At 47.1% G+C, this 71,427-nt stretch overlaps 2 protein-coding genes, 1 long non-coding RNA gene, 3 other non-coding genes and 1 pseudogene across 7 annotated transcripts; 1 reads left to right on the forward strand and 6 right to left on the reverse strand.

Moving 5' to 3' along the window:
- Window positions 1-22,745: 22,745 nt before the first annotated feature.
- Window positions 22,746-31,651, reverse strand: LOC147973391 (uncharacterized; annotated as a pseudogene).
- LOC125511936 (U1 spliceosomal RNA) lies at window positions 30,259-30,416 on the reverse strand. The gene has a single exon (XR_007285203.2). It is a non-coding gene; the product is annotated as a U1 spliceosomal RNA (small nuclear RNA).
- Window positions 31,652-33,808: 2,157 nt separating the features above from the next.
- Window positions 33,809-33,968, reverse strand: LOC125511930 (U1 spliceosomal RNA). Its single transcript, XR_007285198.2, has one exon. It is a non-coding gene; the product is annotated as a U1 spliceosomal RNA (small nuclear RNA).
- Window positions 33,969-45,720: 11,752 nt separating this feature from the next.
- LOC125506214 (uncharacterized) lies at window positions 45,721-48,838 on the forward strand. The gene is made up of 3 exons (XR_007282605.2): window positions 45,721-46,239; window positions 46,661-47,090; window positions 47,164-48,838. It is a non-coding gene; the product is annotated as an uncharacterized LOC125506214 (long non-coding RNA).
- Window positions 48,839-50,151: 1,313 nt separating this feature from the next.
- Window positions 50,152-50,311, reverse strand: LOC125511938 (U1 spliceosomal RNA). Its single transcript, XR_015607112.1, has one exon. It is a non-coding gene; the product is annotated as a U1 spliceosomal RNA (small nuclear RNA).
- Window positions 50,312-52,117: 1,806 nt separating this feature from the next.
- On the reverse strand, window positions 52,118-55,538 carry LOC125506215 (DNA-binding protein EMBP-1). Of its 2 annotated transcripts, none has more exons than XM_048671077.2 (9): window positions 55,213-55,538; window positions 54,960-55,073; window positions 54,740-54,846; window positions 54,596-54,653; window positions 54,443-54,494; window positions 54,006-54,241; window positions 53,482-53,559; window positions 52,605-52,730; window positions 52,118-52,502 (listed from the first exon to the last, which is right to left on the reverse strand). In XM_048671077.2, exons 1-9 carry the CDS (start codon window positions 55,384-55,386, stop codon window positions 52,380-52,382), a joined length of 1,068 nt encoding a protein of 355 aa, XP_048527034.1. In that variant the 5' UTR covers window positions 55,387-55,538; the 3' UTR covers window positions 52,118-52,379. The 2 variants fall into 2 exon arrangements, with proteins under 2 accessions (XP_048527034.1, XP_048527033.1); XM_048671076.2 differs by having other exon boundaries at window positions 54,960-55,076.
- Window positions 55,539-55,727: 189 nt separating this feature from the next.
- On the reverse strand, window positions 55,728-56,303 carry LOC147973392 (uncharacterized). The gene has a single exon (XM_087524668.1). The coding sequence runs from the start codon at window positions 56,301-56,303 to the stop codon at window positions 55,728-55,730; it is 576 nt and encodes a 191-aa protein (XP_087380794.1).
- Window positions 56,304-71,427: the final 15,124 nt, after the last annotated feature.

The raw sequence follows: 71,427 nt of genomic DNA on the forward strand, positions 1-71,427 counted from the left end.
CCATTGTCTGTGATATGCGATGGGTTGATTGGACATACTTCAAGGACAATGAGGAGCACTATCCTGGAGTGCAAGACAGCTTCATAGCTTGTGGAGTAGCTGACTTTGTTGGGCAGAAGCTCACAAAGTGGAACGAGGAAATCATCATGCAGTTCTACTCCACAGCTCACTTTTATCCAGATGGGAGGATCACATGGATGTCTGAGGGTACAAGGTACCAATCCACAGTTGCTGAGTGGGCACAGATCATTAATGCCCCAGAGGAGCAAGATGATGACTTGGATATCTATGCCAAGAAGAAGATGGACCACAACTCAATGTCAAATATGTACAAGGAGATCCCAAATGAAGCACTTGATACCTTCAAGTTTGGCTCGGTACATTACCTTCTGTCAGGGCTCCCGACGATCAATTGGATACTAAGGCACACCTTACTGCCCAAGTCTGGAGATCACAAGATGATCAGAGGCCATGCTATCAACTTGCTACATGTGTTTGATGTGCCTCAGAAGTTCAAGGTGATGAGCCTCATAGTGGAAACAATCAAGAGGACTGCAGCAGACCAGAAGAGGAGCTGCGGATATGCCCCTCAGATTCAGGAGCTCATCAACTCCAAGATGGGCACGGGCATATATTTATTGGACAAGGAACATTTGCCCATCCGTCCAGATTTTGAGAACAATGAAGTTGTGATGACTGAGAACGAGCCATCGTCTACACAAGCATATGCAAAGAAGGAGAAGGCGAGGAAGGAGAAAGCTGCCAAGATGCCTACTCAAGAGGAGGCATCTGAATACTTCTTGAAGACCAAACAAGAGCAGCTTGGTTACTTGATTGCATCCACGCTGAGGATTGAGCAAAGTCTGGCCACCCTCACTCAGAATCAGCAGAGCCTAGAGAGAATCATGGAACAGAAGTTCTATGACTTGGATGTCAAAGTAACGGAAGTTCAGTCTGCAGTGGAGTAGCTCCAGGAGGACATGCAGGAGAGGAGAGGCAGGACTACTACTCATGCCTTTGCCAGAGTGCCAAGAGGTCCGAGGTCTTCTGCCGTGCCAGTTGCTGACACAAGAGCCACCACCTCAGCACCAGCCACAGCCTCAGTTCCACAAGCTCCAGCATCTACTTCAGCTCCAACTCCAGCGTCTACTTCAGCATCTACCGAAGCCTTCGTCCTTGGAGTGATCCGGACTCCACCACCACCAGAAGATCAAGCCTGAGCGTCGATCTAGTGCTATGCATTTTCTAGGAACTTTTTGGTAACTTGTTGCCAAAGGGGGAGAAGATGTATAGATCATAGGCTTCGAGAGAGAGAGGGTGTTGCTTTTCTCTCTTGCTTTATTTGGTGGTTTTTCGAACTTGTTTGCTTTTGAGTGCTTGAGATACTACGTCATTATTTGTGAGACATTGATGATCATGTGTTTGATCATAAGCTACACTTAATGCTTGCTTAATGATATTATCTTATCTATCTTATGTGATCATTCATTATTCTTGGTGATGAGTGCATGTATTTCATTCTTATCATTTTAAGCGCTCCACCAAGATGTATGTGACATGGAAGAGTAACCCATGACTCTAACTCTTTGTGCATTTGCAGTCCAAAGCAAATTTTAAATATGCACAAATTTAGGGGGAGCTCTTACTTATCACATACTTCTCAAAGCGACGATATATTTCATGCTTATTATCTTTTGTCGAAGCTTTGATCTATATGTTGTCATCAATTACCAAAAAGGGGGAGATTGAAAGTGCAACTATCCCTAGGTGGTTTTGGTAATTCATAACAACTTATAGCTCATTGAGCTAATGCTATTCCAAGATGATTATTTCAGGAAAGCTCAATGATTGGCATGGCATGGATGTGAAAGTGGAACCCTCAAAATGCTAAGGACAAAGGATTGGCTCAAGCTCAAAAGCTCAAGACTCTTCATTTTATATTTTAGTGATCCAAGATCACATTGAGTCTTTAGGAAAAGCCAATACTATTAAGGAGGGATGAGGTGTTGCTTAATGAGCCTCTTGCTTCATGTGCTTAGTGATATGCTCCAAAACCCTCAACTACTTTCCCATATCCACATATGACCTAAACCCTAAGCCAAACTCGGTCCTACCGATTCTTCCTATCCGGCGCCAGCGATTTTCACTTGTCATTAGCCACTGCCAAACCCTAGCAATTCAGTTCTACCGATAAGGATCTCGGTCTCACCAAGATGGGGTTGCAAACTCTCTGTTTCCCTTCCGTAACTTTTCGGTCTTACTGAAAGAGCGAATCGGTCCCACCGAGATTGCAATGTAAACTCAGTGTTTCCCCTTTGTAACTTTTCGGTCTCACCGAGTTCCACTCGGTCTCACCGAAAGAGCAAATCGGTCCCACCGAGTTTGCCTGACCAACTCTCTGGTTAGCTAATTACCAAATTCGGTCTCACCGAGTTTGTGTAATCGGTCTCACCAAGATTACGTTATGCCCAAACCCTAACCATATCGGTCCTACCGAGTTGCATGTCAGTCCCACCAAAAATCACTAACGGTCACTAGGTTTACATTTTCGTTCCGACCGAGCTTATTGATTCGGTCCCACCGAGATTGGAAAACTGTGTAACGGTTGGATTTTGTGTGGAGGCTATATATACCCCTCCACCTCCTCCTCATTCGATGAGAGAGCCATCAGAACACACACACCATTCCAACTCATATGTTCTGAGAGAGAACCACCTACTCATGTGTTCAGACCAAGACATTCCATTCCTACCATATGAATCTTGATCTCTAGCCTTCCCAAGTTGCTTTCCACTCAAACCTTCTTTCCACCAAATCCAAATCCTATGAGATAGAGTTGAGTGTTGGGGAGACTATCATTTGAAGCACAAGAGCAAGGAGTTCATTAACTACACACCATTTGTTACTTCTTGGAGAGTGGTGTCTCCTAGATTGGCTAGGTGTCACTTGGGAGCCTCCGACAAGATTGTGGAGTTGAACCAAGGAGTTTGTAAGGGCAAGGAGATCGCCTACTTCGTGAAGATCTACCGCTAGTGAGGCAAGTCCTGTGTGGGCGATGGCCATGGTGGGATAGACAAGGTTGCTTCTTCGTGGACCCTTTGTGGGTGGTTGCTTCTTCGTGGACCCTTCGTGGGTGGAGCCCTGTGTGGACTCACGCAACCGTTACCCTTGGGTGGAGCCCTGTGTGGACTCGCGCAACCGTTACCCTTCGTGGGTTGAAGTCTCCATCAACGTGGATGTAGGATAGCACCACCTATCCGAACCACGGGAAAAACATCCATGTCTCCAATTGCGTTTGAATTCTCCAAACCCTTCCCTTTACATTCTCGCAAGTTGCATGCTTTACTTTCCGCTGCCTATATACTCTTTGCATGCTTGCTTAAATTATGTGATGATTGCTTGACTTGTCCTAAAATAGCTAAAATCTGCCAAGAACTAAAATTGGGAAAAGGTTAAGTTTTTATTTGGTCAAGTAGTCTAATCACCCCCCCCTCTAGACATACTTTTGATCCTACAAAGCCTTTATGAGTCTACTGACAGGCTTTGAGGTACGTGAGATAATATGTGATAGTACTGCACATGTTAGGTGTGCCCTGTGTAGATAGTAGCCCCTGAGACTCTGGTTGTCGTCGAGGATGGCGGCGAACAGAGGATCATATTCCCAGGCAATAACCAGACTACCCCTATGTGCAGGTGGTGGAAGCTCCGGTGGCTAGCCGAACTAGTGAGTGTGCCAAATTAAAACGGCAACTGGATGCGGCAGACGCCGACATCGAGCTTGTTAACAAGAGGCTTGACGAGGCACAGGGTAAGTGTTATTATCTGGTGAACGCCACATAGTAAGAGCAGCATGATGCCAGTATCTTTAATATGTTGTGACTGCAGATGGAGCTGCCACCGTGGAAACCTTGCGGGCAGAACTTGTCCGAGCCAAGGAACAAGCGAGGATTAGTAATGCCGCTGCTTTGAAGGCGGCCGAAGAGTTGAAAGCCGAGAAGGCCGCACATTGCGAGAGCCAAGAGAAGATGGCCAAGATGGCCGTAGAATTAAAAGACACTGCCGATCATTGTCGGGTCCTTGAAAAAGAAAACTGAGCGAAGGCAACGAACCTTGAGAAGGCCACGACGGCGGACAAAGACACCCGTTCTGCTATGAGAGCGAAGAAGGAGGAGCTGCGGGAAGCCGGGGATATTGCGGCTGGGAAACCCTTCATGTTACGGAGGAAGTTCGGAGATCCATGGTATGCCCCTCTGGATCGGCTGTGGAGTTCGGCAGATGCGTATATGGATTTGGCGGCGAGTGCTGTCGATGCGGCCAAGTACTTCCAAGGTCAGACAGATCGTGAAGTAGACAAGCTGTTCTGGTCGCAATTCCACGTTCCAGAGCGTCCGCTTTCATTGACTGACCAGCTAGCCGAATGGGCCGAACTGAATAGGTTGTCCGGACTCGCCATGAGGTCTGTTGTGGATCAGCTATGGCCGGAAAAGCCAAAGCTGAACAACTATTTCAGCTTAGTGCAGCAGTTCCTTGGTGTGGTGCCGCGCATTAATGCGATGAAGAGGTCGGCGTGCATAGAAGGCTCGTGGATGGCCCTTGCCCGTGTTAAAGCATACTGGGCGGAGATGGACGCTACCACTATTGCGGCGCAGGGTTCGGCCATAGGCCAAGTGGCTGCCGAGCATTATTTCGAGGAGGTTCTCGAGGGTGCTCGTTTGATAGAGGCCCAGTGCTCGAAGAATATTATGTTTGAGTGATATGTATTCTCATTGTAAAAAGAATGCTTTTATGAAGTTTTTATAAGGCTATGTTTATACTTTTGCCTGAAAGTAATATGATGCCTCCTGTGCGGCCGTTTATGTATACATGTGTATAACCTGAAAGATTGCAGCCATTGACTTCAACCCCCACGCATATAATGCGGAGGTGCTCACAAAAAATGCGTGTTCACACTTAACCCAACGTCTTAGTCCTATTAAGGAGGTGATAGTGTAGCGAGCGAGGCAACCGGACTATAATGCTTTAACACTTTCACTTAGCCATAGGAGTTTGATAGTGGGGCTACTAGATAGCCCCTGGTGGCTCCGCACTCTCCCGATCACGGGTTGCGTCAATGCCTGGCCGGAAAACGGCCCTTCACTAAGGCGGAGGAATTCTAACATTCCGATAGGTCATCGAGTGGTTGACCAGCCTCACGCTATATCATGACAGTCAGTTTTCGGCTTTCTCTACCAAGGTGCTCGTCCGGATGAACCAGGGCACAATCGCAGTAGTTCTCCTGGTGCTACCTTAGCCGATAAAGCGGAACGTAAGGCACCAAAACACAGGAGCCGGGCAAACCCAACATTTGACCAAAGACAATGATTCAGAGCTGATGCATATAAGGCCAAACTCGCGACGCCGAACACTCCCGAAGGTATTCGGTCTTTATGGTATAAACCGGGCCTAAATAGTGCCCTTTGTAAGAAGCCCCTTGTGTCCAGGTACGTGCATTATTCTGACGTGCCCACATGCCAAGACGTCAGCATCCTTCTCAACTGTGCTGAGAATTCGGTGGATATGTATCAACAAGAGACAGTAAAAAAGGTTTACGCAGGGTCTTAATCTAAAAATAATCCTTGGAGCGGGTCCCTGCTGCACGTCTGCGCCTGTGTCTCCGTTGTGCCGTATCCTGGACGGGTGTAGCACGATGATCATCTATAAAAGAGAGGAACTTAGGTGAAAAAGTTGTCGTGCAAAAATATAGTTTTTAAAGAAACCATGTCTCCGTTGTGCCGAATACGAAGATCTGTCCGGGGAGAAAATCTCACCCTGGACCGCATTGCTATCGATGATAGTAGGAGCCATCAAGCTTAATGGCGACGACACAGAGGAACTCTCAATGAAAGCACCAATGTCGGTGTCAAAACCGGCGGATCTCGGGTAGGGGGTCCCGAACTGTGCGTCTAGGCCGGATGGTAAGGAGGCAGGGGACACGATGTTTTACCCAGGTTCGGGCCCTCTTGATGGAGGTAAAACCCTACGTCCTGCTTGATTGATATTGATTATATGGGTAGTACAAGAGTAGATCTACCACGAGATCAGAGAGGCTAAACCCTAGAAGCTAGCCTATGGTATGATTGTATGTTATGGTTGTTGTTGTCCTACGGACTAAAACCCTTCGGTTTATATAGACACCGGAGAGGGTTAGGGTTACACAAGGTCGGTTACAAAGGAGGGGATATCCATATCCGTATTGCCTAGCTTGCCTTCCACGCCAAGTAGAGTCCCATCCGGACACGAGACGAAGTCTTCAATCTTGTATCTTCATAGTCTAACAGTCCGGCCAATGGAGATAGTCCGGCTGTCCGGAGACCCCCTAATCCAGGGCTCCCTCAATCATCATTAATTTCCTCTCTAGTCGGTGCAGGCACCTCAGAAACATTTTCCTGAGCTGCGCCACTTTCCGGTTCAAGAGGCTATACTTCATCAAGTTCTACTTTCCTCCCACTTACTTCTTTCGAGAGAAACTCTTTCTCTAGAAAGGATCCATTCTTGGCAACAAAGATCTTGCCTTCAGATCTAAGGTAGAAGGTATACCCAATAGTTTTCTTTAGGGTATCCTATGAAGACGCATTTTTCTGATTTGGGTTCGGGCTTTTCAGGTTGAAGTTTCTTGACATAAGCATCGCATCCCCAAACTTTCAGAAACGACAGCTTAGGTTTCTTACTAAACCATAATTCATACAGTGTCGTCTCAACGGATTTCGACGGAGCCCTATTTAAAGTGAATGCAGCAGTCTCTATAGCATAACCCCAAAATGACAGCGGTAGATCGGTAAGAGACATCATAGATCGTACCATATCCAATAGAGTGCGATTACGACGTTCAAACACACCATTACGCTGAGGTGTTCCAGGCGGCGTGAGTTGTGAAACAATTTCGCATTTCCTTAAGTGTGTGCCAAATTCGTGACTCAAATATTCTCCCCCACGATCTGATCATAAGAACTTGATTTTCCTGTCACGTTGATTCTCAACCTCACTCTGAAATTCCTTGAACTTTTCAAAGGTCTCAGACTTGTGTTTCATTAAGTAGACATACCCATATCTACTCAAGTCATCAGTGAGGGTGAGAACATAACGATAGCCACCGCGAGCCTCAACACTCATTGGACCGCACACATCAGTATGTATGATTTCCAATAAGTTGGCTGCTCGCTCCATTGTTCCGGAGAACGGAGTCTTGGTCATGTTGCCCATGAGGCATGGTTTGCACGTCTCAAATGATTCATAATCAAGAGACTCCAAAAGTCCATCCGCATAGAGTTTCTTCATGCATTTGACACCAATGTGACCAAGGCGACAGTGCCACAAGTATGTGGGACTATCATTATCAACCTTACATCTTTTGGCATTCACACTATGAATATGTGTAACATCACGTTCGAGATTAAATAAGAATAAACCATTGACCAGCGGGGCATGACCATAAAACATGTCTCTCATATAAATAGAACAACCATTAATCTCAGATTTAAAGGAGTAGCCATCTCGCATTAAACGAGATCCAGATACAATGTTCATGCTCAAAGCTGGTACTAAATAACAATTATTGAGGTTTAAAACTAATCCCGTAGGTAAATGTAGAGGTAGCGTGCCGACGGCGATCACATCGACCTTGAAACCATTCCCGACGTGCATCGTCACCTCGTCCTTCGCCAGTCTCCATTTATTCCACAGTTCCTGTTTTGAGTTACAAATATGAGCAACTGCACCGGTATCAAATACCCAAGAGCTACTGCGAGTGTTGGTTAGGTACACATCAATAACATGTATATCACATATACCTTTGGCATTGCCAGCCTTCTTATCTGCTAAGTACTTGGGGGCAGTTCCGCTTCCAGTGACCGTTTCCCTTGCAATAAAAGCACTCAGTCTCAGGCTTGGGTCCATTCTTTGGCTTCTTCCCGGCAGCTTGCTTCCCAGGCGCGGCAACTCCCTTGCCGTCCTTCTTGAAGTTCTTTTTACCGTTGCCTTTCTTGAACTTAGTGGTTTTATTCACCATCAACACTTGATGTTCCTTTTTGATTTCCACCTCCGCTGATTTCAGCATTGAATATACCTCAAGAATGGTCTTTTCCATCCCCTGCATATTGAAGTTCATCACAAAGCTCTTGTAGCTAGGTGGGAGCGACTGAAGGATTCTGTCAATGACCGCATCATCCGGGAGATTAACTCCCAGCTGAGACAAGCGGTTGTGCAACCCAGACATTTTGAGTATGTGCTCGCTGACGGAACTATTCTCCTCCATCTTACAACTGTAGAACTTCTTGGAGACTTCATATCTCTCGACCCGGGCATGAGCTTGGAAAACCATTTTCAGCTCTTGGAACATCTCATATGCTCCGTGTTGCTCAAAACGCTTTTGGATCCCCGGTTCTAAGCTGTAAAGCATGCCGCACTGAACCAGGGAGTAATCATCACTACGCGTCTGCCAAGCGTTCATAACGTCTTGTTCTGCTTGGAAAACAGGTGCTTCACCTAGCGGTGCATCAAGGACATATGCTTTCCTGGCAGCTATGATGATGATCCTCAGGTTACGGACCCAGTCCGTGTAGTTGCTGCCATCGTATTTCAGCTTGGTTTTCTCTAGGAACGCATTGAAGTTGAGGGCAAAATTAGCGTGGGCCATTTGATCTACAAGACATATTGCAAAGAATTTTAGACTATGTTCATGATAATTAAGTTCATCTAATCAAATTATTTAATGAACTCCCACTCAGATAGACATCCCTCTAGTCATCTAAGTGATACATGATACGATTCAACTAGGCCGTGTCCGATCATCACGTGAGACGGACTAGTCATCATCAGTGAACATCTTCATGTTGATCGTATCTTCTATACGACTCATGTTCGACCTTTCGGTCTTCCGTGTTCCGAGGCCATGTCTCTACATGCTAGGCTCGTCAAGTCAACCTAAGTGTATTGCGTGTGTAAATCTGGCTTACACTCGTTGTATGCGAACGTTAGAACCTATCACACCCGATCATCACGTGGTGCTTCGGAACAACGGACCTTAGCAAGGGTGCACAGTTAGGGGGAACACTTTCTTGAAATTATTGCGAGGGATCATCTTATTTATGCTACCGTCGTTCTAAGCAAATAATATGTAAAACATGATAAACATCACATGCAATCAAATAGTGACATGATATGGCCAATATCATTTTGCTCCTTTTGATCTCCATCTTCGGGGCGCCATGATCATCATTGTCACCAGCATGACACCATGACCTCCATCATCGTGTCTTCATGAAGTTGTCTCGCCAACTATTACTTCTACTACTATGGCTAACAGTTAGCAATAAAGTAAAGTAATTACATGACGTTTATGTTGACACGCAGGTCATAAATAAATTAAGACAACTCCTATGGCTCTTGCCGGTTGTCATACTCATCGACATGCAAGTCGTGATTCCTATTACAAGAACATGATCAATCTCATACATCACATATATCATTCATCACATCCTTTTGGCCATATCACATCACACGGCATATGCTGCAAAAACAAGTTAGACGTCCTCTAATTGTTGTTGCAAGTTTTTACGTGGCTGCTATAGGTTTCTAGCAAGAACGTTTCTTACCTATGCCAAAACCACAACGTGATATGCCAATTTCTATTTACCCTTCATAAGGACCCTTTTCATCGAATCCGATCCGACTAAAGTGGGAGAGATAGACACCCACTAGCCACCTTATGCAACTAGTGCATGTCAGTCGGTGGAACCAGTCTCATGTAAGCGTACGTGTAAGGTCGGTCCGGACCGCTTCATCCCATGATGCCGCTGAATCAAGATAAGACTAGTAATGGCAAGTAAATTGACAAAATCGACGCCCACAACAACTTGTGTTCTACTTGTGCATAGAAACTACGCATAGACCTAGCTCATGATGCCACTGTTGGGGATCGTTGCAAAAATTAAAAAAAATTCTACGCATCACTAAGATCAATCTATGGAGTAACTAGCAACGAGAGGGGAGTGCATCTTCATACCCTTGAAGATCGCGAGTCGGAAGCGTTGCAAGAACGCGGTTGGAGGAGTCGTACACGTAGCGATTCAGATCGCGGCCGAATCCGATCTAAGCACCGAACAACGGTGCCTCCACGTTCAACACATGTGCAGCCCGGCGACGTCTCCCGTGCCTTGATCCAGCAAGGAGGAGGGAGAGGTTGAGTAAGAAGGCTCCAACAGTAGCACGACGGCGTGGTGGTGATGGAGTGGCAGTTCTCCGGCAGGGCTTCGCCAAGCTCACGCGGAGAAGGAGAGGTGTTGGGGAGGGGAGAGGCTGCGCCTTGGATGTGGTGCTGCAGCCCTCCCCTCACCCCTCTATTTATAGGGACAAGGGGAAAGGGGGCCGGCCCCTCTAGATGATATTTAGAGGGAGGAGCGGCGGCCAAGTGGGAGGGGGCTTGCCCCCCAAGCAAGGGTGGCGCCCCCCTTAAGGGTTCCCCCCAAACCCTAGGCACATGGGCCCTAGGGTGGGATGGCGCCCAGCCCACTAGGGGCTGGTTCCCTTCCACCTACAGCCTATAAGGCCCTCCGGGGCAGGTGGACCCTCCCGGTGGACCCCCGGAACCCCTCCGGTGGTCCCGGTACAATACCGGCATACCCCCGAATATTTCCGGTGACCGTATGATGACTTCCCATATATAAATATTCACCTCCGGACTATTCCGGAACTCCTCGTGACGTCCAGGATCTCATCCGGGACTCCGAATAACATTCAGTAATCACATACAAATCTTCCTAATAACCCTAGCGTCATCGAACCTTAAGTGTGTAGACCCTACGGGTTCAGGAACCATGCAGACATGACCGAGACAACTCTCCAACCAATAACCAACAGCGGGATCTGGATACCCATGTTGGCTCCCACATGTTCCATGATGATCTCATCGTATGAACCACGATGTCGAGGATTCAAGCAATCCCGTATACAATTCCCTTTGTCAATCGGTACATTACTTGCCCGAGATTCGATCGTCGGTATCCCAATACCTCGTTCAATCTCGTTACCGGCAAGTCACTTTACTCGTTCCGCAACACATCATCCCGTGACCAACCCTTTAGTTCACATTGAGCTCATTACGATGATGTCTTACCGAGTGGGCCCAGAGATACCTCTCCGTCATACGGAGTGACAAATCCCAGTCTCGATTCGTGCCAACCCAACAGACACTTTCGGAGATACCGGTAGTGCACCTTTATAGCCACCCATTTACGTTGTGACATTTGGCACACCCAAAGTATTCCTAAAGTATCCGGGAGTTGCATAATCTCATGGTCTAAGGAAAAGATACTTGACATTAGAAAAGCTCTAGCAGACGAACTACACGATCTTGTGCTATGCTTAGGATTAGGTCTTGTCCATCACATCTTTCCCTTAATGATGTGATCCCGTTATCAATGACATCCAATGTCCATAGTCAGGAAACCATGACCATCTGTTGATCAACGAGCTAGTCAACTAGAGGCTCACTAGGGACATGTTGTGGTCTATGTATTCACACATGAATCACGATTTCCGGATAATACAATTATAGCATGAACAATAGACAATTATCATGAACAAGGAAATATAATAATAACCATTTTATTATTGCCTCTAGGGCATATTTCCAACACCCCCTCCTCCGCCGCCTCCCTGTCCGCTCGCGCGCCCCCTGCGGGCGTCGGGCGAACCCCGGGATCCGCCTCTCCTCCGGCCCCACCTCCCCGTCCTTCTCCCCCCTGCCGCCGGCGAGGTCTGCCGGGCCCTGCCCGCGCAGCGCCGGCGGCGGCGGGCCGTTCTTTCCCCGCGGGCACTTGGGAAGGCGCGGGGGCCTCCTGAGGGCGGCGATGCACCTCGGCCAGCAGCGGTGCGGCTCGGTGGCGGGCCTCGGGGTTCTCGGTGCGGCGGCGTGACCGTTGGTCGCGGGACGGCGTGGCGGTGCTGGTGGCTGCCGGTGCCCGGGCGGCACAGATCTGGGCCCTTTCGGGCACCATCTGGGCTTGGGCGGGCCGGCGGGCCGGTGCGCGGCGATGCTGCTCCCTGGTTGGTGGCGAGGAGGTGATGGTCTGCGGGTGGTGGCGGCTTCGTCGGCCGGCGAGCTGCAGTGTGATGGCAGGGGCTGTCCAGATCCTTTTGGGTGTGGCCGGGCCTCGGCGCCTGGCAGGCCCCTTTTTCGTGCGTCCGGTCGGCTCTGCGGCAGCGGTGGTGGTTGTCCCCTCACGTCGGTGATGTTGCGGAAGCCCCCGAGGCCTCTAGCTCTTCTCCGGCCCTCCAGGTCTCATGTCGGTGACCTCAGGGAGATGGAGAAGTTGATTCGGTGGCCGTGGTGGCACATGTTGGTGGGCGGCGTGTTGGGTGATGCACTATGATTCATCTGGGGTGGTGGTGGGGGTTTGGGTTGGGAGAAATCTCTGGCGGCTCGTCCGGCCCCGACGCGGCGACGCCTGTTGGTACCGCCGGACCTTTCTGAAGGGCGTCGGGTACACCCTTCCCCCACTGCCCCCCGCGTACCGGGGGAAACCCTAGGACTAGTCCGGGCAACAGCGGCATCGTCGTCGTCTCCTTCTTGAAGGTGTTGCTTGGTACGCGATGCTTCGGAATGCTGGGAGCGTGGTGGTACTTCTCTGGAGGGTGCAGTGGTCGCCGGTTGTCTTCGTTCATTGATCTGCCGTTGTTGGCATTAGTTTCTCTCTCTTTTTCTCTGTTTTTCTTTGGGCTTGTTTGTGTTGCGGCCCCAGCACCTATCGTTGGATGTATCGGTGGTTGCTTTGTAATACAAAGCAGGGGGAAACTGAGGGAGTCCTGGATTAGGGGGTCTCCGGACAGTCGGACTATATCCTTTGGCCGGACTGTTGGACCATGAAGATACGAGATTGAAGACTTCGTCCCGTGTCCGGATGGGACTTTACTTGGCGTGGAAGGCAAGCTAGGCAATACGGATATGTATATCTCCTCCTTTGTAACCGATCTTGTGTAACCCTAGCCCCTTCCTGTGTCTATATAAACCGGAGGGTTTTAGTCCGTAGGACAACATACAATCATACCATAGGCTAGCTTCTAGGGTTTAGCCTCTCCGATCTCGTGGTAGATCAACTCTTGTACTACTCATATTATCAAGCAGGACGTAGGGTTTTACCTCCATCAAGAGGGCCCGAACCTGGGTAAAACATCGTGTCCCCTGCCTCCTGTTACCATCCGCCTTAGACGCACAGTTCGAGACCCCCTACCCGAGATCCGCCGGTTTTGACACCGACATTGGTGCTTTCATTGAGAGTTCCTCTGTGTCGTCATCATTAGGCTTGATGGCTCCTTCAATCATCGATAGCGATGCAGTTCAGGTGAGACTTTTCTCCCCGGACAGATCTTTGTGTTCAGCGACTTCACACTGCGGGCCAACTCGCTGGGCCATCTGGAGCAGATCGAGAGTTACGCCCCTGTCCACCAGGTCAGGTTTGGAAGCTTAAACTACACGGTCGATATCCGCGGAGACTTGATCTTCGACGGATTCGAGCCCCTTCCTAGTGCGCCACACGGTCACGATGAACTTGATTTAGCTCTGCCATCGGGCAGTGTTCAGGAGATCACGCCGGCAACCGCTCTGACCCTCAATTCGGAGCCAGCTGCGCCATCCATGGACGGGTGGATAGACCCCGTCATGGAGGCCGCACTCTCATCGGCGATCGAGCCGAGTATCGACCTTACCCTTCACGGGAGCCGTGACGCTGAACTACCGAATTCTTCCCCAGCCACGGACTCCGAGCCGCCTGCGCCCGTGCCTATCAAATCCAACTGGGCGCCGATCATGGAGTTCACCTCCGCGGATATCTTTCAGCACTCGCCCTTCGGCGACATACTGAACTCATTAAGCTCTCTCTCCCTGTCAGGAGAGTCCGGTCCGAACTATGTTCGGCAGGATTGGGATGCGGATGATGAAGAAATTCGCTGCCCACCCACCACCCACTTAGTAGCCACTATCGACGATTTGACCGACATGCTCGACTTCGACTCCGAAGACATCGATGGTATGGACGACGATGCAGGAGACGAACAAGAACCACTACCCACAGGGCACTGGACGCCCACTTCATCATATGATGTATACATGGTGGACACACCCAAAGAAAACGACGACGAGGAACGGAAGGACGCAGCGAAGGGTTGTTCCCTCGAGAAGCAGTCAAAGCGGTGGCGTAAGCGCCGCTCCAAATCCCGTCTCGGCAGAAACAGCGGTCATATAGACCCAGCAATAGAGCAGGGTGAACCATCGCCCGACCAGGGCAACATGGAGAATCAAACCAAACAACCCGACCCCGTCGAAGATAACAGTCCGGACGACATCACACCGGACAGGCACCCGGAGCAACAGAATGCCCATCAAAGGCTGGTTGCCACTGCGAGGAGTCTGAAAAAGCAGAAGCAAAGGCTCAGGGCTGCACAAGACACACTCAGAATCAGATGGAGTGAAGTACTCAACACTGCAGCGAAGTACGGCGGTAATCGCCACACCAAGAGCTACCCGAAGCGAAAGCTGCTACCTGAATTCGATGAGGAGGCCTTAGATCCCCCGCAATCAAAAAACAAAATGGCCATCCAGTCGGATAGACGACCTCGTGGCCAACATAGAACGGCAAACGACGCCGCACATAAGCCGGTACACGATCCACGTGAGGACTCGCATCAAAAGTACGGCGCAACCAGATCCATCTACGGGCCACGCAAGCGCGCTCTAGCACGCAATGCAACACAACAAACATCCCAATACCTCGGTACACCCAAATACAGGGGTGCCGCACACCCCCTATGTTTCACCGATGAGATGCTGAACCGTAAATTTCCAGAGGGATTCAAACCCGTAAACATAGAGGCGTATGATGGAACGACATACCCTGGGGTCTGGATTGAGGACTACATCCTCCATATCCATATGGCTCGAGGAGACGATCTCCACACCATCAAGTACTTACCCCTCAAGCTCAAAGGGCCAGCTCGGCACTGGCTTAAAAGCCTCCCCGAAAACTCCATTGGAAGCTGTGAAGAGCTCGAAGACGCCTTTCGGGCAAATTTTCAAGGGACCTATGTCCGACCACCGGATATAGACGATTTAAGCCATATAACTCAACAGCCCGGAGAGTCAGACCGAAAGCTTTGGAACAGGTTCCTCACTAAAAAGAACCAAATAGTTGACTGTCCGGACGCTGAAGCCTTAGCAGCTTTCAAGCACAGCGTTCGAGACGAATGGCTTGCCAGACACCTCGGCCAAGAAAAGCCGAGAACAATGGTAGCATTAACAAGCCTCATGACCCGCTTTTGCGCGGGCGAGGACAGCTGGTTAGCCCGATGCAGCACCAGCGACCCAAGTACATCCAAAGTCAGGGACGGAAACGGGAAATCACGACGCAGCAAAAACAAGCGCCGGAATAAAGAAGACAGCCCGAAGAGCACAGCGGTAAACGCCGGATTCAAAAGCTCTCGGCCAGGTCAGCAAAAGCTGCCCCCAAAGGCAACAGAGATGAGCTGTCCAGCCTAAACAAGATTCTGGACCAAATATGTCAGATCCATAGCACCCCCGATAAACCTACAAATCATACCCATAGAGAATGTTGGGTCTTCAAGCAGTCCGGCAAGCTCAACGCCGAACACAAGGGGCAGGATACACCAAGCGAAGACGAGGACGAGCCTCGCAAGCAAAGCACTGGGGAACAAAAGAAATTCCCACCAAAAGTTAAACAGTAAACATGTTACACGTGACAAAGGGGGGAAACAAAAGCGGCACTCCTAGAGACACATGTCCCAGGGCCTATCACAGCGGAGTTCTGCCACCGGTCGTCCCAACCGGTCACCTTCGACCATCGAGATTACTCAGCAAGTATCCGGCGTGCAGGATGGGTTGCCTTGGTATTAGACCCAATAATTGACGGATACCACTTCACACGAGTCCTGATGGACGGTGGCAGCAGTTTAAACCTGATATATCAGGACACAGTCCGCAAAATGGGGATAGACCCAACAAAAATTAGCCGCAGCAATACTACCTTTAAAGGAGTAACGCCAGGCCTAGAGGCCCATTGCATGGGATCCCTGCTACTAGAGGTTATATTCGGCTTTCCCGATAACTTCCGTAGCGAAAATTTAACTTTCCACATCGCTCCGTTCCAAAGTGGCTATCAAGCACTACTCGGACGCGAAGCTTTCGCTCGCTTTAATGCAATACCGCATTACGCTTCCCTCATGCTTAAGATGCCCGGTACACATGGCATCATTACATTAAATGGAAATATTGAGCGCTCCTTGCGCGCGGAAGACCGTGCGGCTGCCTTGGCAGCCGCGCACTAAACGGCCTCACCAACTAAAGCACCTGACATGCCGTTAAGACCACGGACACGTTTGGACGTGTCCGGTACTGCTACATGTAATTGATATAGGTTGGATGGCTATACCCCTATTACAATACAAGGGGCTCTTGCACAAGTGACAATCAGGCTCAACTTTACTCATATTGTTTATTTAGTATAACTTACCTTTTGCACGGCAACTTTTCAATTAAGTTCCTCTCTTTTTCAGATGACCATCGTGCTACACCCGTCCAGAATACGGCACAACGGAGACACAGGCGCAGACGTGCAGCGGGGACCCGTTCCAAGGATTCTTTTTAGATTAAGACCCTGCGTAAACCTTTTTTTACTGTCTCTTGTTGATACACATCCCTCGGATTCTCAATACAATTGAGAAGGATGCTGACGTATTGGCATGTGGCCACGTCAGAATATTGCACGTACCTGGACACCAGGGGCTTATTACAAAGGGCATTGTTTAGGCCCGGTTTACACCATAAAGACCGAATACCTTAGGGAGTGTTCGGCGTCGCGAGTTTGGCCTTATATGCATCAGCTCCGAATCATGTCTTTGGTCAAATGTTGGGTTTGCCCGGCTCCTGTGTTTTGCTGCCTTACGTTCCGCTCTATTGGCTAAGGCGGCACCAGGAGAACTACTGCGATTGTGCCCTGGTTCATCCGGACGAGCACCTCAGTAGAGAAAGCCGAAAACTGACTGTCATGATATAGCGTGAGACTGGTCAACCACTCGATGACCTATCGGAATCTTCGGGATTCCTCCGCCTTAACGAAGGGCCATTTCCCGGCCAGGCATGTACGCACCCCGAATTCGGATGAGTGCGGAGCCACCAGGGGCTATATAGTAGCACCACTGTCAAACTCCTCTGGCTAAGTGAAAGTGTTAAAGCATTATAGTCCGGTTGCCTAGTTCGTTGCGCTATCACCTCCTTAATGGACCAAGACGTTGGGTTAAGTGTGAACACGCATCTTCTGCGAACATCCCCGCATTATATGCGTGGGGGATGAAGCCGACGACTGCAATCTTTCAGGTTATATACATATATACATAAATGGTCGCACAAGAGGCATCATAATACTTTCGGGCAAAAGTATAAATACAGCCTTGATAAACTTAATAAAACATTGTTTTTACAATGGGAATACATGTCACTCAAACATAATATTCTTCGAGCACTGGGCCTCTATCGAACGAGCGCCTTCAAGAACTTCTTCAAAATAGTGCTCGGTAGCCACTCGGCCTATGGCCGAACCCTGCACCGCAACAGTGGTGGCATCCATCTTCGCCCAGTATGTTTTGACACGGGCAAGGGCCATCCGCGAGCCTTCTATGCACGCCGACCTCTTCATCGCATTAATGCGCGGCACCGCACCAAGGAACTGCTGCACCAAACTAAAATAATTGTTCGGCTTTGGCCTTTCCAGCCACAGATAATCCACAACAGACCTCATGGCGAGTCCGGACAACCTATTCAGCTTGGCCCATTCGGCAAGCCGACCAGTCAATGGAAGCGGACGCTCTGGAACGTTAAATTGTGACCAGAATAGCTTGTCCACTTCACGATCTGTTTGATCTCGGAAGTATTCGGCCGCATCTACAGCACTCGCCGCCAAGTCCAGATATGCGTCCGCTGAACTCCACAGCCGGTCTAGAGGGGCATACCGAGGATCTCCAAACTTCCTCCGCAGCATAAAGGATTTCCCAGCCGCGATATCCATGGCTTGACGCAGCTCCTCCTTTTTCGCTCTCATCGCAGAGCGGGTGTCTTTGGTCGCCATCGTGGCCTTTTCCAGGTCCGTCGCCTTCGCCTGGTTTTCTTCTTCAAGAAGCTGGCAACGGTCGGCGATATCTTTTAACTTTACAGCCATCTTGGCCATTTTCTCTTTGCTCTCGCAATATGCGGCCTGTTCGGCCCTTAACTCTTCGGCTGCTTGCAAAGCAGCCGCATCGCTACTCCTTGCTTGCTCCTTGGCTCGGGCAAGCTCCGCCCGAAGGGTCTCCATGGTGGCCGCTCCATCTGCAGTCACAACATATTAAAGATACCGGCATCATGCTGCTCTTATTATGTGATGATCACCAGAAAAGCCACTCACCTGTGCCTCGTCAAGCCGCTTGTTGACAAGCACGATGTCGGCATCTGCCGCATCCAGCTGCCGCTTTAGTTCGGCATACCCATCAGTCCGGCTAGCCACCGGAGTTTCCACCACCTGCACATAAAGGTAGTCTAGTTATTACCTGGGACTATGATCCTCTGTTTGCCGCCATTTTCGATGACAACCAGAGTCTCAGGGGCTACTATCTACACATGGCACATCTAAAAACATGCGGTACTTTCAAAAATATACATCATTTCATGTACCTCAAAACCTGTCAGTAGACTCATAAAGGCTTCATGCAGCCCGCTTTCGGTGGACGAAATCCTTTCAATCACTGTACCCATCGATGTGCGGTGCTCTTCTGAGATAGCCGCCTTCTCCAGCATATCCCTCCGTATATCCGACCGCGCACCAGACGGTGCCAGACTCTTTTGATTGCTTTCTTCGAGATCCGGATACTGAGGACTTCGGGTGGCCATAGGATTACCTTCTGACCTTGCTGGATCAGGAGAAGCCCTCCGCGACGACACCTCAGGGTTGCCCGCTTCGTAAGGCGGTGTGGCAGGGGGAGGCGTTTCGCTCTCCATCATCTCCGGAAGAAGATCCCCCGAAGACGAGCTCAGCTGAGAAGGGTTAAGATCCAAACTGCAAGATAAATACTTCGGTTATGTTCCTCAGAAGTAAGGTAGGATATCTTCACTATTAAATACCTTTTGATTACTTACAGCTCGTTAGAGGGCTGATCCCCGCACGGACGTTGTGCGGCAAGAACACCCTCCGAGGCAGGACCCTCTGGCGGAGATTTCTTCTCCCGTTTGGAAACCTTGATTTCCGGATCTTCGGAGGTAGTCCTCTTCCTTCCCCGGGGAGAGAGAATGTCAGATTCTTCCCCTTGGTTATCCTCCCTCGCGGAGGCGCTCATTCCCTCGGTTGGAATAGGTAGCGATGGAGGCCCGCTTTCGCTCTCTTTATTCCCCCCCTTCATCTTCCTTTGAGGGCACCGGACAAGGTGCTGGCTCGAGCATCTTTTCCAGCACCGGATTGTCCAAGCCTTCAGGAAGGGGGGCCAAACACCGGATCATCTTCGCCTTTGTTATCCATTCCTGGTCAAAGAGCGATTCTTCATAATGATGTCATGATAAATAAAAGGACGGTGTGTTCGGCCATGGGATTGCTTATTTGGGCAGTGGTGCGGTTGCTGCTCAGGCCCACGTCCTCGGTAGTGTCCGGACACTCTATTTGGGGTCCGAAGAACGATTTGTACATCTCCTCGTGCGTCATGCCGAGGAAATTCTGAATAGTGCGCGGTCCTTCTGGGTTGAATTCCCACATGCGGAGGGGCCTACGTTTGCAAGGCTGGACTCGACGAACCAGCATGACTTGCATTACCATAACCAGACTGAAATCTCCCTCGAAGAAATCTCGGATACGGCTCTACAGTATTGGCACGTCCTTGGCTGGACCCCAGCTCAGTCCCCTGCTGATCCATGACATTAGTTGTGGTGGAGGGCCCAAGCGAAAGGTGGGGGCAGCTACCCACTTGGCACTTCGGGGAGCTGTGACGTAAAACCACTCCCGTTGCCACAATCCGAACACCTCTGGAAAGGAACCCTTTGGCCATGGAGCATCAGCGATTTTGCTTATTAAAGCACCTCCGCATGCTGCGTGCTGTCCCTCGACCATCTTCGGCTTCACATCGAAGGTCTTGAGCCACAAGCCGAAGTGAGGGGTAATGCGGAGGAAGGCCTCACAAACGACCAGAAATGACGAGATGTGAAGAAGGGAGTCCGGGGCCAGATCGTGAAAATCCAGCCCGTAATAGAACATAAGACCCCTGACAAAGGGGTCCAGAGCGAGGCCTAGTCCTCGGAGGAAGTGGGAGATGAACACAACGCTCTTGTTGGGTTCGGGAGTAGGGACGACCTGCCCTCAGGTGGGCAGCCTATGCGAAATTTCGGCGGTCAGATATCTAGCCTCCCTCAACTTCTTGATGTCCTCCTCCATGACGGAGGAAGACATCCACTGGCCTTGAAGGCTGGATCCGGACATGATTGAAGGTCCGAAGCACCTGACCTTGGCTTTGGGTGTTAGAACTCGAGGCGGGGGGATTCGATTGAGCACGGGAGGGAAAAAAGTAACATCCTTGTCCCTTTATAAAGAGGGTGAATATCAGGCGTCCTCCTCGTGGCCATTTGGGACTTGCCTAAAATCTAGGAGTCCTAGGCACGGTTGGGTTACCCACGTCCGTATTGATGAGAATCCCGTAATAAGGGGAACACGATCTCTGCTTTGACAAGACGTGTCAGGAAACCGCCTCGCGTTATGTGCGGGGCTGGTTAAAGAAAAACAGTTCAAATAATTACCGGGCCGTGGCGCGATGTCATGCTGCCAAAACATGTCAGCAGATTAGATTTCTGGTAATATTATTCTCTCTACGGTGGTATGTGGAACTTATTTTGCAGGGTCAGACACTATCCTTGTATTCAAATTCTTCCATGGTGTATTCGGAGGAGGAAACCGCCTTGCAATGTCGAAGACAACACTGCGCGCCGGACTCATCGTCATTGAAGCCTGGTTCAGGGGCTACTGAGGGAGTCCTAGATTAGGGGGTCTCCGGACAGCCAGACTATATCCTTTGGCCGGACTGTTGGACTATGAAGATACGAGATTGAAGACTTCGTCCCGTGTCCGGATGTGACTTTACTTGGCGTGGAAGGAAAGCTAGGCAATACGGATATGTATATCTCCTCATTTGTAACCGACCTTGTTTAACCCTAGCCCCTCCGGTGTCTATATAAACCGGAGGGTTTTAGTCCGTAGGACAACATACAATCATACCATAGGCTAGCTTCTAGGGTTTAGCCTCTCCGATCTCGTGGTAGATCAACTCTTGTACTACTCATATTATCAAGAATAAATCAAGCAGGATGTAGGGTTTTACCTCCATCAAGAGGGCCCGAACCTGGGTAAAACATCGTGGCCCATACCTCCTGTTACCATCCGCCTTAGACGCACAGTTCGGGACCCCCTACCCGAGATCCGCCGGTTTTGACACCGACAGAAACCCTTTTTCGTAAATTTTCTACTGATGTCTACTACACACTTCAAGATCAGGAGAGCCCGAGCACATAAGCGAGTTTACGTAGTCAGTCATCATATTAATTTTAACTTTCATACAGTCATATTTTTCTTGCTAAGATTACATGTGTTCCATTAGGCTAATCTAACTCGTTGTTTCACATGTCTCATATATCCTTTTAGTGTTACCTAGGCACTCTATTTTTAACCTTGGATACTTTGTTTTTGTTGTGTTATTCTTTTATATGTTGTCCTTGCTTATTGGAATCATCTATAACTTTTTTGCAATTCGGAATTTCATTAGGATTATCTTGTGGTGTGTAGGCATCTCGATCGTACAACACTATCACCATGCCACTTTGTCTCTACAACGAGGGAGGTAATGAAACTTATGTCGTTAGTCCTATACTGATTGTCTTTGCTTCATTCCTCAGCTCTATTGAGCTATATTTTGTTCTCCTCTATAGTAGCATTATTTGTGTCAAGAAAGAAAGATGTATTTGGATTGTGGTGTGGGTCTTAAGAAAATTATGCATATGGGATAAGACTGTAAATCTTTTCGTTTGAGACATGTTAATCTAGAAATAGGACTCAGTAATTTAGTGTGCTTGACAATTATTCCATCAATTATCAAAATTGAATGTGATTTGGAACCCAACTCTTTCTTTTATTGTATGATACTGATTAAGTATCTAATGGTTCAGTGTGTTTGACAATTGGCAAATTTATTCCCTTATACATTGGTCATAGATGAATATTATAATGGTGCTTCGTTAGTTAGTGGTAATAGACACAACTTCAGTCTTGCCATAAGAAACGGAATTCTTATGGTATTTGGAGAAGTGGCACTAATGTCGACCAAGCACCTTCTAAGACCGACCCTTTTATGTTAATATGAACCCGTTAGCTTCTATGAAATTACTATGCTTGCTCTGTTGGATTAATGAACACTATTCTGATGCAATGATGCAATTGTGTTCCATGCATCATACTTCTAATCAATGTTGTTTATATGCACTTTCAAAACATAAACAAGTATACCAGCATGATTAGTGCGCACCAGAACGCCTCAAGAGGCGCGCCCAGGGCGCGCCCCAACCACTAGTTAGCAGGAAAAGGGTTCTGGTTAATGCATAAAATTGAAGTGTCTCTACCTTGTTTACAACGAGCCGCTTTGCAGCCTCAAGGTGAGCTGCACTGCTGCAGTATTGAGATTCCAAGGAAAGGAAGCCCTTGCTCTAGACTCGAGATGTAGAGATTTTGATCAGTTGTTGAGCATTCTGGTTGCTCGCTGCCCTACAAATGTTCGAAGTGCAACTAACACATCTGGTAGTTTGTTGCGGAGCCTTAACAGCTACCGAGGATCACCATGTGTTGTCTTTGCCCATGTTCTCATGGTATGTGTTGCTACGGGTGAAGTTACGACGTAGACAATGAACGGTGGACATTGCGTGCTCCAATCTCTTGAACGTTAGCATGCTTAACTATGAGTGTGGTTCACTTATGTCCAGCAAGTCCTGTTGACAGGCAAGCTGACGCGGGGGGCATTGATTCCAGATGCCTCATCTTCCTATCCGACTAGCATGTAGCTTGCACGTCATACTTGCGTTTTCAACTTCCTCTATTTTTCTAGCTACACTCATCACATAGTTAAATGATTTTGGTCATATTGTGTTAGGTACCCTCTAGAGTAATCTCGATCTATTGCACTAGCTCACGAATTCGGTATCAGGTGGCGATTACAGGGCTGATTACAAGAATTGGAATAGGGGATCGAAGGAACAAGAACAAGTGCCGCCGCCGTGATCCACTGGATGCCTGCTGGGGTTGGTGACTTGTGCTTAAGTAGCGGTAGGCTGGGCCGTCACCCACTCCGGCCCGCAGAAGCATTGGTTGGGCTTGCGGGCCCTGTTGGGTCGTGGCTCGTTGGGCTTGGTCCCTCCTGCCAGTGGGGTTGCTGTAGCCGGGGCGCTCACATCCCCCCCCCTCCTTGAGTGGCGGCTTGCCCCCAAGCCGCAGCTTGAGGAAAGCGATCGAAGAGAGCTACGCAGTCTTCCCATGTGTCTTCCATGGCAGTCGCCGGAGACCAACGTACCTTGACCTGTTCCACCATAGCACCATTCTTCCGGCGCCAGTGAGTCTGGAGTATCTCCACAGGAATGGCAAGCATGTCAGAATAGATGGGAAGCTCAGGAGTGACAGCCATACCAGGGAGAAGTGCTCGGCGAAGTTGAGACACATGGAAAACGGGATGGACAGACGCCTGTGCTGGAAGCTGCAACTTGTAGGCGACAGCATTGATCTTCTCGATAATGGGATACGGGCCATAGAATTTGAATGATAATTTGTGATTTGCCCTCGGGGCCACCGAAGATTGCACGTAAGGCTGGAGCTTCAAGTAGACACTGTCCCCCACAGCAAATTCCCAAAAAGAGCGGTGTTTATCTGCATTGCTCTTCATGCACTGTCGAGCGCGCTGCAGATGCTGTTGGATCAAATGCTGCATCACTGCATGCTCCTCCAGCCAGGCTTCCAAGGATGGCACTGAACATGAGCTTGTCGTTGTGATTCCCCACTGCTGCGGTTCATAGCCGAACAGAGCCTTGAAGGGCGACATTCCAATAGCTGAGTGGTGGGAGGAATTGTACCAAAATTGTGCCAAGGGAATCCAGAAACTCCAACGACGTGGACACGCATGCGTGAAACAGCGGAGAAAGGTTTCCATGCACTGATTCACGCGCTCTGTTTGACCATCAGTCTGCGGGTGGTTGGCTGTGCTCAAACGTAGCTCAGTGCCTGCATAACGGAACAATTCCTGCCAGAAGTGACTTGTAAAGACTGGATCTCTGTCAGACACGATGGCGCGAGGGAAACCATGAATCTTATAGATGTGCTGCATGTATAGTTTGGCCACCTTAGCTGTCGTGTAAGGGTGGGCAATGGGAAGGAAATGAGCGTACCGAGTCCTTTTATCCACGAGCACCCAAAAGCAGTTGGCCTTACCTGATTGAGGCAAGCCATCGACGAAATCCATAGTAATTAAGTCCCACGGTGCGGCTGGAATTGGTAGTGGCAACAATAGTCCTGGGTTCACAGCTCTGTCGGGTTTTGCATGCTGACAGACTGGACAGCACTTGACATAATGCTGAATATGCAGTTTCATCTTAGGCCAAGCAAACAAACGTCGAATGCGACGATACGTCACTGAGAATCCAGAATGTCCCCCTACCGGACTGTCATGGAAGGCCCTCATGATTTGCTGCTGTAAGGCTGTAGAACCACCGAGCCAAATGCGTCCTCGGAAACACAGAGTGGCCTGCTGTAAGGAGAAACGACCTTTTGGATCTTCACGTATGGCCAATTGTTCTGAAAGACGCAGGGCCTGAGAATTGGAATGATAGCTGTTCATCACATCATGTAGCCATGTTGGTTGACACTCCGACATTGCAAAGAGGACATCAGTGGGTTGGGCACGCGATAAGGCATCTGCAGCTGAGTTGTCCGTTCCTTTTTTGTACTTGATGCAGTACTGGAGCCCGAGGAGCTTGGTGAATGTCTTTCGCTGCCATGGGGTGGTGAGGCGTTGCTCTTCCAGGTGCACCAAACTTCTCTGATCTGTGTGAATTACAAACTCAGCGTGCTGGAGGTAAGGCCTCCACTGATCCACTGCCACTATGATTGCTAGATACTCATTTTCATAGGTTGAGAGGCCTTGATAGCGAGGGCTTAGGGCTTTGCTCATGAAATCCAATGGATGCCCATTCTGATGTAACACTGCGCCGATGCCCTTGTCGCTAGCGTCAGTTTCCACGACGAAGGGTTGAGAGAAGTCGGGCAAGGCCAAGACTGGGGCAGAAACCAACTGATCCTTGAGAGTTTGAAATGCAGTTTGAGTTGTGCTCGTCCAAACGAACGGGACTCCTTTCTTGAGTAAGTTGAATAGTGGCCGCGCAATCACTCCAAAATTCCTGAAAAATCTGCGGTAATAGCCGGCTAAGCCCAAGAAACGGCGCACTTCTTTGGTGTCACTTGGTGTTTCCCACTCCACAACTGCATGTACCTTGCTCGGGTCCGTTGACACCCCTCCTGCGCTGATGACATGCCCTAAATAAGAGAGCTGTTGCTGTCTGAAAGCGCACTTGCTTTCCTTGACTCTCCACTGGTCCTTCTGCAAGAGACCCAAGACCTCTCTGAGTTTCAGCTTGTGCTCTTCCAGAGTTTTCGTGTGCACTAGGATATCATCGAAGAAAACCAGGACTCCATCACGCAGGACAGGTCGCAACGTGCCATGCATTGCTTCGTTGAATGTACCAGGGCCTCCGGCCAATCCAAATGAAACCACGAGGAACTCATAATGGCATGCGTGAGTCTGAAATGTTGTCTTGTATTCTTCTCCTTCAGCCAACCTAATTTGGTGGTACCCTGCTCTGAGATCAAGCTTAGAAAACCAGCGGGAGCCATGCAATTCATCCAACAACTCCTATATGACTGGCACTGGATACTTGCCCACTACTGTCAGTGCGTTAAGGTGGCGATAATCCACACATAGACGCCACGTTCTGTCCTTCTTCTTAACTAGAATCACCGGTGAGGAGAATGGACTGGAACTCTTCTGAATAATACCTGCCTTCAAGAGTTCCTCCACTTGACGATCGATTTCATCCTTATGATCAGGTTTATGACGGTAAGGACGAATGTTGATAGGTTGCGCACCAGGAATTAGGGGAATGCGATGATTGCATTCGCGCCTCGGTGGCAGCCCTTCTGGTTCACCAAACACAGTTGGAAACTCTGCCAGTACTTCCTGGAGGCAAGCTGGGACAGCCTCTTTCTTGTCTGATGACTGATCTTCGGAGCACAGGTACACAATATGCGACACAGCCCCTGCTTTGCACATGCTCTGAAGCTGCACGAAATTGATGGAGTGGCACGTAGTGGAGTCAGAATCATGGCCGCGCAGACAGGCCACTCCCGCCACTGTCATGAACTGAATACATTTGGCACGCCAGTCAACTGTCATGGGGCTATGAGCTTCGAGCCAATCCATTCCCAAAATAGCATCATATGTGCCCAGAGCCAAAACCTTCATATCAGTGTGGAATTCATTACCCTGGGTGTTCCATGCACATCGCGGCACCTGAGCTGTACAGAGCAATTCGCCTCTGTCTGCGACACGCACCATGCAGGGACGAGGCAGCTGATGCAAGCCTGCGATCGACTTGGCGAACTCCTGGTTGATGAATGACGTAGAGCTGCCCGAGTCCACCAGCATCAGGACCTCGCGTCCCTGTATCCATGCGCGCAGTTGAAAGGCCTTCGGGGCCACTCCACCTGACAAGGCTGGGCGCGAGATAGCCATCACAGTCTCTGATGCCGCATCGGTTGGTGACGAGGCGTCGCCGTCGAGTACCGAGCTGATGCCGAACAAGTCCAGGAGTTCTTCGACGACGTGAAGTTGAACTGAAGTGGGGCAGACGTGTTCCTGGTCCCAGCGCTCGCCGCACTTGAAGCAGAGCCCCCGTGCGCGCCGGTAATCGCGAAGCGCCTTGAGTTTCGCCGGCTCGGAGCGGGCCCCGTCGGGGCGTGCGACATCCGCCCGTGCCCCTTCAAGGCCGCGTCGATCCGTGGCCGTTTGGTGAACTTGAGGGCGCGTTGGTGGAGCCGACAGTGGCAGAGGCACGCCACTGCGGGGGAGCACTTCTGGTGGCCTGGACGTCGACGGCTGATGAATGTCGTCGAACGCCCCCTGGATCACCTCCTCTTGTAAGAGTGCGAGGGAGCATGCAGTGTCCAAGTCGGGCGGCCGCTGAACCAGAACCACCGCTCGTATGTCCGCCCGTAAACCTTCCACAAAACGAGTAAGGAAGTAGAATGGGTGAATCGAGTCCGAGTAAGAGCTCAAATGATTGATAAGTAATTCAAATCGCTCTATGTAATCGGTGACTGTGGATGTTTGCTTGACAGCATAAAACTGCTGGATCAGTAACTGATGGCGATCTCTACCAAAACAAGTGCATAACAGAGCCGAAAAGGACTCCCAGTCGAATTCAGATAATTTCTTCTGAATCGACTACAGCCAAACAGCGGCTGACCCTGAAAAATTAAGCGAAGCCATGGGCACCCAAAACGACTGGTGAATTCCGAACATGGTGAAGTACTGTTCACAAAGCGTCTTCCAGAGGCGAAGATTTTCGCCCGCAAAATTAGGAAACACAATAGCAGGATGCGCCTGGCCCAACCCCGCGAGGAGTTGGCTGGCATGAGCGAAAGGAGATGACAGAGCAATTGTTGAGGAATCGATCTGACCGTTTGCCGGGAGTGGCGGCGGCGTCTGGAAGGACGCCGCCGGCGACCCCTGAGAGATGTTGAATACGCCGTGGCCAGTAGGCCCGATGGGAGGGTCGACCGCGCCAGACACGGTGTCGGGGTGGACATCAGTCGTCGCAGGTGGTAGATCGCTCGACGCAGACGGCCGAGTCGCCGCGCCCTCCTTGGTGATGGTCGGACGCGAGAGCTGAAGAGCCGCGACGGAGTCGCCCAGATCGACGACGCGCCGCTCGAGATCGGGCCGCCACGCCACCAGATCGTCCACCTTGTTGTTGGAGGCGTGGATCGCCGCGGTGTGCTCCTTCAGGGTGGTCTCCAGTCGCTCGAGGAAGGCTTGAACCGAAGGATCCATGGCGACGAGTCGCGCGCGTGCCTGGCGAAGAGATCTGGTCTCCACGAACTGAGCCAGAATGCTGCAGCGGCGGATGGGCTTGGTCTCTGATACCAGATGTTAGATACCCTCTAGAGTAATCTCGATCTATTGCACTAGCTCACGAATTCGGTATCAGGTGGCGATTACAGGGCTGATTACAAGAATTGGAACAGGGGATCAAAGGAACAAGAACAAGTGCCGCCGCCGCCGTGATCCACTGGATGCCTGCTGGGGTTGGTGACTTGTGCTTAAGTAGCGGTAGGCTGGGTCGTCACCCACTCCGGCCCGCAGAAGCGTTGGTTGGGCTTGCGGGCCCTATTGGGTCGTGGCTCGTTGGGCTTGGTCCCTCCTGCCAGTGGGGTTGCTGTAGCCGGGGCGCTCACATATTGGCTTGCTTTGTAGCATGAAGGTAACATACTACTCCCTCCGCCTCAAAATAAATGACTCAACTTTGTACTAACTTTGTACTAAAGTTAATACAAAGTTGAGTCACTTAATTTGGAACGGAGGGAGTGCTATTTATTGCCGCTGCTTTGGTTTAATTTCATTCTACACACTTGAGCATGTGCTTGGTCTTAATGAATAGTAGAAAGAAGCGCACAAAAGGAACACCAAAATGTAGATTCTCTCTATTGTGGCATTTGGAATGGATAATCAGCTCTGCTTGTACATCGATTTACTCTGCTCAGGGAACTGAAACATATCCCATGTTCACCTGGAGGCATAATGTAGTGCAGATAGCTCATCTTGGGAATTTTACAGTCTTGCTGTGCCACACTTTTTTGCTGTGCCACACTTGTATCAGTTCCATGCATGGCCTCTTCTTTTGTTACGTTCAAAGAACACACTGCCTGAACGTGTGACATGAGAGGCTGGAGGCAGCGTGGAGCTCAACATGCATGAAAATGCTGATTCCCTACCAGGTTGTTCTGGAAAATTGCTCCTCCCGGCACCCGCAGAGAGCAGAACAGAACAGAACGGTGGCTCTTTTGCAGTATTTTTCTACTGTCGTTACATGTTCACGGTGACAGGAGCTCTGAAGCTTTTGTGAGTAGTTCCATCCTTGAGTGTTTAGAGCTTAGTGAGAGGCAGTGTTTCTTTATCAGTTAGGTATGTTGTTGAACTCTACTTACTGAATCTTCTTATCTTGCTGGAACTAACAAGTTTGAAGTTTAGCCTTGCCTCAAGAGGCATGGTGGGGCCCTTATGGGTTTGTCAATTGTGAGAAAGGGATTCCCCTACAGGGTCATGGTTTGTTTTTTTAAGTTGCATGCATGTGTCGAAATGGCAGGATACATGTACTGAAAAAAAACACCTGGCTTGGTTTGGCGTATGGTTGCTGGCCCTGAACATCAAGAAGACATACATGTAGTGCATTGAACCTTATGCTTTGTGTTGATTAGCATGTGTGTACCTGCTCTTGAGTTGAGGGCTTGAGGCATACTTCCTATGAGTTTTGCGGGGTGTTGTTTGTTCATTTTAGCTCTGGTTCATTTTGCGGGGTGTTGATAACCTTGGTTGGTGACAAATCTGAGTGTAAAGCTGTTGACGTTTTGTTTAGTTTCAGGCTCAATGAATGGAACTAAAGCTAGGTTTTCTTGTCTAGAATTTTTGCGGCGAAATGCTAAGTCTGTGTGGGGTGCATGGCTCTGCTTGAACTAACAAGTTAAAGTAAACCCTGCAGTGAGTTGAATCGGCTCTATCTACATGTCTCTGCATGTTCATAAGTTCAGTTCGAGCCAAATTTTAGCTAGTTGAATGTAACGCTAACAGGAAGGTAAAGGGCGTGAGAATGTACAACCGGGCAGCACGAGATGCATATATTTGGTCAGAACCCTCCAGCAATTACTGAATTTTGTTCTCTGTTCAGAGAACACACTACCTGAAGAAACTGTTGTCTGTTCTGTTCAACAGATGAACCAGACTAGGAGCACTGCATTGTAACACCAGACTTAGTAAGCAGGCGAGGTCTGGCAAGGACCAAGATTAAATTTCAAAGGATTGGCAGGGGCCGCGCCCTCTATCACAAATTATGACGTTCATTCTCCCATTTGAGGAGATGATGGGCCAACGCACCCACCAAGTGCAATGTGGGCCATTGACCCAGACCACGGGCCTTCTTGATCGCCCGTCGACCCAGTCCAGGTAGGTAATGAGCTAGGTCGCACCTCGCCCTACTCTTATAGGCTGCTCTTCCTCTCGATGCTCCTCGGCTGGGCGAGGTGGTACTAAAAACCGAAGCACACCAGCAGCGGGGGCGAAGGGAGGCACGCGTTCTGGGAGGTTCGCTTCAGTCTCCGTTTCCCAGCGGGGCGATCACCACCTGTAGCCCACGCCGAGACAGCCCCTCGTCAGATATTCAAAAGAGTTTCAGTTTTTTCTTTTTTGCGGGGAAAAGAGTTTCAGTTTTGTAGTCCAATCCATTACAGTTTCAGCATGTAAAGCACAACAAGCTTCCCTCCAGTATAACCTCATACTGAACACGGTATCACTACCATACCACAGGAGCTCTTCTGATGTCACTATTTATCGTACATCAAAATATAACAGCGAATATATAGTACTGTCATATAGTATATCTATCATATATTTATCTACACCTTGTTTTACAAACAACCCATTGACCAGCCGCCACAACCAAGACTCGAACCAGATGGAGCTTCAAAAGGGGGCGAAGAACTATCGGGCGATGGCGGGCATAGATAATATAAGTATCCCACTAATCTCCCTCGCCTTCTACTTCTTGGTTTGCACTTCAACCCCTTGATGTCACTATCAAGTGTTCTTACCAAGCTTTGCCGTCTCTGCCATGATGCGGCTTGGACGCTTCAATCTGGATGCTCGAAGGTAGTTACAACGCTAGGATGTTGAGGTTCCTAGGAAAGGAAACCTTGCTCGAGATGACAAAGAGTTTAGCAACTATTGAGTCCCTTGTGGCTCACTGCCATGCAAATAGTTAAGGTGCAACCAGCGTTTTAGCTAGGTTACTGTCTGAGTCTTAATGTTACGAACCTAGCTACTACTCAATCAGACAAACGGAATTGCTACTCTCTCAATTGATTCACCGAGTATCCAAGTCTGGTTACAAGAGGGAACGACCAGAGAGGAGGAGCACTAGCCCTGGTCACGGTTCTTCGGTTCAGTTCTGATCCACCGGATGCCGAGATAGGTGAACTGGATGCTACTTAATACACTTTGCGCACACTTCCAGTTGTGGCCTACTGTCAGTATTTAACCATTCGTCACCGGCATACTTTTACAGATGGTGCTGGTCAGCTGCTGGTCTCCCTGACCCGCGGGACTCACCGTCCTGCTCATTGGTTTCAGGTTCAGTATTCTTGCCCGTCATGGTGTTGCCTGACTTGTCTTCAGTTTCATCAGTTAACATCCTTGGCCTGCTCTTTCTCTTTCTCTTGTTTTGCACCTACACGTTCTGCCATGGTGTGGTCTCGGCGTTTCTTGCACCAGTGCTGCATCCGGGGCGTTACACTTAACAGCCGTCGAGGATCATTGTGTGCTGGCTTTGTCCATATTCTCATGGTATTTGACGCTACAGGTGAGGTTGTACCGTAGACGATAAACGATGGACATTGCATGCTCCAACCTCTTGAGCGTTAGCACACTTAGCTATGCCTATGGCTCACTTATGTCTAGCAAGTCTTGCGGACAGGCAATCCAGCCAGGAAGCTATTGTTTCCAGATGCCTCCTCTTCTTATTCGACTGACATGTAGCTTGCCTGTGAAACTTGGTTATTATTTTTCAAATTCCTCTAAGTTTTTCCAGCTACACTTCTAACATAGTTAGACGATTTGGTCGTGTTGGCTTGCTCTTTAGCATGAAGATAACATACTACTATTTATCGTGGAGGCCACTGGCTAGACGACCACTCTCACTTTGAGATTATGATGAAGAGATGTACTGCATCATTCACGATTTATGTTAGTCACCAACCATTAATGGGTTGCCGGTAAGTTAGCTAGGTATGACCTTACACAGGTCCATCTTATTAATGGTTGTGGATGACTGCACATGTATCATGTATGACTTTGAAATTGTATGTAGCATGCGAAATAATTGATGCAAAGTGACTGTCGGAACAAACTCTTGTGGGAGGAAGGAATTACCTATTTTTAAGGAATAAGGAGTGTATGGTGCCGTTTTATATCATGGTTCACCATATATAAAAGCTACTAGACTTCTCTAAACCACATAGAGCCCGCGTTTATCCACGACTTTCTACTATGTTTTTATGGGCTGCTAGCTGTTTCGTGGTCGTTTAGCGAATTCCTTGTGAAAAGTTTGTTGCAATCATAAACTGTAGGTGCTAGAGCAAGAGAGGCATTATAGGCTGGCATAACTGTCACCGTATTTATCATTAAAATTTGTGTCCGCTTTGTGTTCTTCTTCGCAAAAAAAAAAAATCATCAACTTGCTTTGTACTAATGTAGAACGCTTTGGTGCAGTAGCCCACAACACTTGGTCGTATCTGCTCCACGAGTGACAAGTTTTAACTTCTAGGCTGCTTTGATCTAATCCCTGTCTGCTCTGCACACTTCAGCATGTGCTTTGTCTTAAAATGAATAGTACGTACTAGAACAGAATTGCGCAAAAGGAACACCAAGACTGTTGATTCAGTCTGTTGGGGCAGTTGCAATGGGTAATCAGCCCTGCTTGTACATTGATTTAATCTGCTCAGGGGACTGAAACATATCCCACGATTCATGTGGACGCGTAATGTAGTGCAGATAGTTCATCTTGTACATTTTGCAGTCTTGTTGTGCCACACTTGTATCAGAAGTTCAGAACCCTCCTGTGTTGTGTACCTTCAGTTCCATGAATGGCCTCTTCTTTTCTCATGTTGAAAGAACGCACTGCCTGAACGTATGAGAGGCTGGAGCCAGCGTGCAGTTCAGCATGCATGGAAAATGTTGTTCATCTTTATTTAAGCCAGCTCTACCAGTCTGGTTCCGAAAAATTGCTCTTCCAGCAGAGAACTGAACAGGAAAGTGGCCTTTTTGCAGCATGTGCCGTAGATGTTCACGGCGGGCAGGAGCTCTGAAGTTGTTGCAGGTAGTTCCATCCTCTAGTGTTTAGAGCTTAGTTAGAGACGGTGTTTGATTCCTTGCTGGTTATTCTTATTTTGCTGGAAGCCTTGTCAATGTGTGAGCAAGGGATTCTCCTACTGGACGGGCGCATATGGTTTGGTTTGGTTTTAGTTTGCACGCGTGTTGTTTTTTCAGTTCACCACAACTTGGTTTCAGGGTGAAGCTTAGATTCGGGGTGCTTGTCTCTGCTTCAACTGACAGGTTAAGCTCAAGACTGTAGTGACTTTATTCAATCGTATCTACGGAGTACATGTTTTTGCAGGTGCAAAGGTGAATTTCTCGGCGAATTTCACTTAGTTGTAACAGGAAGGCCAGATCATATATGACGGCTCCCTCTGGTTGTGCAACAGATGAAACATACCAGACAAGGATTGGATGGAAAAAACACACTCCGTGTGCAAGCCAGGCCAGGGACCAAAATTTAATTTGGAAGAATTGGCAGGGGCCGCGCGAACGCGTACCCCCTCTATCATAAATTATGACGCTCATTCTCCCACTTGGGGAGATGATGGGCCAACACACCCACCAAGTGCAATGTGGGCCATTGACCCAGGCCACGGGCCTTCTTGATCGCCCGTCGACCCCGTCCAGGTAAGTAAAAAGAACGTAGCACCTCGCCCTCCTCTTATAGCCTGCTCTCCCCCTCGATTCCCCTCGGCTAGGCGAGGTGGTACTAAAAACTGAAGAGCAGCGGCAGCGGGCGTGAAGGGAGGCACGCGTTCTGGGAGGTTCGCTGCTTCAGCGGGCCTGAAGGAAGGACGAGAGAGATAGGCGTATGGACCATAGCTGCTTTGCGCCAGTCAGTTGCTCGTCTTCTCCTGTAAAAGAACAGAACCATGGCCAATTCTTTTCTTCAGAAAAAAAGAAACGGGATCCGCATCCACGCCCGGAGCAAGCTGCGCATCCTCGTCGCCGACGCTGAGCTGTACGTAACGTCTTCGACAAGGGGGTGCCGCCGGATTTCCACATCACGGCCCACGACAGGGCGTGTGGGAGAAAGTCACCTATAGCCCGTGCCGAGAGAGACAACCCTCGTCAGATATATCCAAGAAAGTTTCGGCTTTGTAGTCTAATCCATCACAGTTTCAGCATGTACACGGTGTCACTACACTACCACGAGCTCTTCTCATGCCACTTCTTGTCGAACGTCAAAATATAAACAGCAAATATATATAGTATACTCAGTCATATACTAGTATTTATTTACACCTAGTTTTACAAGCAGCTCACTCACTAGCCGCTACAACCAAGACTCGAACCAGGTAAACGTCAAAATATAAACAGCAAATATATATAGTATACTCAGTCATATACCAGTATTTATTTACACCTTGTTTTACAAGCAGCTCACTCACTAACCGCTACAACCAAGACTCGAACCAGGTAATGGCAGGCATATAGATAATATAAGAGTCAATTACACCACTGGTGCTACAATTTGACATAAATAGTCACTTTAGTGCTAGATCTTGTGATGTATATATAAGTGGTTCAAGAACTTAGTTTGCTGGTGCAAATATGGTGTTATATACGCCTGCAGCTCTGACTTGGCGTTCCCACATGGTGAGGAGCCCACTTTCAGTGGCCAAAAACGTTGGGCTGGGCGTGTGTGGCCAGTTTTTTTTGCGAAAAGCCCCTGATATATTTTTTTCTCCATGAAAAAGTACAAAAAAGAAAATGATCGGCCAAGGTTTGAGCCGGCGACGTGCAGATTGCGTGAGCGGGTTCTAGCCAGACCACCTAGGTAGACTTCTTGCAACTTATTTTGATGCCAATTACACTTTATGAATATAACACAACGCGATCGTTTGACTAAACTGAATTGCAGTCAGCGCCACTATTTTCAACATTTTAATCTTTTCCATTTTTTAATTTTTGTAAAAATTATGTAAACCATAATCATGTGATACAAATAATATACATATAAATAAATAAATTACATTGAAAATGTTCATATGACATCAAAACATATCCATGTACTAATTTAACAAAATCCATATAATTCAATTTTATGACTATAACACAAAATGATTGTGCGGCTAAACTGAATTGTAGTCAGTGCGGACAATTTCAACATTTTACTTTTTCGCATTTTAAAATTTTGTAATTATAATGATGTGTTATAAATAATATACATATAAATAAAATGAATTACATTAAAAATGTTCATCTAACATCAAAACATATCGCCGTACTAAATTTAACAAAAACCGATAATTAACTTATGAAATTAAAAAACTATGATTTAAAACGTGTTCACATTTTAAGAAAATATTAAATTACTTTTAGATCTTTTATATATTTAAATAAATTCGTATACATGTTAATCTTTTTCCTGATTTTCAATATCATATTCATGTAGTATATAAAAGTGATCATGGTTTAAGAAAATTTTAGGTTATTTTAAAAAGAGTTCATGTGTTTTTATAAATTTTTTGTGATTTCTGATTTTTTTTACATATTTCTAAGTAAAACTAAATATAAAATATGTATGAAAAATAAATATGAGCCTAGTGTGCCATCGGATTGCAGATTCTGATTGTGTAATATTTAAATCTTATAAAGAATTTTTATAATTCATAAATATTTTAAATTGTATGAATATGTTTTAAAATAACACATGATTTCTCTTTACAATGACATGAACCTTTTGAATTATGCATAGCGTAAGTATACTTTTTTAACAAGAGACGTCTTGTGGTGGGGTGGTATGCCCGGGTATTTAACTTGTTGTATTTTTTTTATGGGATTAAAGTTCTTAATTTATATTGTTCACCCTAAAGTATATAAAGGTTATATATATCTTAATGTGTTGTCAAATCCGACTCGTTGTGCTGGATAGCCAACTGCGCAGGTAATCTGTACGTCGTGTGTTTGAATCTCATGACTAGCATTTTCATTTTATGTACAATTTCTCTGGAGCAACCTTTTCGTGAGAGAAAAAAATTCGAGGGGTTTGTCGCAAAAAGACAAACCACACGCCATGCCCTCCCCTTCGTCTCACTGACAGCAGGCCTCACGCTGAGCTGGCAACGCAGCAGGCTTATATAACACCGTATTTGCACCGTCAAACCAAGTTATCGAACCACTTATATGTACACCACAAGTTCTAGCATTAAAATGATTATCTATGTCAAGTTCTAGCACCTACAGTGTAATTGACTCATAATATAAGTATCCCCACTAATCTCCCTCACCTTCTACTTCTAGGTTTGCACTCCAACCCTCGATGTCACTATCGAGTATCCAGAAAAACGAATCCGCTCGAACTCCCTGGCTCCTCAGCGATTAGCGCCTCCTGGCCGTCTGATCGGTTTGCTTGATGGAGTTCTGGCCGTCGGATCGAGCCGCTGGCAGATCTCGTCCGTCGGATCAAATCCCCCTCCCCTGTAGCATGGTTGATCCCGTCTGGTTTGCGCCGTCGATTACTCCTTCCGTTTGACCAGTTGTCGCTAACCCGTGGGGTCCCGGCGGGTGGGCCGCGCCCGTCAGCGAGCGGGTGTGCGGGTGCAGCCTGTGCGTTCAGTCATGCGTGCGCCTGCGGTAAATATCCCGTGCCACCGCACGTAAATCTTGCCCCCCGCCGAGGGCTTTTTCGTCATTTCCTGTCCAGGTCGCGTGCGTGGTGGACGGTGGTTGGCTCTGTGCAGCTGGCTCACTTCTCGTTCGCCCCTTCGTTCCCTTCCCTCTGTCTCTCCTCCCCCTCCCCCTCAATCTGAATCTTCCCCCGGAACCCAATCCATGGCGCCGCAGCGCTCGCTGCCCTCGGCCTCCTCACGCCGCCGCCGCTCGTCCTCCTCGACTTCCCCCGCGTGCGTTCTCCTCTTCCTCTCCTCTGCGCCACGCCGGCTTCCGATCCCGCACCTCCAACCCCTGATCCATCGACGCTGCCGGAGTGCCCTTCGGCGGAGAGAAGGCCCAGGGCGACACCGAACCCCAATCCCACGCGTCAAGCCCCTGCTTCGTGCATGGTGCTGGAGCACCCTTCAGCGCCGACGAGGCGCAGCGCGACAAGGCCGCCGCCGGCGTCGGTGCTCCCTGGCGCGACACAACCTCCGCCGGCGTCGGTTCTCCAAGCACATCCACTCCGACGACGCCCAGGTGATCCATTCTCTTGCCTAGAGATGCTGGTCTATCTTATCTTTCGGTTCTAGGTTTTCGTGTTTACATTGATTTTGTGTCAGATTTATCATTGCAGGTCCTCTGTAGTTGTTGTTTGTTCCGTTTGTCGAAGCTTCGGTCAGCCTGCTGCCCGTTGCCGTGTCGAGATGTTGCAAGGTTCGTGGTTGGCGAGCTCTTCCTTTTCCTTCCTGTCTAGCAGAGCTATTAGTTGTGATGTGCAGCTCCTGTAGCTTTTTGGATGTGTTGACTGCCCGAATCTTTTTCTTGGATGCATTGGTTGCTCGATCCTGGTTCTGATTGGATTCCTTTGAATGGATTAGGTGCTCGGTTCTGTTTGGATCCCTGGTATTTGTTGTTGCTTTACAGGAGATTAGGCCTCGTGGCTATATCCGGGGTAGATTTTTGTTGCCTTTCTTAATTTGTCTGGTGCTGGGATGCATTAGGTGCTCGGATATTGTTGTTGTTGTGTAGGAGGTTGTTGCGGTCTGCCTAGATTCCTATGTTTTTGTTACCTTTTTTTTGTGCTGCCTGATTTGTCCTTATAAGTGGTGACAAGGGAAGGGAAAGGTTTGGCACTGGCTCGTTAAGTTACTTACCTTGAACATGATAATAAATATAACATGGTTGTAGTTGTTAGTAATTAATTTCACCCATGTAATAATCCATTTTCCTAAAGCTAAATGTTTTATCTTCCATATTGTTGGTGTGTGACAGGTTAAAATGGCATGGACGAGTACTCATTTATTCATGGAGCTAGCGCAGAGCATCCTTTTTCGATAGAGGGATTTGGTCATCAATCCTTGGCCTTGCTCCTGATTATGTATGGGAAGTGGGAGTGCTAATTAGGCATTGGATGTATACTTTGCCTATGAAGCTTAGTGGAACTGCTCAAATTTACCTCAAATATAGTTACAAGGTTACATTCTTCTTCACTTATATATGCTCTTTTTTATGCAATCTTGTTTCATTTATGGATTTGGTGTATCCTCAAGTATGTAAATCCACAAGGTATATAATTAGTACAGGATTAGGCACAAATTATTGAGAGCTGGTGCTGAACAATGCACTTGAACTTTGAGCGATCTGTCAGCCATTGTTCAAATCACATCTTTATGTGCTTAGGATTAGGAGGATATATATGAACCCAACTTCGACACAGGTTTTGCATTGGCTGCATAGGCCGCTGCCACGTTCATTAAGTTTGCTATCCATCTTACTCACATTGTTGGTTGTGGCTGTCATCATCATTATATTACAGGTTCTTCATTTCCTTCTGTTGTGCCACCCTGCATTCTTAACTATATGCTCTTTATGGAAATCATAGGTTAATGAAAAAGGCTATCTCATTGCAGGAGACATGTTCAGTTTTTTTTTGAAGGATAAACTCTTCATGCCCCAACTACAACAAGAGGAGATAGCTCAAGGTAAATAAAAACTCAAAAGATTCAACTTCTAGGTGTGTTCCACATGGGTGATACTAATTCAGGTAGAATTCCTCTAGGTGTATTTTCTATGTTTTGGTGTTTTGGAATAGTAGTATCTAGCACCGTGATAATACTGCATACTGATTATACCTCCTCTGATACTTATCTTTAGCTTTGTACATCAGATGATTCAACATTTTATTTTGTATTTAGGCAATTTAATAATTATAAGAGTAAAGCCTACAATTGCAGGCTTACAAACAGTTCATGAGGCTTCCTTTGATATTTATTTTTTGCACATATCTTTGAATCTATAGCAGTTCAGATGTTCTCGCCATGCTAGGCCAAGCAGACCAATGGCATTCTTAACAGTATAATAGAATGCTGAATGGGAATGTCATAGTTTAGTCTTATGCCTTAATTTATTTCTTCGTTTTTCATATCTGTATTGTGAACAATGTTGACCGGCACCATCACCTGCTACAGGAGCTTAATTTATTGGGAACTGCATGTCCGTATTGTTAAAATCTCTAATCCATTTTTCAGATGCACTTCTGGTATTGTTCTGCAATATGTTTACACATCCGGGACTGCTGTTGTTGTTGCTTGTGGTTGTCTCATGATCTTGGATGTTGGTGGCTGGTACCAGCTCAGGTGCTACTCTATTCTTGTCGCTTCCTTCATGCCTTTCTATGCGCACGCTCGATCTTTTTTCTTTTGTATGATGTTATCCTAGGATATTGTTGTTGGAACTGTTGTTATTGTTGCTACGGGTTGCTCATGAGCTTAGTTACTTTTTTAGGTTGCCCTGCTGGATGCCATTTTTAGGTTGTTGTGTACCTACGGATAGTTCGTTGTTCTGCTATACTATATTTAGTCGCACTTTGTTTACATGATTGCTGCTACATTCCGGAAACAATGGTCTGTTGGTTGCAGAATTATAGTGGCTAGCTGGGAAAACTAATTCATTTCTTGATCTTGATCAAAGATAACTGGATTATTGCCCTGCTTTATCCAGAAATATGAGACGAAGGGAGCCACCGGCGCTCTCAGCAATTAGCGCATTTTGGTCGTCGTATCAATTTGCTTGATGGGTTTCTAGGCGTCCGATCGAGCAGTGGAAGGACGTCGGCCGTCGGATCGAATCCCCCTCTCCTGTAGCATGGTTGATCCTGTTTGGCTCGTCCCGTCGATTACTCCTTCCGTTTGACTGGTTGTCGCTGACCTAGGGGGTCCCGGCGGGTGGGCCGCGCCCGTCAGCGAGCAGGTGTGCGGGTGCAGCCTGTGCGTCCAGTCGTGCGCGCGCCTGCGGTAAATATCTCGTGCCACCGCACGTAAATCTTGCCCCCCGCCGAGGGCTTTTTCGTCATTTCCTGTCCAGGCCGCGTGCGTGGTGGACGGTGGTTGGTTCCGTGCGGCTATGTGGTAGGGGAGGGCGGTTGGCTCGCTTCTTGTTCGCCCCCTTCGTTCCCTTCTCTCTGTCTCTCCCCCCTCCCCCCTCCCCCCCCCCCCAATCTGAATCTTCCTTGGCCGCTTGGTGCCATTGCCGTTCGTGCTTGTCGGTGGGATGGTGCAAGGCGCAACTCAGACGTGGTTCCTCACCGGTTGGACGGCGTTCAGGCGAAACCCCGGTGCCCACTGAGTACTGCCTTGGCTACAACCTCCCTCGGTGAGCTCCATCTTCCCCTGCTCTGCTTAGGCTATTGTATGGGGCATGGCCAGGCTATGATGATCAGTTATGGATGATATAGGCATGCTCTCGAGTAATCGAGGCACTTGTGGGTATTAATTTGGATCCTCCCTCGTTTCTTTGAACTGTTTTGATCACATTCTTATTTTAGTGGCTCTGTCCTTGGATGATCATTTCTGATGAGTGATAACCAAGGTAGTTTCACCCTCGTAAGAACATATTGATCTGGTGATCCATCCAGAAATAAGACCCGCGGCAAGTTCCCTGGCTCCTCGGATCTCAGGCACTTCTGGCCGTCGGATCGATTTCCTGATGCGATTCTGGCCGTCGGATCTCGATCCGGATTGATCTCGGCCGTTGGATCGAGCCCGAGCTCCTATAGCAATGAATAGTTACTCCCACGGTGAGATATCTCGTGGCACCGCGTTTGAATCACGTGCCCCGTCGGTCGGAAGCCATTCTTGCTAGGGCGATGATGATTAGCCATGGCTGAAATAAGTGTGCCTTTGAGCAATCGAGGCACCTGTGGGTATCAAATTGGATCCTTCCTTGTCTCTAGAATCCTTTTTGATCCTGTGATACTTATTGTTCTGTCCTTGGATAGTCATTCTTGTTGAGTGATAACCAGGGCAGCTCCACTGTATAAACAGATTGATCTGGCGATAGGAGATGATGGGGGTAGATTATATGATCGAGGAAAGGCGAATATAAGCCCACTATGCATGGAACCCTGAACCCTTTTTATTTGTATTTAAAGGTGTTGCTTATTTATGCTCCAGTGTCTATAGCCGTCTTATGTAAAGATTTCTTCTCTCTCATACCTTTGTTGCATATACGTTGTTCTTGATCTTTTATTGTTTGTTGTTGGTCCTTGATCTAATATTGTTAAGAGTAAGTTGCACTTTATTATTCTGGGATAAGCGATGGTTCGCAATGCTATTGGTTCTTCATGAGTTCAGAGGAGGATTTCTGATAGAGCAGTTTTAACATGGTCCCTCTTACCCCCTCTTTTCACATGAGAGGTAAGAGTATAAAATAGATCTTAGCCGTTGATCTCATCAATGAATGGCTTGATTGACTCTTACCTTCTTACCTCACATGTAAAAAAAGGAGGTAAGAGGGACCATGTTAAAATTTGCCTTTCTGATATGAGTCATGCCAGTAAGCTTTCTTGCAGGTACCCACACTTCTCTCTTCCTCCTGATTAGCCTAATCTCTTTTCTATACGTGTCTACAAGTTGTGTGTCTACAAGCTGTGAATTACATATGTAAGTGAAATGTAGGTGTTTGTAGCGCAATGCTTTAATCAGTAGGGTCTTTCCCATCTATGATCAAGGTCGATTGCGTCAGCTCTGTTGTGGCTTTCATGTATATGACAATGGAATGATGTTAAATTATGGTATCGAGGCTTATTTTTTAAGCATGCCTAGGGTTTTGTTCCTGTTTGTGTTGATCTGAACATGTGCTCTGTTCATGTAGAAGAACTCATATGAATCTGTCTTAGGGAAATAATTGAGTACATGTGATCAGTATGTTAGCCAAAACTGAACATTTGATCTATATTGAACTGAAAGGATTGTATATTTGATCTTTGTTTAACTGAAAAGATTGAACCCTTACTTTTTGATCTCTGTTTAAGTTTAAAAAATCAGCTGTTCCACAAACCTTCTATAGTTCAGAAACTGAATCTTTAGTTGTATTCTGTTTTAGTGCAGAAAATGAATTTTAGTGCACAAACTGAATTAGTAGAGAAACTGAAAAGACTGAACCTTTACTTTTGATCTCAGTTTAAGTTTAAAAATTCAGATGCTCCACAAACCTTCGATAGTTCAGATACCGGACATTCACATATACTCTGTTTTAGTGCAGAAAATGAATTAGAATAGGAACTGAAAAGACTGACCATTTACCGTTGATCTACGTGTAAGTTTAGAAGTTCAGCTATTCCACAAATATTCTTTAGTTTAGATACTGAATATTTAGATACACTCTGTTTTAGCATAGAAAATGAGTTTTCGCGCACAAACTGAATTAGCGCAGAAACCATTGCAAAACTGTTTTTTGATTTCTTTGCTTTCTTTAAGTGCGGGAATTTATTTATTTTCTCTCCGGAGGCGCAGCCGCCGCCCTGTGACCAGAAGCATTGGGGATCTCGAGAGGGAATTTTGCAGTTGTGGCCATTTTAAAAATAGACCTCTGTGAAATCTATGTACTCCTGATACTATTATATCATGCTACATTTCCTGTGATATATCAAATATTTATCCTTTGTCCTAAACAAGAGGCCTTACGTTTATACTGAGCAATACTAATTTGGTCAGTATATAATATTGCAATGCTTATAACCCTTTGGTCAGTGGCCCATCTGAATTGAGATGCATCATAGTTATCTTAATATTATTTGTTCTGTTTCTTACTCACTGATCCATCCCACACAACAAGTATTCTTCCTGAGAACTATGCTCAGATAGTTGAATATATTATTTTGTACTTAATTGTTGAAAGATGGATTTGTATTACTAATGCTGAGATGGGCATTACAATTTTCTTTCAAGGGAACAGACCAAACCAAACTGCGACTTTATTTGTAAATATTTGAAATTTATATTATGTTTCTTATGTGATCTCAGAGGACTTAATTTTTGTGTGGGGACCTCAAGCTACCTTTAGTGACTTACAAGCTATCAACCAACAACAGTTTTCCCTGCTTTTGGAGCCTGCTAAGCTATCAACAAACAAAGAGGTTGCCCGTTCTCTTGCTAATGAAATATGTATTTACTAGAATTTTTGTTATTATCAGAAGAGGGTTATATTTTTATGGGAGGCTGCATTTGTAATGGTTCGGTATTTCTAAAGGGGTACATTTCTTTGTAGGTACTATGCTGAGACTGAAGAGGATGCTAGCCAGCGGCCCATCTCTCTTGCCGTCACCGCTGAGCCGCCATGTCTCCTTCAGAGGCTTATTGTATTGCTACATGTTTATGCTTCTTATCCACTCACCCATTCTAGTGTAGGTTTGTGTTCTTGGATCTCTTTCCCTCCATTTCTTATTTTTGGTGAGCGGGTGAGCTAATTGGGCTATTTTCCTCTAGGTCTGCTGCGGCAATTGGATGCTTCAAAGGATTTTAATGGAGTTCATTGTAGCTGAGTCGTGAATCTCCAGCTTGCTTCCATGTCTTTTCTCACTAGAGACACCTCCTGCCGGCGACGGCAATGACTGCTACCCTGCTCCTCTCCCGGCAAAGGCATGTCTACCTCTCCTGTGAAGTTAAGGCCATCTTTGCCTCTTCCTTCAGTTTTTCCTCTGTTTTTTGTTACACGACTTTGTGGTGCTTAGTGTATATATCATTCCCCCCTGTCCATTGATTGAACAACTCTGCTACATGTGATTGCATTAGCAAACTCCATTTTTGTTTATGTAGAAAAACAAAGGAAACTCCATTTTTGCGTATGTGGAAAAAACAAAGGAAACTGCATTTTTGTGTAATTACAAACAAATGAAACTCCATTTTTGTGTAATTACAAACAAGAGACTTTTAGACGCCGAAGACTGTTGCCCTGATCCTAAGAGCCTACTGACATTTCACCAAATCTTGTTATAATTTTTTTATCAGCAGCAGATACTTTTAAATTTGTCTTTACAATTCCAAGTACACGACCATACTGATCCTTCTATTTTTGATGTAGCAGAACAAACGTTCGTAATTTATACACTTAGGCTCAGCTTCTCTATATTGATACGAAGGCCTGGAGCGTATTTCTTTTGTTTTCAACTCGAGGGGACCAGGTAGGACCATATAGACACAGTAAAAGGCCAGTTTCTTTGTTCCACGCTTTACAAAAACGAGCAAGGCTGATATAATATTTCTGGTTCCCTTCTACTGTGTGCAAACAGAACCTGGCGACGCAATAGCAGCTCAACTACTATTGTTATTAATCAGGATAAATGCTTCTGCCTGGCTGGCACACATGCTTAGGCACAACAGTCTGCCCCAGCACCGCAGGGCAAGGCGCGCTACAGGTCATTTATATAGCATCTCCTCATTTGTATATTATTCACATATAGCATCTCATTCCTTGGTTGATTGCTTACATGTATTCAACTTCTGGCTCTTTCGCTCCCAAGCTGGCCTCCCTCTCCTCGGTGCTCAGCGGGAGAAGCATGAGGTGATGCACCTTTGACCTCGTAGTGCTCGGCTCCAATTCATCAGGGAGGCCACCGGCAAGCATCAAGCTGCCCTTGGTGCTTCCTCGTCATCAAGGAGGAGGAGGTCGGGTAGCACCGTCCTCAAGGTACCTCCTCGCTGCTTTGACCCGCCTCTTTCGTGCACCTGTCCTTCCCTATTTATCTTACCGTCGTGGTTCTCGTGCCGCTGCCGATCCTAACCTAGGTTGCCGTCACTCCTCGGCGCTTCGCAGGACAGGCACAACCGTGACACCGCAGAGACGGGCGAGAATGTGGTGCTGCTCCTTCTTGTGGTGTATGCATCGGCGTGGCTTGCGGTAGTGATGCATATCTTCGTGGGCAATGCTATTTGAAGACCATTTTCAAGTGATTTAAAGGAGAAGATGTCCAGACTGTAAGGAGGTTGAAGATGACGATCAAAAGATTGACATATTAAGCGACTGCCAAGAAGCCAATAATGCTTGCCCCCTGCCATTAGTAATACCCTTGCTCTTCTTTTTGAAATCTTTCTTAACTATTGCAGATTGTGAGATCCCTATTTAAATACATCACTCAGCAGCTGGCCGGTACAGAGTAGCGTGGCAGGTATATGTGTTCTCAGCCACCTTATCAATTGTAGGCTTAGAATGATTTGCTTCGTCCAAGTGTTGTTCGTCAACAATTCCTTTGTTTGTCCATGTCAATTCTGATTTTAGAGGATACATATGTTTTGGTAGGAAGTGTATTGTTCTTATGTTTTTTCCTGGTATGTACTGACTGATGCAGTAACTGATGTTTCAGATTATGAAATCCCTATTTCATGAATCCTTGGAAATTGTCTTGTATGAATGCATATGCTGAATCTGGGTTCCTACTAACTCAACATTACTTGCTTGACCAAAACATTGGACCGGCACCCTCGCGTCAAGGCGTGATTCCGATCTAGTCCAGAAAAACGAATCCAGACGGAACATCTGGCTCCTCAGCGATTTGGGCCTCCGTCCGATCGAGTTGCTTGATGGAGTTCCGGCCGTCGGATCGAGCCGCTGGAAGACCTCGTCCGTCTGATCTAATCCCGTCCCCCTGTAGCATGGGTTGAATGAGGAGTTACCTCCCGGTCGTGCCACCGCACGTAAAACTGGGAGGCCGTCGATGGTCGTTTCACATGGGCGAAAAATAGCCAGTCATGGCATATGGGTGTGACCTAGCCGTCGCTCCTCTCCCACTCGCGCGTACCCCTCTCCTCTTCCCTCCGCCTCGCCTCTCTCCCCCCGTTCAAAACCTAGGCCCGCCCTCGCCGGCTGCCGCCGCCGCCGCTCGGCCAGGCCATCCTCCCGCTGTGAAGGAAGCGGCCAGAGAGGGAGGGCATCGCCGGGTGTGCGCGCCAGCCCCTCTCCACTGCTGATCCCCTTTTTTGCAGCTCAGTATGGTAGGGAACGGAGAGTACTGGGTGTGACATCCAGCCGCAGGTTGGTATTCTACCCCTCTGAGATGTAATCTTGTGTGCTGCAGTCTACCTTGAGGAGAGGGATTAGCAATTTTTTGTTTTCTTCTTGTGGAGGAGATTATCAGATTTAGCTAGGTTCCAAAGAAGAGATTTTTCTTTGTCTTTCTTGATTTGTTTGTACCTTGCTGCCAAGGAAGGCCTTGGATCTAGCTAAATATTTACAGAGCACATGTTTGTTGCCTTGCTTGGCTTGTTGGCCGGATTCTGCTCTATGTCTGTGTATGGGTAGAGGTGCTAGCTAAGATACATATGTATGCATATATGTGTGTGTTTTCTTTGCTTCGGCTGAAGATGTACTGATTTTGCCCCAAAAGGAGCCATGAATATTGCAACTTGCTTGATTCCCACTTGTGTTATTGTTAAGCATGGTTTCTTTTTTTCAGGAGCCTATGTGATGTGTACCTGTGTTGGTGCCTTGCCTTTACAGAGATCCATTATGTCTTCCTCTTGATAAGCACGACAAGCTTTTACTTGTACCATGAAACATGGAGCGGCTCGACGCGCCGGCCACGTGCGCCGACGAGCCGGCTGCTAGCAAGGTGAGCCCCCTTTGCTTGGATCTGTCTTTGATATATGCCATGTGATTTGTAGTTGAATAATCCTTTTAGCCATGTCGATGCTTGCTATGTAGTCCACTGTGCATCAAATTATTTAGATCCAATGAATAGCCGTTTTTACCCTGTCCATGCTTCCAAATCGAGGGTTGAGGGGCGCACCGGATCCAGGCGCAATGGCGCGTTGGTGAGCACGGAGGCGGCCATGGCCGAGCTCGAGGGTCTCGTTCCGCGATGGCTCCTACGTACGCGTGCCTGGGTGAGTCAGTTGTCATGGTTGATTTGCTTCGTTGCTTTAGGTTTGGTCAGGGTCTCACGTGAGATATTTGCAGGTTATCAAGAGCCACCGTTTGTACCGTTCGTCGAGGCTTCGACCATCTTGCTCGTTGCTACTGCGTCGAGAGGTTGGAAGGCTTCTGGTTGGTGAGCTCGTCTTTTTCCTTCCTATCTAGCAGACAAATGTATGTGATGCTTCAGTGGTTTCTTAGATGTGTTGGCTGCTCAGATCTGGCTAATGTTTTTTTGGATGCATTAGGTTCTCCTTGCTGGATATGGTAGGGTTTTTATGGATGGATTAGGGGATCTACTTGGATCCTTGGTATTTTGTTGCCGTGTGGCCTAGATTCCTGCGAGTTTTTTGTGCCTTTCTGAATTTATCAGCTGCTTATGGGTTTGGCGTGGACTGCTACCTTTCTGAATTTGTCAGCTGCTTATGGGTTTGGCGTGGACTGCTGTTGTTGGCTTGGTTTAAAATAGTCACGAGCCGACGACCGCATCTCACCTTGCTCGACGTCCACCGCAGACGACCGGTAGCCGTTGACCTACCTACTGCCTACCCGTCCGCCTCAAGTGCAAGGTATGTTCTTGCTCCTGCATTCAGTGGATTTGCTCATGTATTCAGCAGCGTAGTATTGTATTGTGATAAATTTGTATTTACAATGATTTTGCTGTTGTTGTATATAGCCTATTCAATGGACTTGCTGCTGTTGTAGTAGGGTATCCAATGATTTTGTAATGGATTTGCTGTTGTTACCTCTGAAAACAGTACAGTTTGCTGCTGTTTAAGTATGACTATCAAAATATTAGTGTCATGTGGCTGCGTTTCTTGCACCAGTGCTGCATCCGGGGCGTTACACTTAACAGCCGTCGAGGATCATTGTGTGCTGGCTTTGTCCATATTCTCATGGTATTTGACACTACAGGTGAGGTTGTACCGTAGACGATAAACGATGGACATTGCATGCTCCAACCTCTTGAGCGTTAGCGCACTTAGCTATGACTATGGCTCACTTATGTCTAGCAAGTCTTGCGTACAGGCAAGCCAGCCAGGAAGCTATTGTTTCCAGATGCCTCCTCTTCTTATTCGACTGACATGTAGCTTGCCTGTGAAACTTGGTTATTATTTTTCAACTTCCTCTAAGTTTTCCAGCTACACTTCTAACATAGTTAGACGATTTGGTCGTGTTGGCTTGCTCTTTAGCATGAAGATAACATACTACTATTTATCGTGGAGGCCACTGGCTAGACGACCACTCTCGCTTTGAGATCATGATGAAGAGATGTACTGCATCATAACTCACAAATTATGTTAGTCACCAACCATTCATGGGTTGCCGGTAAGTTAGGTATGACCTTACACAGGTCCATCTTATTAATGGTTGTGGATGACTGCACATGTATCATGTATGACTTTGAAATTGTATGTAGCATGCGAAATAATTGATGGAAATTGACTGTCGGAACAAACTCTTGTGGGAGGAAGGAATTACCTATTTTTAAGGAATAATGAGTGTATGGTGCCGTTTTATATCATGGTTCACCATATATAAAGGCTACTAGACTTCTCTAAACCACATAGAGCCTGCGTTTATCCACGACTTTCTACTATGTTTTTATGGGCTGCTAGCTGTTTTGTGGTCGTTTAGCGAATTCCTTGTGAAAAGTTTGTTGCAATCATAAACTGTAGGTGCTAGAGCAAGAGAGGCATTATAGGCTGGCATAACTGTCACTGTATTTATCATTAAAATTTGTGTCCGCTTGGTGTTCTTCGCAAAAAAAATAAATCGTCAACTTGCTTTGTACTAATGTAGAACGCTTTGGTGCAGTAGCCCACAACACTTGGTCGTATCTGCTCCACGAGTGACAAGTTTCAACTTCTAGGCTGCTTTGATCTAATCTCTGTCTGCTCTGCACACTTCAGCATGTGCTTTGTCTTAAAATGAATAGTACGTACTAGAACAGAATCGCGCAAAAGGAACACCAAGACTGTTGATTCAGTCTGTTGGGGCAGTTGCAATGGGTAATCAGCCCTGCTTGTACATTGATTTAATCTGCTCAGGGGACTGAAACATATCCCACGATTCATGTGGACGCGTAATGTAGTGCAGATAGTTCATCTTGGTCATTTTGCAGTCTTGTTGTGCCACACTTGTATCAGAAGTTCAGAACCCTCCTGTGTTGTGTACCTTCAGTTCCATGAATGGCCTCTTCTTTTCTCATGTTGAAAGAACGCACTGCCTGAACATATGAGAGGCTGGAGCCAGCGTGCAGTTCAGCATGCATGGAAAATGTTGTTCATCTTTATTTAAGCCAGCTCTACCAGTCTGGTTCCGAAAAATTGCTCTTCCAGCAGAGAACTGAACAGGAAAGTGGCCTTTTTGCAGCATGTGCCGTAGATGTTCACGGCGGGCAGGAGCTCTGAAGTTGTTGCAGGTAGTTCCATCCTCTAGTGTTTAGAGCTTAGTTAGAGACGGTGTTTGATTCCTTGCTGGTTATTCTTATTTTGCTGGAAGCCTTGTCGATGTGTGAGCAAGGGATTCTCCTACTGGACGGGCGCATATGGTTTGGTTATAGTTTGCAGTGTTGTTTTTTCAGTTCACCGCAACTTAGTTTCAGGGAAGGTCAGATCATATATGACGGCTCCCTCTGGTTGTGCAACAAATGAAACATACCAGACAAGGATTGGATTGCAAAAACAGACCGCATGTGCAAGCCAGGCCAGGGACCAAAACTTAATTTAAAAGAATTGGCAGGGGCTGCGCGAACGCATATCTACTCTATCACAAATTATGACGTTCATTCTCCCACTTGGGGAGACGATGGACCAACGCACCCACCATTACTGAAATATTGCTCAAAGAAACTTGGATCAGAAGTGCAGAACACTCCCTCCATTACTGAAATATTTTTCCAAAAAAGATGAACCACACCAGGAACTGTATGTGCCAGAGACCAGATGACCCAGCCAAGGGACTGTATTGTAAAACCGGGCTTCTTTAGCAACCAAGGCCAGGGACAAAGATTTAATTTAAAAGAATTGGCAGGGGCCGCGCGAACGCGTACCCCCTCTACCACAAATTATGACGTTCATTCTCCCACTTGGGGAGATGATGGGCCAACGCACCCACCAAGTGCAATGTGGGCCATTGACCCAGGCCACGGGCCTTCTTGATCGCCCGTCGACCCCGTCCAGGTAAGTAAGGAGGATGCAGCACCTCGCCCTCCTCTTATAGCCTGCTCTCCCTCTCGATTCCCCTCGGCTAGGCGAGGTGGTACTAAAAACCGAAGCACGCAACGGCAGCGGGCGTGAAGGGGAGTCACGGGAGGCGCGCGGTCTGGGGAGGTTCGTTCCAGCGGGCTCGCGTTTGACCTGTATGGGCCTGAAGATAGGCGTGTGGGCTTGAAGAGCCGTAGCAGCTTTTGTGCCATTGCCCTCAAAAAATAAATATGCTAGGATTCTTCTCGTGCAGTTTGTTGCTCTCTCCTGAGAAAAATATTGAACCCATGGAAATTATTTCACTGTAATAAGAGATGACATAATGGCAATTCTAAAAAAACTCAGGGCAACTATGAAATAAGCTCATTGCAATTTCATCTTTTTACTTAATATACTTTCTCTCCTTTTTCTTTTGTTGTGCGGAATTTATTTATTTGCAACGAGGCAAAAGACTTGTCATTTCATTGATTAATGAGAGAGTTAAAATTGCTCTGTTAATTTGTAAAGAAACAAGGCTAAAACCGACATAATCCAAACCATAGAAAATGAGCACCATCGGCCAACCTGGCCGCCGACATGGATCATATATAGCTATAAAGAAGAAAAGACATCCATCAAGGGGCCGCAAGCATCATAGTTATCATTGGTTGCCTCTGAACAAGGGACTCCGACTTCACTGAACAACCCCATCGACAAAGCTAGTGTGCAAACAGCTGCATAGAAAGGCAACATATGCCAACAGTGGGCCACACGCGCCAACGAACAACATCTCCGACTTTGAGGACGATCGCGAGGGGAAAACGCGGGGCTTGCGCGGACCAAGTGCTCCGCAAACAGCCACCGAGTGTGTATCATTGTCACCACACGAACATAACTCACCACAGCTCTGATTCCACAACAAACCAAGCAAAACCACAGAAGAGCACATCAGACACGCCAGAAAAAGAACCAACTAGTAGAACCCGATCCGCGACCCCAACATAAGATAGATTTTTAGTTGTTATTGGTAGTTTAGATTCATTCCGATGATTTTCTTAATATAGCTAAGCTCAAAGTAATTATATTGGGAACCATGTGTATAGTACGAGTAGCCACGCATCGACATTGCCAAGACAAAAGATATCCCAATCTATTTTAACACAAATATGGATAAGAAAATGGATATATTCGTGTCCAAATAAAATTACATGAGCTAATTAACCAATTTTAGCCCCAGTATGCCAATTATCGAACATAAAAGCCTAATGAGTTGTCAATTTCAAATTTTACATGATTAAACTTACAGTAATTATTATGCATCATAGTAGTGTGTTTTTATGAACATATCTATCGTTGACTTATTATACGTTGCAAGTTGATTATTTTGTGTCACATATCTGTTGACTTATTTCTTTTAACTAACATGTTGCTATTATTTGTGTCTGTTCCAAATTCAGCAAACATCTGATATGTTCGTTCCGAATTGAGCAAACATCTGATGTGTATCCTTATTCTAGTAAACCCAATCCACATTTGTATTCGACAATATCCATATTCGCGTTTGCATTTGTTTTGAAAGTATGAAAATAGAAACGGTAAGTGCACTGTCCGATCCGTTTCAGCCCCTACCTCCATGTCCCAGCCGAGCGGGGAGATACCCTCGCCAGGTACCAAAGAAAGTTTTACCAGTTTTGCAATCCAATCTATTGCACTTTTAGCATGTACTAAACCACTAATGAAGCAGAGCTTCCCTAGATGATACTGAACACAGTATCACTACCACACCAGCAAGAGCTCTTCTCCCGTCCGGATGTCACTTCTTGTACTACACCAAAATATAACAAGAAATATAGTAATCTATCATACATTTATGTACACCATGTTTTACAAACAACTCATTGGCCAGCCATGACTAAGACCAAAAACCAAGTATGATTATGGAGCTTCAAAAGGGGGGTGAAACCCTATCGGGCGATGGCAGGGTTAGATAATAGGGAACTCCACCAATCTTCTTGACTTCTACTTACTGGTTGGCACTCGATCCAACCCCTCGCTGTTGCTGTTGAGCTTTTCTTATGAAGCTTTGCCGTGTCCTCCCTGATGCGGCTCGGGCGCTTCGACCTGGATGCTCAAGGTAGTCACAACGCTAGGGCCCTCTGACTGCTGCATTTTATCATCGTGACTTAGTATTTTACCCTGCATTAATCAGAAAACCACTGGTTACAGTCAGCAGTAAGATTGAGTTATGAAAATAACTTTGCCATCAAGGGCATGGACAGAGAGGGGTGTGGCATTCACCATCAGCTGTTTATTTTCTGTTTCCATGGTTTTGCAGTCCTTCTTAAGCTGGTCGAGTTCTGATCTGAGCGTGCCATTCGCTGCGGTCAGCTCACTTACCTTCTGGGCTAACTCTTCGCATTCTTGCTAGGTAGCATAAGAAGAAATCGAGATCAATTAGTATACTGTTTCAACGGTGAAATTTTATATCATCAAATAATCTTAAGTTAATTCATTTGCTGGCCTAGAAAATCGATACAGTGTTGTCTTACTTGCCTAAACTGGATATGTTTCGCTGTTCAGCTGAGTTCAGAATGTTAGATATATTACCCCCAAAAGATAATTTTAGCAACATGCAGGTAATAGGTCATAGGGACACTTGACTAAACATCCCTACTGTAATCAAGTCCAGTTAAAACAAATCAAGTATATTAGGCAGCATTGCTCAAGAAGCAGTAGAAAGTATATTCTAATTAAACTTCTAGAAGCCTGCGATGATCCCAGTTAACCAAAACTTTTAGTGATTGCATACTTCCCTACAAAGCCAACACTTAAATTTCTGAAACAATAAAGACTGGGTAATCCCATTTTAGCAATAAAAGCGAGAGAAATGCTTCCAAGATGACCAGGCCATCAGGCCAGCGGTGATTGTTTCAGACATTATGTCCAGCATAACCTATCTGGAGCATTCTCATGCGGAGAGATCCTTGTGCGGACCTAACTTAACAGTCAAACGTCCATAGTGTTGAACGTAAATTTTGTACCTATCATTTCTCTACTTCTAGTGCCACACACTCACCAGGAAATAAACAAGTGCAGGAAAGTACAAAACATTGTGTGAAGTATTTTTTTTTTCACATTCCCACTTGAGATTTTTCGTCTTTAGTACTGAGTGTACCTGTTTGCGTAATCTTGATCTCCTTGCAGACTCTCTGTTGGATTGTTTCCTTCTCTCCCTCTTCAGTTCCCGTTCATCCTACAAAAACAAAGATAAATCTTGCAGAACATTGCAAAAATTCACTCGCAGAGACATCCGGGTGGTCACGAGTGACCAGTAACTATAGATTCATATTTAATAACCAATGGTATTTGCGGGCATAAAATTTCTGACTTAGGTGCTGCTTCGGTAATATATACGTATTAGAGATTGATTGCTCGTCACGGCCTCAAGAGTATGGTTGTTATAATCATATAAGATGCAATCTGAAAGACATTTACATGCTATTTGTCACCACACTTTTATAAAAGAGGGCTAAAGTTCGCAAGTAAATGCACTATTCAATTTCCAAAATGAGAGGAAAACTACTGGTCATTCATGACAATTACCAATTTATCACGCTCTCAAAAATCATAACAGTGCAGAGGCTGGAAGTCTAGGAGAAACTTCCTTTGAAGAAACGAATTCATAAAGGAAAACTATACCATCTGAGACAGCGAAGCGTTACTCTGGGAAGAAGCTGCGGCGTTCACCTCCCCCTGCACCAAGGAGGATGGAGAAGCGCTCAAGGGATCCATCCCAATATTCAAGTTTGGTGCAGCACTGGTGAGTGCCGCCCTCCCAGGCGCCAAAACCAACAGTTTGGATGCAGACCTCTCCTTGTCTTCCAATGGCGGCTCGGTTACAGCATTCTGCACTGTGGCAGCCTGAGATGGTTCACCTGAAAATGCCAATTGTCATTCTCACATACTACCAACATAGACAAACTACTCCTTGCAGCACTCTCTTAGGGTGCAATGACACAAATCCAAGCCCACTTCTTCCTTTGTATGAAGTGTAACTGGTCCAGTCATCGTCTTTTCAAACTAACCCATCATACCTTGTATCCAAGAATTATGGTTTGTGATAACTGATAACCCACCTTCTGTTTTCGCAGCGCCGGACTTTCTCCTCTTGGCGGATGATGATGAGCCCTGGACAGATTACATAAGCACATGTGAAATTGTGGATCAACCAAAACTAACAATCAAAGATTGCTAGAAAAGCATAATTCAGACAATGCCAAACGAGGCACCTTCTGATTGGCGCCGGCGTCTCCCTTCTCCGATGACCCCTGGCTCCCGGCATCGCCACTGTGCAAGCCATATCAGTTCAGTCCACCCGGCCAACAGACAAAGAAGAACACAAATGCGAGCACAGATTAGAAACCACGCCGTACCTCCCGGAGCTGGAATTGATCTCGCCGGAAGGGACACGCCGTGTCTTCCCCACCCTCTTCCCTTTCCCCGCCGCCGACGCAGACTCGCCGGCCATGTAAGGCACCCCCTGCACAGAGCAGAACGCGGCAGACAATTAATTTCGCACACGGCCGCACAACCACGTACGGTCAGGTCCAATTTCGCCAGAAAATAAACGAGGGAGAGGAGCTCGGCATTTACCGCGGCCATGGAGGCGTGCGCGTGCGCGTAGTACGCCGCCGCGGGGTGGTGGTACATGGGGAACGGCACCGGCGCGCCGTACGCCGCCCCCGGCCCGGCCGCCACCAGGCCGTGCTGCTGCGCCCCGCCGCGAAAGAGGAAAAAAACTGATCAGAACTCAAAGCCCCGCCACCAACAAGGCAACAACGCCACCCCGCCGCCGCGGGTCTGCGGCCCGGGAGCGGCTCTAGGAGAGGAGGATCGCGTCGCGTACCTGGGCCTGCGGCGGCAGCGGCCACGCGGCGTAGGGGTGCCCGGCGGCGGAGGCGGCGGCCGCGTAGTAGGCGTGCATCGAGGCGGCCCACTCCGCGTGCGCCTGCGCGGGGGTCCCGCCCCCGGCGGCCGGCGGCCGGTCGTCGCCGGACGTCGCGGAGGAGGAGGACGCCATGGCGCGCGTGAGGGTTCGATCTGCGGAGCGCTGCGGCCGCGGGGCGGGGTGGAGGGGGAGGATACCGCGCGGGCGGGAGCGAGGGGAGGCGGGGGGCGGTGGCTCGCCGGCTCGCCGCTTGGCTCGGGTACTGGTCCCTTTCTGGTCGCTTCGGGCGGGGCGGTGAGGTGGCCAGAGGGACGACGCGTGAGCGGGGGCGGCGCAGGGTGTCCACGTGTCGGCGGAGGTGGCACGCGGTTGGCGGTGGCCCAGTTCAAGTCCGGTTCAAATTTTCGTCCGACTGCGACGGTTCACAAGAACTTGGCTACCAATTTTTTTTTAAAACCTCCACTCTCCGGATTTTATTCATTCAGCGGTAGCAAATCCGAGTGCACAACGCAACTCAGAAAGCCAGGGATTACATTAGAGTATGTAGCAACATTCTCTACAACTAAAGCTTCTTTAGCACAAATATGAGCAACAGAGTTAACTAGACGGCTAGCATAACGAAGCTGAAATCCCTGGAAAAACGGCAACTCCTCCTGCATCTCTTGGAAGATATGGAATCCCTTCGATTTGCCTCTCAGCCTACCTTCCCATAGCTGAACAACATTGAGGCAATCTATCTCGACTATCACATTCTGATAGTTCTTCTCCCTCGCAAGCAAAGTAGCATCTCTGCAAGCCAAAATCTCCAGTGTCAGGGGATCAACCACCCCTTGGTAGCCAGTGCACCGCGACACTAGTAGTATGCCTTCGCTGTTACGAGCAACTACGCCGGTGCCACCTTTTGCACTAGCCGTGTCGACTGCACCGTCGACATTCATCTTGACAACCCCGGTCATCGGCGCCTCCCATCGCTGCTGCTCATTTACAGCAGGTGTATGTGTCTTGGGGGGAAGCTCCAGCGTCCCCACAATTTCAGCAATAATCTCCATGGACCGCTTTGGTTGATATCTTTCTTCATGATGAGTGAACCTGTTCCGGCTGCTCCAAATAGCCCACATCACCGTAATGCCAATAGCTGCATCTTTCTTTGGCACCCAGCTAGCATCGAGCAAGTCAGTAGCCCAAGTGTGTGGATGGAGTCGGGGCATCTTTATAGCAAATACAGTTTGTGCCTCCATCCAAAATAACTTGGCATGATCACATGTTATCAAACAGTGATGGTGAAAATGCGTTATATCGACTAGAGGGGGGTGAATAGGCGATTTTTATGAAAGTCTTCAAAACGTGGAAGTTATGAAGACAAATGATAGAAATAAACCTATTACCCTCTGCAGCGGAAGGTAGACTACACTAGGCAAGCCATAGTCAAGTATTCAATAGAGTGATAGCACAATGACTAATAGCAGTAATGTAGTAAGGATCAGGTAGGAAGATATTATGAAGCCAAACCGAACACGCAGTTACTCGGTGAAGATAAAAGATAGTGCAATCATACAATGACTTCACAAGGAGTAACAGTACGTAAAGAGAAAGGAAGGATGAAACCAGTGACTCGTTGAAGACAATGATGTGTTGGACCAGTTCCAGTTGCTGTGACAACTGTACGTCTGGTTAGGGCGGCTAGGTATTTAAACCTGAGGACACACAGTCCCGGACACCCAGTCCTGAACACGCAGCTCGGGACACCCAGTCCTCACCGTATTCTCCTTGAGCTAAGGTCACACAGACCTTGCCCAATCACTCTGGTAAGTCTTCAAGGTAGACTCCCAAACCTTCACAGACTTCGTTCACCGGCAATCCACAATGTCTCTTGGATGCTCAGAACGCGACGCCTAACCGGCTGGAGGATTCACAGTCCTCAAATATAATAAGTCTTCAGATCACACAGACAAGAAGACTTAAGTGATGCCTAATTCTCTTTGGCTTTGGGTGGTTAGGGCTTTATCCTCGCTAGGAATTCTCTCTCAAATGCTTCGAGGTGGGTTGCTCTCAAACGACAAAAGCCGTACACTAACTCTGAGCAGCCAACCGTTTATGGTTGTAGGGGGTGGGCTATTTATAGCCACTAGGCAACCCGGCCTGATTTGTCCGAAATGACCCTGGGTCACTAAGGAACTGACACGTGTTCCAACGGTCAGATTTCAAACTCACACGACAACTTTACTTGGGCTACAAGCAAAGCTGACTTGTCCGACTCTGGACAAGATTCGCTCTCATAGTCTTCACTCGAAGACATAGGTTTTGTTTAAGCATCACTTCAGTCATTCTGAATGGTTCTCTTGGACCCCACTTAACAGTACGGTGGTTCCTATGACTCAACAAGGAAGAGGAAAAAGAGCTACGAAAGATCTAAGTCTTCGAGCTCCACAGGCTTCATGCGATGTCTTCTCTTGTCATAGTCTTCAATGTGAATATCTTCATATACCACCTTTGACATCAATGTCTTGATACATTTTTAGGGGTCATCTCTGGTAAGAAAACCGAATCAATGAGGGACTTATACCTGTGTTATCCTGCAATTCTCACAAACACATTAGTCCCTCAACTAGGTTTGTCGTCAATACTCCAGAACCAACTAGGGGTGGCACTAGATGCACTTACAATCTCCCCCTTTTTGGTGATTGATGACAAATTAGTTAAAGTTTTCAACAGGGAATATAATATGTGAAATTGTAAAGGATAAGGAATTGTCTTCATAAGTTGCAAGGGCTCCCCCTGAAGATGTGCATATAAGTAATTTGCTTTTGGAATGCAAATGCACATGGCAGGTTGTGCTTGTGGAGATCCTCTTCAACTTATGATGACAATCCACTATGCATGTGAAGGGATGTGAAGATAATGACATGCATAATGGAAAATGAACGTCTGCAAAATGATCTAAGTGCGGAATTTATCGTCGCACATGCGGAATTTATCATCGCATCACAAAATGGCAAATAGGTAGCAGACGACCATCGAGTTTAAGTGTTACAACTCAAAGAACCAAATGTATCAAAACGAGAGTTGTAAACACGAAGCAAAATATAAAGCACCCGCCCATATAGACCCGCTTGAAGACTATCAAACTCATATGCTTCTCCCCCTTTTGTCAGTAAGGACCAAAAAGGTTTGAAGACATAGAGCATCTACTCGTTCCCATGAAGAGTAGGTGAAGCAGCAGGGTCGTTGCTGGTGTTTGGTGGTGCAGAAGAGCTTGGAGCAGAGTCGAAGCGTGCTGAAGGAGGTGGCGGTGAAGTAGCATCGTCTTCATCCTCAATCACTCTGGCATTCACAGTTGCAGCAGAGGAAGAGAACTCAGAGTCTTCAAGAGATGGAGTTCGTCGCAGCACTGCCCTTCGAGGAGGTGTGGAGTCAAACTTGAAGTGCTCAGAGAAGCCATCCTCTTGAAGATCATCTTCAGAACACATCAGCGTCAGCCCTTTCCATGTGCGGCGAGAGGTTTCATGGGCAACAAAAGCATTCTTGGTGGCAAGATTGTGAATGCGATTGACATCCACCAAGAGGCTTTGCATTTGACGCTTCAGCCAGTCATGATGCCTATCCTGTTTCTGATGAAGAGCCACAAGAAGCTCTCGGTCATTGAGAACACGAGTGCACTTCTTGGGTCGTGGAGCAGTTGTACTGTTAGTGGCTTCAGTGAGAGCAGGATGCGGTGCACGTGTAGTGCCAGCCAAAGGAGACACACGAGCGACTGCTTCAACTCCTTCAATGTTCTGAGAAAAATTCTGATGCTCTACATTCTGAAGACTTAGAGGTTCCTTGGCAGGCTCAGGATAGATGGCTTCAATAGACATATCCACATCAGGCAGAAAAATCCGATGATTGCGAGCAGATGGCTGAGATGAGATAGTGGAGTGAAGTTTGATCAGCCGCATGACCCATGGGGCGTAGAACTTCAAGCCAAACAGATCAGAGCCTGATGCAGCAAGTTGGCGAATGAAGAAGTCATGTGCATTGAAGCATTTTCCATGAAAAATATAGAAGACCAAAGTCTTCGTTGCACCTTCCAGCTTGGCATATGGAGAGTGCCCTTTGATGGGCCAGAGAGTTCGCCTTATGATGTGATAAATAGTCCTTGGCAGATATTCTAGGTCTTCAACAAAGAACTCTTTGGGATATGCAGCATCTTGGGGTAATGGCTTCATCATACTGAGCATCTGACTCATGTTAGGTTCAGGCCTCTGAAAGATGCTCTCCACAGCTTCACTGTGAAGTTGACAGCCAGATTCGTAGAGATCGCCGGGAGTGGGCAGACCAGTGAGCTCAATGATGTCAAAGGCTTTGGCTTCGTGATGAACGTTTCCTGTCATCCACTCCAGGACCCAAGTCTTCGGGTCTCTGTTATACCCGCGGATGTGAAGTGTGGCATAAAATTGGAGCAGCAACTCTTCATTCCAATGCTCTTGGTCAGTGACGAATGGCAGCAATCCAACTTCTTTGAAGCAATTCAGAGCTTCTTCCAGATAGGGCAGACCAGCTATTGCTTCAATGTCAAGACGCTTGTGTGGGAAGATGCGACCTTGATTGTAGAGAATGCAAGAGTAATAGCTTCGCCGCGGATAGCTCCAGAACCGATCAGATGATATTCTTTCCCTTGAGTAGGGGTTCCTGGAGCTATTGAAGAATGTGTTGTCTGCTCTGAAGCCATTGATATTGAAGGATCCAGGTGCTGATGCAGGACCTGGGAACCTGGGCAATCTTGGGATTGGCTTCTGTACCTGAGGCATGTGCTCAACATGATAGTCGAACTGAGGACTGGCAGCAGGCGCAGGAACAGAAGCAGTGGGATCAGTGGCTTCGCTGACTTCTGATGCTTTTTTTGGGGAGGGCTCCACATTAGTTTCAGCCATGACAGCGTCAGTGGCTTCATTGGTGTTGGTGGTGGCAGCCTCAAGATTTTCAACCTCCACTAGACGAGCTGGAGGGTCGGTCACAATCACGTTCTCCTCGAGAACCGCTTCTTGGTGGGACAGGGGAGTAGCAGCTTGTGGGACTTCTTCTTCATCGGCTGATGCAGCCGGAATGTCTTCAGCAGTTTCAGCTTCAGACGCAGAGACTGGAGGCCTTGGTCCTTTGCGAAGCCTGCGCAACGCAGGCGACGCCTGTGTAGTTGGAGTTGGCTGGGCCTCAAAGTCTTCTTCCTCTTGTGGGCGATCAACCCATGAAGCATCCTGAGCAATTGGCGTCAGAGGACGACCAGTGCTGATGAGTTCGTTGTGCTCGAGCTGAGGAAGGACTGCACCATCTTCTACATGGTCATGGTGACCAATGTCTTCAGCAGCGATGGGGTCAGCTGCTGAAAAGTCTTCAGCTTCATGAGCCTCTATGAAAGCAGGCTCATGGATTGTCAGTTGGCGTTCAGCGTCAGGACGAACCATGGAAATGGGTTCAACAATCAAAGGCTCTGTGGGAGCAGCCCGTTCTTTCTTCGTCTTCCTCTTCTTCTTGGAGGGGGCAGTAGGAGAGGCTTCAGGATATTTCCTCTTCCGGGCTTCAGCCTCAGCAGTCCTCGTCTTCTTCAGCTCTGAAGCAGTTGACCGGCTTTTTGGCTTCGAACCAGTTATTCTAGTTGGGAAGACAATGGGATCTGCTTCCTGCCTTGGTGCGTCGGGTTCAGCCGTAGCGGGCTTCTTCTTCTTCTTTGCAGCTATTCTGGGGTCGATGCCAGGACGCCCAAGGGCCTTGCGCTTCTCAGCCTCATTGTAGGCTTGCACACATCTATCAGTCAGAACCTTCATGCGCTCACGAAAACCCTGAGCTTCTGCACGTTTCTTGAGAAAGGCTTCCTTGAGCTCGTGCAGCATAATCTTGAAGTTCTTCACCTCTTGCACGCTGAGCTTGGCCATATGCTTCTTGAACTGAGCCTTTTCATAGTCAATCTTTTGCTTCAGTTCGACGATGCGCTGAGCGAGAGCTAGCTCTGAAGCAATGGCGCCATGGAAGGCGACACTGAGGCCAATGGGTAGCTGCAGATCTTCGAAGCTGATGTTTGGCGTGTCAAACCACTCATCAATGAATTTGTGGATGATTGTCACGTCAAAGAGAGGCAGATCATTGAAGATTTCTGCTTCTTCTTTGCTCTTGATGAGTTTCTCAAGAGCGTCATCTGCAAGATCTTCATCACCTGACAGATCAATGGCATCATTGCGCAGAATGGCAGCAGCTGTTAGCTTTTGGCCGGTGTGTGGCAGAGGCATCTTGACCGTCTGGGGCTTGGAGATGCATGACAAATCTTCAGACTGCACACTGTCTTCAGGAGGTGCAGTTGCTAGTGGCTTTGCCCGTGAGATTTTTGGAGCAGAAGCAGGCTTTGAAGCTTTAGGCTGCTTCTTTGGCTTCGGCGCTTCATCTGATTCAGCGTCATCTGCAGGCTCATCCACGGCTGTCCCTTGAACCAAGATATGGGTGATGAGACCTTCAAGGTTGTAGAAAGGACCGACGACATTGGGTTCTGCATCACGTGTGCCGTCAGCCCTTGGAGCAGAAGGACCAGGGTTGAAGTCTAGTCCCAATGTCTTCTTGTTCTGCTTTGCTGAGTTCTGGGCAAACTGAAAGTTGCGCTTGAACATAATGTCGTCACGACACCATAGCAGGGACGATGGGTCAGCATTCGCAGGCTGTGGTCCATGGACCATGCAGGGATAGCAATGGCTTCATCTCTGGTCCTGGATTGAAGATTTTTATAGAGGATGTCTCCCCATGGTCGCTTGATAGCATTCTTTTCAGCATATTCCTTGGTCACAAATCTGTACTTGAACCACTGTTCTACCCAATAGCGTCGAATCCATTGGATTCGCGTCTTGCGCTGGTTGTAATCCTCTTCAGGATCTGTCTTGTACAGCTCTGAGAGGTCATCGGGCAGATCTCTTGATGTTTCTCCACGACGCTTTCTGCCACCCTTCCTTACTGATTTCTCTGAAGCCATGAACTTTAAACTGAAAGGCTTCAATATGTTCAGAGGCTTCAAAGGTTTTCGCTTGTTGGACAAACAGGAACTGGCTTCGGGAGAATTTATATGATGCTGTAAGAATTCTGCAAATGAATGCAGACTATGAGAACCAAGGGATTCTCCCACGGACATGTACCTGTGACAGCATTAAGGTGCGAGGGAAGGGGAAGAGGTCATATGCATTCTCAGAAGATTTTGAAAATAAATCAGTTTAGAAGACATTGACCTCATCGTGCAAAGACATTCACTCATAGACAAGGAGTTGGTTCCAGATTTGTACAAATCCATGGATCAGTACAAGTGAGGAATCTAACTACTTTGTGAAGCATAAGTGAATATACTAGGCATGTTATGAGATGCAGTATGAAAGAGATCCAACTTGTGTGAACAAAAACTGCTTGTGGTAAAAAGTGATAAAGCTATAAGATCAAAGAGGCCGTAAAAGGAGGTTTTATTTACCACACGAAGAACTGCTAGACGGAATGGAAGAGGAGGCCGAACAGTTCGATCGTCCGTGCCCTAACTTGGTGACGGAGGACACCTACGGCGACGGCGGAGAAGACGATGTCCGCGGTCGGCGTGAAGACGGCGTCGGAGAGGTTGCGGCAGCGAAGCGCTTCGTCGTCGGCGTCGTCGAGGGCTAGCGGTGGCGCTAGGGTTCGTGCGAGAGTGGAAGAAGAGATAATGACTGTTGTGAGGTGTGTATTTATAGGTACAGGGGCTGCACCGCGTTATTACACAGGTGCCCCTAGCGATTTGCATCTGAGAAACACGTGGCCATCATGCAGCATATTGGGGTTTGTTCCACGTCCCACGCACGCCTGGATTGTCGGGTGGTCATTCCCACTTCTTCGGGTTTCAGGTGGAGGAATGAGCATTGAAAACGGACTTAATGGTTGTCTCTGTATCTTCTGCTGACAAGGACGCAGAGAAGACATTCGACAGTTTTCAATAGAATGCATATGATTAGGAGAGATAGAGTTTGAGATAGAAAGCATAGAGAGGTTAGGGTCCGATCACATTCACTTAGTTCAAAAGATTCAACAAGAAGACATAGCTATAAGTGAATGATGTAGAGGACAGAACACCAGTACATATATATATATATATATATATATATATATATATTCGACATAATGAAAATAATCATGAAGACAAGTTGAGATTGGAGCCAAACCAAATGTGAAGACATAGCAAATGTAACGCCATGAGTGAAACACTTCAAACAGAACATTTGGTGGTGGCGTTACCCACCGTATAGGAAGTATTAGACCCAGACACGGCGCACAATTATCGTGGCGCTCCGAAGTCAAATTCTACATTAATGTATTCACACTTAGAATGTATGTCTTCATTGATTGAAGATATACTTTACTTCGTGTGTTGCACATCTAAGTCATCAATATGCATAAGTGTTAGGATGTGTGCCTGATCACAGGACATTTGAGGATTCCAGGATATTTAGCTCACACCGTAACTTGCAAAATCTCTTCTCATCCAAGGGCTTGGTGAAGATATCTGCCCATTGCTCTTCAGTGTTGACGTGTATGATATCAATATCTTCCTTCACAACATGATCTCTGAGAAAGTGATGACGAATCTCAATGTGCTTTGTCTTCGAGTGCTGAACTGGGTTGTTGGCAATCTTGATGGCGCTTTCGTTGTCGCAGTAGAGTGGCACTTGCTTCAGATGAATGCCATAGTCCTTGAGTGTTTGCTTCATCCACAGAAGCTGAGCGCAGCAAGATCCAGCAGCAATGTATTCAGATTCAACAGTGGAGAGAGATACACAGTTCTGCTTCTTTGAAGACCAACATACAAGTGATCGTCCCAGAAAATGACATGTGCCTGATGTAGACTTGCGATCCACCTTGTCACCAGTATAATCAGTATCCGAGAATCCAACCAGATCAAACTCTGAGCCCTTTGGATACCATAATCCTAGAGTTGGGGTGTGAGCCAAATATCGAAGAATTCGCTTCACAGCTAAGTGATGTGACTCCTTTGGTGCTGCTTGAAATCGAGCACACATGCAAACACTAAGCATAATATCTGGCCTAGATGCACATAGATAAAGCAAAGAACCAATCATGGAGCGGTATACTTTTTGATCGAACTCTTTACCATTGTCGTCAGGACCCAGATGATGCTTGGCTGGCATTGGCGTCGTGAAGCCTTTGCAGTCTTGCATACCAAACTTCTTCAGACAATCTTTGAAATACTTTTCTTGAGATATGAAGATGCCGTTGCGTTGCTGTCGTATTTGAAGACCGAGAAAGAACTTCAGCTCTCCCATCATGGACATCTGATATTGCTCTTGCATCATATATCCAAACTCTTCACTGTACTTCTGATTGGTGCAGCCGAAGATAATGTCATCCACATATATTTGGCACACAAACAGTTCACCATCATATGTCTTCGTGAAGAGAGTGGGGTCTAGGGAACCAGGTATGAAGCCTTTGCTCTTTAAGAAGTATTTGAGTGTGTCATACCAGACCCGAGGGGCTTGTTTGAGGCCATACAGTGCCTTGTTGAGCTTGTATACCATGTCAGGATGTTTTGGATCTTCGAAGCCAGGCGGTTGTGCAACATACACCTCTTCTTCAATTTTGCCATTGAGAAAGGCGCTCTTCACATCCATTTGATATAGAAGTATGTTATGATGATTTGCATAGGCCAGCAGTATGCGTATGGCTTCAAGTATAGCCACAGGATCAAATGTTTCATCGAAGTCAATGCCTTCCACTTGAGTATATCCTTGAGCAACGAGACGAGCTTTGTTTCTGACAACTTGAACATGCTCATCTTGCTTGTTGCGGTATATCCATTTGGTGCCTATTATGTTGTGCTTCCAAGGATCAGGACGCTTAACCAGTTCCCATACATTATTCAGCTCAAACTGTTGAAGCTCTTATTGCATAGCTTGAATCCATTCAGGTTTCATGAAGGCTTCTTCAACTTTCTTGGGTTCTATTATTGAGACGAATGCGAAGTGCCCACAGAAGTTTGCCAGCTGAGTTGCCCTTGATCGAGTGAGCGGACCGGGTGCATTGATGCTGTCAATTATTCTCTCAATCTGCACTTCATTGGCAACACGAGGATGTACAGGACGAAGGTTTTGCTCTTGTTGATCATTGTCATTGTTAGTGGGATTGTCTTCAGGCTGAGCATTGTCTTCAGGTTGATCAGGTGCGGAGATGATAAGTTCCTCTTTAGGTTGAGCTTCAGAGGGTATGATTTCTCCGGTTCTCATAAGCTTGATCGATTCGCTGGATGGAACTTCATCTAGCATATTTGGGAGATGCTCTCTTTGTGAACCGTTAGTCTCATCAAACCGCACATCCACTGTTTCAACCACTTTATAATGAAAGAGATTGAAGACTCTCTAGGAGTGCGAATCCTTTTCATATCCAAGCATAAAACCCTCATGTGCTTTTAGTGCAAATTTTGAAATGTGATGTGGATCCTTGATCCAGCACCTGGCACCAAATACTCTAAAGTAACTGACATTTGGCTTCTTGCCAGTAAGAAGCTCATAAGATGTCTTGTTCAGCAGCTTGTGAAGATAAACACGATTGATTGTATGGCATGCAGTGTCAATGGCTTCAGGCTAGAATTTTCTTGGAGTCTTGTATTCATCAAGCATCGTTCGCGCCATCTTAATGAGTGTTCTGTTCTTGCGTTCGACGATGCCATTCTGCTGTGGCGTGTATGGGGCTGAGAATTCATGTGTGATGCCCAAGGTATCAAGATATGTATCAAGGCCAGTATTCTTGAATTCAGTGCCATTGTCACTTCTGATGTGCTTTATCTTGGCGCCATAGTTGTTCATTGCTCGATTGGCGAAGCGTCTGAAGACATCCTGCACTTCAGTCTTGTAGAGGATTATGTGCACCCAAGTATATCTAGAATAATCATCAACAATAACAAAGCCATAGAGGCAAGCAGTAGTAGTAAGAGTTGAGTAATGAGTGGGACCGAAAAGATCCATGTGGAGCAGTTCGAAGGGTCGAGTGGTTGTCATGATTGTCTTCGAGGGATGTTTGGCCCTCGTCATCTTCCCTGCTTCACAGGCACCGCATAAGTGATCTTTCTTGAACTTGACACCCTCGATGCCTATGACATGCTTCTTCTTTGCAAGGGTGTGGAGGTTCCTCATGCCGGCATGCCCTAGCCTCCGATGCCAGAGCCAGCATTCTGAAGTCTTTGCTAGAAGACATACGACAAGTTGTGGTCCTGCTGAGAAATCTACCACGTACAAGTCATCTTTCCGATACCCTTCAAACACTAGAGACTTGTCAGATTCCATTAGTACAAGGCAGCGATATTTTCCAAATATTACGATCATGTTCAAATCACAAAGCATTGAGACAGACATTAAGTTGAAGCCAAGGGATTCAACAAGCATGACTTTATCCATGTGTTGATCCTTTGAGATTGCAACTCTACCTAGACCCAATACCTTACTTTTACCAGTGTCAGCAAATGTGATGTGACTCTTATCGGATGGACGTAAGGTTGAGTCCATAAGAAGGCTTCTTTTGCCAGTCATGTGGTTGGTACACCCACTATCAATAATCCATTCTGAAGACGCTGGTGTCGTACCCTACAGTGCAGTTAGGGGGATAGGCTTCACGAAGAGAATTGTGAAGCAAAAACATTTGACGAACCAGTGGGTTATGAAAGCTTAGATCCAGATTAGGACTGATAGGGAGAGTAGCAAGCGATTCAAAAACGAAGTACATAGTAAGACCATTCGGGCATTTGATCTTGCGCCCTACAAGATGTTTAAGGTCCCCAGCAATAGCGTCAGACGATTTTGGTTTTCTGCTGGAGACCTTTCCCTGCAAAAGAGAGTTAAGCTTTCTTAGCCACCCACATCTTCATGGGTGGCTTAGAAGCAATAAGTCTAAGTGCAGCGTCTGAGAACTTTGGCTTTGGAGCACTAGCAAAAAGTCTTGTAGGCGGACAATAGTACTCATAAGAATAAGCAGAATAGTTCTTGGTCTTATGAACATGGCGGTTTGATGAACCGCGCTCATATTCATAGGCCTGAGTATGGTTTCTCTGTAAAACATTTGCGTTAGTGCGACTCAGGTGAGTCCTCTGTCTGTATGAAACCTTTGGACCGTATGAAGCCTGTGGTCTGAGGTTTGTCTTATTCACGTGTGGTGTCATGATGACATTCACAGGAAGATTCTCCAGACACTTTTTCGGAACCCAGATCTTCTTCATAGGTGGTCCATTCCTGCAGTTAGTACCAATGTACCTGGCAAACACTTCACCATTCTGATTCTTAAACAGTTTATAGTTTGCATCAAAGGATTCATCAATGACAATGGGATTTGCACAAGAGAAGCCAGATAGATTGGATAGATCTACTGAAGATTCCTTTGCAGCAACCCATGTGGTTTTGGGGTACTGCTCAGGTTTCCAGTAAGAGCCATCAGCATTCATTTTCCTTACGAACCCAACACCCTCTTTCCTCGGGTTTCGGTTCAAGATCTGCTTTTTGAAGACATCACATGGTGTCTGATGCCCTTTAAGACTTTTGTACATCCCTGTTTCAAGCAATGTCTTCAACCTAGCATTCTCATCAGCAATAGCAATGGAATCCTCAGCAGAGGGGTTAGTTCCCACATCAACAGTTGAAGATATTGCAACAGTAGCAGCAGTAGAACATTCAACAACAGTAGTAGCATTATCATGCTCAATGCACTTAAGACATGGTGGTTCAAATCCTTCCTGAGCGGAGCTGATCTGTTCGGCGCGAAGTGACTGGTTTTCCTTTTGAAGATCTTCATGAGCCGCTCTCAATTTCTCAAGATCTTGCTTCCTTTGAAGATAATCATAGGAAAGCTTTTCATGAGTCGTTGAGAGAGTTTCATAACGACTTTCAAGTTCCTCATACTTAACGTGAATATTTTTTATGTCTTCAATTAAGGACTCAGATCGAGTCATTTCAGCGCCTAACAGATCATCGCTTTTGTCTAATAGTTTTTGAATATGTTCCATGGCTTTCTGTTGTTCAGTTGCAATTTTAGCAAGTATTTTGTAGCTGGGTTTTGAACCACAATCAGAGTCATCGTCACTAGATGTTTGATAGTGAGTAGTGCGTGTGTTTACCTTGGCACCGCGTGCCATGAAGCAGTAGGTAGGAGCGGAGTAGTCCTTGTCGTTTGCATCGGTGTCGGCGATGAGGTTATTGTCTTCAGTGTTGAAGATGGACTTGGCAACGTATGCTGTAGCCAGACTTGCGACGCCAGAATCGGACTCCTCCTCAGACTCCACCTCAGCCTCCTCAGAAGCAGACTCCTCCTCTGAATCCATTTCCTTGCCAACAAACGCACGTGCCTTGCCAGATGAGCTCTTCTTGTGTGATGAAGACTTTGAAGAAGACTTGGAAGAAGACTTTGAGTATTTCTTCTTCTTCTTGTCGTCAGAGTCATATTCCTTGCTCTTTTTCTTCTTTTTGTTCTCATTGTCCCACTGCGGACACTCAGAGATGAAGTGGCCAGGTTTCTTGCACTTGTGACATGTTTTCTTCTTGTAGTCATGAGCAGAAGCTTCATCATTCCTTGAGCTTGATCGGGAAGACTTTCTGAAGCCTTTCTTCTTGGTGAATTTTTGGAACTTCTTCACAAGCATAGCAAGTTCCCTTCCAATGTCTTCAGGATCATCAGAACTGCTGTCAGATTCTTCTTCAGATGAGGAGACAACTTTTGCCTTCAAGGCACGAGTTCGCCCATAGTTTGGACCATAGATATCTCTCTTCTCAGAAAGCTGAAACTCATGTGTGTTGAGCCTCTCAAGTATGTCAGACAGATTGAGTGTCTTGAAATCAGGACGTTCTTGAATCATCAGGGCTAGGATGTCAAACAAACTGTCAAGTGATCTCAGTAGTGTCTTGACGACTTCATGCTTGGTGATCTCAGTAGCGCCAAGGGCTTGAAGCTCATTCGTGATGTCAGTGAGTCGATCAAATGTGAGCTGGACATTCTCATTTGTCATTTCTCTTGAAGCGGTTGAAGAGGTTGCGGAGGACACTGATTCTCTGATCTCTCTGGGTTGAGACGCCTTCGTTGACCTTGGAGAGCCAGTCCCATACCAGCTTAGATGTTTCCAAAGCACTCACACGGTCATACTGTCCTTTGGTCAGATGACCACAGATGATATTCTTGGCGGTAGAGTCCAGTTGAACGAACTTCTTGACATCAGTAGCAGTGACAGCTTCTCCAGCCTTGGGAACGCCGTTCTTGACGACATACCATAGGTCGACGTCAATGGCTTCAAGATGCATGCGCATCTTATTCTTCCAGTAGGGATATTCAGTTCCATCGAAGACGGGGCACGCAACGGAGACTTTGATTATCCCTGCAGTCGACATAGCTAAAACTCCAGGTGGTTAAATCGAATCACACAGAACAAGGGAGTACCTCGCTCTGATACCAATTGAAAGTGCGTTATATCGACTAGAGGGGGGTGAATAGGCGATTTTTATGAAAGTCTTCAAAACGTGAAAGTTATGAAGACAAACGATAGAAATAAACCTACTACCCTCTGCAGCGGAAGGTAGACTACACTAGGCAAGCCATAGTCAAGTATTCAATAGAGTGATAGCACAATGACTAATAGCAATAATGTAGTAAGGATCAGGTAGGAAGATATTATGAAGCCAAACCGAACACGCAGTCACTCAGTGAAGATAAAAGATAGTGCAATCATACAATGACTTCACAAGGAGTAACAGTACGTAAAGAGAAAGGAAGGATGAAACCAGTGACTCGTTGAAGACAATGATGTGTTGGACCAGTTCCAGTTGCTGTGACAACTGTACGTCTGGTTAGGGCGGCTAGGTATTTAAACCTGAGGACACACAGTCCCGGACACCCAGTCCTGAACACGCAGCTCAGGACACCCAGTCCTCACCGTATTCTCCTTGAGCTAAGGTCACACAGACCTTGCCCAATCACTCTGGTAAGTCTTCAAGGTAGACTCCCAAACCTTCACAGACTTCGTTCACCGGCAATCCACAATGTCTCTTGGATGCTCAGAACGCGACGCCTAACCGGCTGGAGGATTCACAGTCCTCAAATATAATAAGTCTTCAGATCACACAGACAAGAAGACTTAAGTGATGCCTAATTCTCTTTGGCTCTGGGTGGTTAGGGCTTTATCCTCGCTAGGAATTCTCTCTCAAATGCTTCGAGGTGGGTTGCTCTCAAACGACAAAAGCCGTGCACTAACTCTGAGCAGCCAACCGTTTATGGTTGTAGGGGTGGGCTATTTATAGCCACTAGGCAACCCGACCTGATTTGTCCGAAATGACCCTGGGTCACTAAGGAACTGACAGTGTTCCAACGGTCAGATTTCAAACTCACACGATAACTTTACTTGGGCTACAAGCAAAGCTGACTTGTCCGACTCTGGACAAGATTCGCTCTCATAGTCTTCACTCAAAGACATAGGTTTTGTTTAAGCATCACTTCAGTCATTCTGAATGGTTCTCCTGGACCCCACTTAACAGTACGGTGGTTCCTATGACTCAACAAGGAAGAGAAAAAAGAGCTACGAAAGATCTAAGTCTTCGAGCTCCACAGGCTTCATGCGATGTCTTCTCTTGTCATAGTCTTCAATGTGAATATCTTCATATACCACCTTTGACATCAATGTCTTGATACATTTTTAGGGGTCATCTCTGGTAAGAAAACCGAATCAATGAGGGACTTCTACCTGTATTATCCTGCAATTCTCACAAACACATTAGTCCCTCAACTAGGTTTGTCGTCAATACTCCAGAACCAACTAGGGGTGGCACTAGATGCACTTACAGATGGAGACTTTCATCTCCATGTCCGCACATCGGACAGCCCGCATAATCGCTAACATGTCGTCGTTGCAGCTCCTGCATGCAGGGTAGCATATTTTTGACCACTCGCCACCAAAAGACCCGGATCTTCGGCAGCACTTGTAGCTTCCAGAGCTCCTTCCACATACTATCAGCCCCTCGAGAGCTGCCCTCCCTGGCCTGCAGGTTCTGTTTTCAATCCATTGTTTCTCGGTAGGCTGTTCTTACACTGAGGACGCCGGATTTCTCCCACGCCCACGCCCAAATATCCTCTCCACCCCGTCTAGGTCTCGGCATAGCCAGTATAGCTTCA

This window comes from Triticum urartu, chromosome 5A (genome assembly GCF_056163025.1).
Source record: "Triticum urartu cultivar PI428250 chromosome 5A, HENAU_Tu73, whole genome shotgun sequence".
In the NCBI taxonomy this organism is placed as follows: Eukaryota; Viridiplantae; Streptophyta; class Magnoliopsida; order Poales; family Poaceae; genus Triticum; species Triticum urartu.

What these genes read in the sequence shown, in the direction of transcription:
- LOC147973392 (XM_087524668.1), bottom strand. Translation starts at nt 56,303, where the DNA reads ATGGAGATTATTGCTGAAATTGTGGGGACGCTGGAGCTTCCCCCCAAG.
- LOC125506215 (XM_048671076.2), bottom strand. Translation starts at nt 55,386, where the DNA reads ATGGCGTCCTCCTCCTCCGCGACGTCCGGCGACGACCGGCCGCCGGCC. An exon ending in CGCACGCCTCCATGGCCGCG is followed by an intron (nt 54,847 to 54,959) that starts GTAAATGCCGAG and finishes TGCTCTGTGCAG; the next exon opens with GGGGTGCCTTACATGGCCGG. An exon ending in CAGAAAATAAACAGCTGATG is followed by an intron (nt 52,503 to 52,604) that starts GTGAATGCCACA and finishes TGATTAATGCAG; the next exon opens with GGTAAAATACTAAGTCACGA.